Genomic DNA, 65,069 nt, shown 5'->3' on the forward strand with positions numbered 1-65,069 from the left:
AGTCCCCCATGAGAACAAGGGCTAGCTAGTCAGTAAATGAACACGTGACACATTCAATTAAAGTCCTTCAAAATTTCTTTTTCACTGCCTTCTATACCTGTTCATTTTAAAACATTTACTCCTAGATTCACTGTGCTGTTGTTCTTCATTCTCTTGATAATAATAATCCAAGGACCACGGTAACTTCCAATTCCTTTCTTCCTCATTTTTGAGTGTACTCTAGTCCCTTCTGATACTGAATGGATTCATTACTTCATGATCACAAGTAGGAAACTCTTCCCTAAGTTTGTGATGAAAATTCGCTTCTTGTTAAGCCTCTTATAAAATTATCTGAAGCCTGGTTTTGTTTTTACATCACCATTGCTTCCTCCTGCATGTTACTCTTGTACTGGCAACGTTCCTCTCTCTAAAAGACTGTTTAATCCTTCTGTCTGTAAGTCCCACCAGTTCAAGCCATGAGTTTGTCATGTATGACGAGTTACCAGGATCCCAGGCCAGTACTGCAAAAAAGGCTCCAGATGAGACAGGAAGCAGCAATACTGACTCAGGAGGTGGCATTCTTCCCTGCGAGACTGAGCCAGGACCTCTTTTAGTTTCTATCTGAACACATTTCAATGCAGATATGAAAAGCAGAGTTACTCATTTAGGTTGATATTCTTCCAATCAGTGATCTTTGGTTCCTCAACAGTTACACAGAGTTTGGCTGAACTCTGTTACATCAAACCGACCACAAACGTAGGCCAGACTGATTATCCAGCTGAAATCTAATGGCTGTGACCACACACTTTCTCTATGTGGTATGAGGGCAATTTTTTCTTCTGGATACCCATTTCTGTTCATCTGATTTGCAAAGTTGGGACATTTTCTTACCTTTTCATGCCACGCATCCAGACACACAGCTCAATGGAAAGCTGCAGTGCGCTTTCCTGGACATTGCTAGTTGGCTGTTGCTATTACAGCCATGCGTTACCATCCTCAAGTTCAACATCGCCAGTAACGATATCCTACCTAGGAGTTTATCCATCTGTTCAAAATGGAGCTATTCACTTCGTTCCTCAGCCATAGGTTAGAGCATGTCTTAATGTTAAATATACCTCCCACACTGCATGACCCCTTTACAGAACAGGATCATACTGAATCCCACCTCAATATATAGCAACCCTCTGTGTTTGACACCTCCTTCCATCAGTTTTGTCCGCTTTGAATCATGTGGCACAGAATACTATTTACAGGAACTTAAGGAGTTGCCATAGGAATAATTATTTTGCAGAAGATAAAGCATTATTCGTTCACACCAGCATAAGTATACACATTCTTTGAGTATGAAAGTCCTTTTTTAGCATGGGGCTTTTCATTAACTTTAAAGCTTGTTTGCTACAAAAAAAAAAATCACAGCCAAGCATGTCTCTCCCAACTCCAGCAAAGCAGTCAAATCTTAAAACATGGGCTGAATACAAGTAGAGCTATTCATGTAACTACAACAGAATCCACACCTATGTCAGTATCTCATTTTTTCTGGTATCCTAAGTCTACTATTTAACTGTTCTTCATACGCTGTAAGCACTTCAATTTTTTATTACTTTTATGAGTGTTTCTAAGAATAGACCAACCTTTTAGATGTTTTAGTCATCTAGTTTTCAAAATACAGATGAAAATTATGTTTTTGCATGGGACTCCACATCAATACGAGAGAATGTTTGGTTTCCTATACTTTTGCTTTTCTGCAGGAAAAATGTTCTGACTAAAAGCCTGACTTGCTCCAGCTTATCTTTAAAGACTCCCATTACAGTTTTGCTATCCCACATGATTTTCCCTTTAAATATCAAACTCCAAGTGCCTGGACTGCGTGCTGAGATGGAATCTCATATTGCATATGCGTATATCGCATATTGCATATATCACATATATGCGCCTATATAAATTATTTTAATTCACAAGCTCATAGAAGTCACACAGAAAAGCAGATCAGAACATGCCATAATTCAAATGTCATCCTTTCTTCAAATAAAAAGTTGTTTTCCCAAGCCACGTGCTGCATGATTTCGTGGCTTCTCTTCCCCACAAACACCCCCCCCCCTTTGCATTAGTATGAGACACTAGAAACAGACAATGCATATCAGGGTCCTCTTTTTTCTCTTTTGCTCCTAGCTGAAATGCCACTGAGGATTTGCTGAGGGCCAGGTGGCAGGAATAACAGGAACATAACAAAGATAGTGATACGAATGTAGAATTAGGCTAAAGAGTGTCTTATGCCTGGAAAAATACAGAGAAAAGTCTTGAGACTCAGTCTCCTATCAAAAAGTAACACACCTGCAATCTTCATCCAGCACAAAATACATCAACCACAACAAAACTGAGCAGATACTGTGCATTCTCAGAGCTGCCTGATAAGGAGGAGTTCATTAAGTAATGTAGCACATCCAGTATTTGCTGAAATGATCTGTACTGATCCCAACCTGAAGAAATTTGCCATCCTCCCCCAAAGAAAGAAATGCAACATCAGGAACCCCACCCCACTCCAAAACCTGATTTTGTGAAGCCAGGTAACTAACATCAATAATCAGAAACACCCTCCAAACTGCACAACAAAAAGAATACTTTGTATACAAAATCCCTTTTTTCCCTGTCTTCCCTCATGGAAATAAGCTTCCCTGACAAGAGTAAAGGAAACAACTTTTAATCAAACAAAGAGCCTGTGTGCATCAACAGAATAATAGTGACACTTGCTGCCAATCAGGGGTGTGGAGAGGTCAATAGATAAAGCGAGTCATGTAAACACCCTGCAAGTCAGTCACTTTGTGTGACAAATGGTTTCAGCTTGTCAGCAAAGCTTGGGTACTCCTTGCACTAAACACTTACACCAGCTAGACGGAGGGTGGGGGAATAACAAAAAAACTCCCACATATTCCTCTATCTCCCTCAGGAATAGTAGTATTTTCTTTGGGCTGGAGTTGGCTGAAAGTGCCTCTTCCATATTCCCACCACCCCCCACCACCCCCCTCCGCTCAAGTCCTGCACTAGGTTTATCTTTGTGGCATTCTTGAATTTTTTTCCCTGATGCAGACTGAATGTGTCCAACAGTCACTCAGCTGAGAAGCCTGGTTACTTTGCAACATTAGAATTTATACCACCCTTTACTAAGAGGTACATGACCCTGTTTCACAGGAGAACACCAGGCAGTAAATTTTTTCATATTCAAGTGCCCCCAAACCATTTACCTACTCAGTTTATTTTACCTGTAGTTTTACTCCAGCATGTTTCCACACAGCTGCTTCAGAGCTGGAAGACATCTAGATGCATCCATACAGCAATGCCTCAGTTAGTCGGTCCTACATAGACCCAGTGCTTTCTAGCTCAGCATGGCCCCACACTGATGCAGCACTGCAGCTTCCAGAGCCCCCAACACACATTGCAGCAGCACTTCTACAGATGCACCCATATGTTCAGAGTTCAAGTGCAATTGCAGCACTGATTCATTCCTTTTTGACCTCATATGAGTTTGATTATTAGGATTAAGCAGGCTACTGAAAGGTGAGTCTTAAGTAGATTACAGGGGATTTAAAAAACATGTAATTAGCCAGCTAATCATTATCTTCTCTTTGTGGAGAAAGGGGTGAAAGAGTCAGACTCAGAAGAATAGCTTAACTTTCGTTCTTTAAGTTGCCATTTTGAGGAGTACCTCTACCACAATACCAAATTCTGGCTACGAAGGAGTCTAGGCAGACTCCATGTCCAAAGCAGGATGGCAGGAGCTTATACAAAATGTTGTTACAAACACGACCTACCATCTTTACTAGCTCTAAACCTACCCTTTTCTAAGTAGGTCCTTGGTGCCCAAGGAGGGTCCTCCTCAGCATATGGATCACTGTACTCCACCACAGCTGCTTCCTCCTCCTCATAATCCTCTGGAGGTGGGGGTGGAGGTGGAGATTCATCCAACACTGGCTCATCCACAGGTGGTGGTGGGGGAGGAGTATCTGAAACTGAAAATAAGCAATAGTATAACCATGAAAATGTCTCTAGAACCAGGTTGAAGTAATACTCCCTATCCCAATTAGTTGCACTGGGACCAACAGTTAAAACTTGTGGAAATACACTAGAGAGAATAAAATTCAGAGAAGGAAGAATCGGGTTCCTCCAATAAAATTATTTCCTTTTCCCCTCCCTTCACAATTTCAGACAAACTTGCAGAGGCAGTAGAGAAGGCAGAATTCTGGCTATATACAGACAAATCCTTCATCCACTCAAAACAAAAGCCACATCCAGTAATAAATCATAGCACAAGGAAGCAGCAAACTTACTGTTTTCTTGAACTCTGGCCACAAATCCCATTAGCGGTAACTGTGGAGTTACCTGTAGGATGGAGGGGGGAGGAGGAGCAAGGGATGCTGCCACAGAAATTAAAAAGAGAGAGGCATTCAGTTAGAAACACAACAAAGCAGCAAACAGGAAAGTCGACATCACCATCACTCAGACAGTGTAGCAGTCTGCCAAGAAGCTGAGATAAAAAGGCTGACATTCAAAGAAAAATTGCTCAGGTGGTTTAAGTATATTCCTAATCCTTACTTCAAGGAGATTTCTCTATTTTTAAAATTTCCAACTCAGGTCTTTTTCGTAAGATTAAGAATCCATGCTGAAGTATTCTTCTGATCTGACTACGAGATTCCCTTAAGTTGAAGTTTATTACTACAGCAATATAGCACTTTATGAACAGACCTAACAAACAAACATATCAAGAGGACTCTCTCCCTATAATCCTCCACCTTTCAGATCAAATCGGTATTTATTGACTTCTGTAACAGCATCCACAAATCCTTAGTAATGAAAATGGATATAACTAGTTTCCTCCAAAACGTAAGCCAAAAAAACCATCAACTGAGGCAGTTATTTTAGGCGAAACAGAAAAAGACGCTTTTGAGAACTGAGCATACTGGGAAGTCACGGGACTTCTGACCTTATTGGTAGAACAGAGCGCACTGTGCTGCTGCCAAACAACGGGGCCTATTCCAGATGTGCTGCCTCGTTTCTCCTTCCCACCTGATTTCGCAGACCACTGCACTGAACTCGGAACAGCCCTTTTACTGGTACCAGAAGAGCTCTCTTGGTACAATACATGTGAATTCACATTTAAAGAATATACTCTCAGCCAGTTGCAAATGTTGTAACACTGAACTGTGGTCTAAGCCAGGAATGAAAGTTGCAGTTATTCAGTTAAGTTAAAAAAATAGCTAACTAGTTTTATCTAGTTTTAGTATCACTTTGCAAGAGTAATGCAGTAATATTCTTTAAGCAAGTTACAAGATTATTTTTCAGAAAGCACACCTCAGGAAAAGCACAACTAAATAATTTTCTTGTTAGTAGTGGCATACAAAAACATTTAGTCATGTCCAAAAGAATGAGGGAAAAAGGTCTACACTTCATGTACCAGTACATTTATTAAGCTTGCAGAACAGAACTAATTCCAGAGCCAGTAAGAAAACTGCCAGGTATGATGTAGTATTTTTCAGAATTCACATCATCACAACAAATGAAAAGAAATCCAGGGCATTTAAAATTCATGTCTCAAAATTTCTTCTGTTTGCTTATTTCAGTAACTATTATCTGAAGTGCTTTGAATTTCTTGTCACTCACATTCACATTCCTTTCACCATCACACATACCAAACAAAAAAACTCAATAGAGCAACCATCCTTTTTGTGGCAAAAATACCCTTGTACCTCCATATAAAGCAAGCTCCATTATCTCACCATTTAATTGATATTTCTTGAGAAAAATTGAAATACATTTCTAATTACACCTCCTTTGACTTGAATGACGAGACCTCTGAGAGTACTTATTCCTTCAAGTGTAACCACAGTAGCTGGAAAAAGATTCGGTCTTGCATTTTTTCAAAGCAGGAAAAGGGAACTTGAATTTCAAGTTCCTACTGAAATGCAGTAATATTCATGAATTCAGCATTCTTCTGCAACTATGAAGTCCCTGCCTTTTTAATTATATATGCTATAAAAATGTTCAGTTTCAAAATGTTTCCTCTATTCAATGTCAAATGGTTTCATACAATTCCTATCTATCATATGAGACTAGCTAGTTTCCTAGGTCCCTTCAGTGTACTTTGTTCGCGTGCTATATATATTTCTTTGAAAGAAATCACGAGGCTTTCCACGTAGAAAAATAAATCACTCTAGACAAGCACTCCAAGCAAATACAAAAAAATCCCTTAGTTTAGTTTGGGTTGTGTAGTTTAATCAAAATGGTGATGCGAACACTAGCTGACACCATTCCTTGTTTATCTTAACCATTTGGTTTGTGCTTCAGTCTACGCACAGTGCAGGGACTATCACCTTATATTGTCTCTATATGATATATAATGACTCTAAGCTAGTTTTGACCTTTAGGAGCCAATACATAAATATTTTATTAATAATGACTTTGTTTATAAAGTGCATCAGAAGAACTTTACTGTACCTCTGCTGTCTCAAAAGATGAGATAAACACCAGCTTAAACGTTTCCTCCCAGCTTCCTTCCATATAGACCATTGGTAGATTAAGAGTTCATCTGCACAGTTGCTGTAAATTAATTCAGAAATGCTCAAGAGCACCTTCCACTAGGTTGCTTCAGCTTAGTAAGAATTCGGCTGTACAAACACTGTGTAGTGCAGACCACCATCTCAGTACTTGCCCAGTTTCTCCCACAGGGTTTTTAGCCTGTGCTGAGCTCCATACTGCTTAGATACTGCTATCTAAGGTTGCAAAGTTAAAACACTTGTTAGGTGGCATGGCTGGCAAGAGTGGCTTTGGGACAGACATGTGCTGAGATCACTTAGGGTCTGCATTTCTTAATATTTTCTTTTCAGTTGTTAAAAAGGTCTCACCATGAAGTAGAGAAATTATATTCTCTACTATAGTATCTTTCATCCTCCTGTGAAGTGAATAAACAACAACGACTATGCCGACATATTAAAAAATGGAAGTGAAAAAAACAGTTACTGCTTTACTGCCAAACAGCCTGCAAAGAAGAACAAGCCATAGCTGGCACACTCCTCTGCCTGTTGCAAGGTCTCTTTTTCACCTCTTAGGTTTGCGTTTTCTCCCTCTCTTCAGGAATGCTGTGAAGTAATCGTGGCCCCTGTCCTGTCACTACTAACCCTGCTCCTTACAGACACAAAAGTCCCTCTTTTCTTGAGGTCTTCATCAATTATACATGCTTGAGCATCCTCTCCTTTCAAGGTCAAGGCCAAAAAAACTTGGTTTAGTATAACTGCAAAGCTAATAAATTCTGTATTCTGCTAGGTATATTTAAAAAAGTCTCTTACTACAATTGCTTATTTATGTTGTATCAAGTAAGCCAGTATAATTGAAGTATTTTGTTTGTGATTTACAGCTCAAGGGACTACTCACCATAATCATTATCTTCTTTTTGGGCACACAGACTGAATTGTGGTTATGTAACTTATTTAAAGTCTATTTGGCATCTTCTGTGATTACCTATTAACAATGCAATGGTAGCTTGCAGAGAATTGTCCCTTTGCTAAAGCAGAAATGCACAGCAGTTGTCAGAAACTCTCTGGATGTACCGAAAATCCTCTTTACTGCAAAGGTAATCCTGAAAGGTTTCTTTTATTGCTATTACCCTTTCCTTCTTGCCTACTCCCCTTCAGCCTTCAATATGTATATAATGTGCTTAACAAATACCACATATATCAGGCAACTGGACTGCAATTTAGTCATATAACCTCCTCCACCCACCTGTCTCCACCAGGACCATCCATTTCCTTCTCAAGTTAAGCACACACATCTCTTTGCAGGGTAGCTCACAAACAGTAATATTTGAACCTGATCAAATCCCTTAAATGCAGATTGCAGCATTTGACCTAATTCCAAGTTCAGTGTTCAATTTAAATTAAAAAAAACAACAAAACACCAAAAACCATCACAACAACAAAAACACAAATGCACTGTACTGCTTGCAAGTAAACATTCAATCTTGCTGGTAACAAACATTCAATCTTGCTGGAGCATGTCCAGAGAAGAGCAATGAAGCTGGTGAAGGGTCTGGAGCACAAGTCTTATGAGGAGAGGCTGAGGGAACTGGGGCTGTTTAGTCTGGAGAAGAGGAGGCTGAGGGGAGACCTCATCGCGCCCTACAACTATCTGGAAGGAGGTTGTAGCGAGGTGGGGGTCGGTCTCTTCTCCCAGGTAACAAGCGATAGGACAAGAGGAAATGGCCTCAAGTTGCGCCAAGGGAGGTTTAGATTGGACATCAGGAAAAATTTCTTTACTGAAAGAGTGGTCAACCCTTGGAACAGGCTGCCCAGGGAAGTGGTTGAGTCACCATTCCTGGAAGTATTTAAAAGACATGTGGATGAGGCACTTAGTGGGCATGGTGGTGTTGGGTTGACGGTTGGACTCGATGATCTTAAAGGTCTTTTCCAACCTTAATGATTCTATGATTCTAATAGGGCATTTCCTAACAAGGAACCTTCAGTATGTCTCCTGCATCTTTCTGTAGCTTTGTCAAAAAAGAAGGTCTCCCCTACTCTGGTATCAAAACCTTCACATCACATCAGAAGCACAGGGAAAAGGACTCCTTAGAGGAAAGGCTACTGCATTCTGCTTGACACACAGGACACGCCACTCCTCGTTAATATCTCATCCTGCTTTTTAAGACAGGTCGCCCATTAAAATAACATCACCTGTGGACTTAGATGACAAAGCTCCCTTGCATCCCATACCAAACACCACTGATGTCTCTAAGGTGTCTAATGCTTACCCTTGCATAACAAGTGCAATTTCTTGAACTGTCCGTTAATCAGAAGGAAAAAGCATACAAGATAAAGACTGATTAATGAAGAATCAGTGTTCTGGTGCAAAATCAAATACCCATCCCACACCAAAGCAGATAGATGACACATGCTGTAGTAAAGGACTAAAGCTTGTCTAATAGGGACTGTGAGATCGAAAGTAATTTTTTTGGCAACAAAGCCAGTATTGTCTTAAACTGCTTGCCATAATGGAAGCTGAATGCTCTGTACTTAGACTGCAGCTTTGGCATGGCTACCAGCAACATACTGGAAGTTACCTTAGACTAACTGCAAGATCCGCAATGGAGACAGAACACAAGATTTCACAGATCTGAAGGCCACTCTGTTCACCACTGTGTTGAATTCAAGAGAGCAGAAAAACTTTCTTACCTGGGTTCTGGTTATAAAACGGTCCTCCATTCATCTGGTTCTGAAGGCTTGTCTGTGATGTGATCGAAGGAGGACGCCGATATGGCAAAGATCCCCCTATTGTTGGGGGTGTGTGTCGAGATGCAGGCCTGTTCATGCTGTAGAACTGAACTGGGTGACCTAGGTTAGAAAGAGAAATGTATTAGGAAAGAGAAGAATGATGCCTGCCTTTTTTATATCTGCATTCAAGATTCAAAGGAAAGGTTTTCAGTTTTTTTAAGACAGCCTGTATCCTGGGAGCAGTCAGCCAGTTCAGCTGCCAGACTGGCAGGACACTGCATGTCTCAATAGCAACACAAAAAACAAGTCTCCCAACTCCCTGTACTCAGCACTGCTCACAAAAGCCAGTATGAAAACACAAAGGTATCTAAGCTACAAAGTTTCAAAATAGAAAGAAAATAACTCCCAGTTATTTTATATAATGTATTATAATAACTTCTTGCAAATTTAGTTATTTATAAACCTGCAAAAAACCCCACACTTAACAGTCCAGCAATTAAGCAACATACACATACAAACTAACTGTAAGCCATTTCCAAGATTCAAAGCCGTTACCTGCTACAACTGAAAAACACAATACTAATTATCTTAGTGCTGTTCAGGAAATATGCAGAGAATCATCTGGGGAGAAGAGAATGTTAGAAACTGCTTGAAGGATGGAATAAATGAAATCATACTCAAAAGACCCTCTTTCAGGGAGCTGTCAATTGAAACAACTCCTTAAAAACTTGCTCTCCATTTTAATCACTTCCCGTATCAAATTGTCCTGGTTTCGTCCGGGAGAGTTAATTTTCTTCCTAGTAGCTGGTATAGTGCTGTGGTTTGGATTCAGTATGAGAAGAATGTTGGTAACACACTGATGTTTTAGGTGTTGCTAAGTAGTGCTTACACTAAGTCAAGGACTTTTCAGCTTCCCATGCTCTGCCAGGTGCACAAGAAGCTGGGAGGGGGCACAGCCAGGGCAGCTGGCCCAGACTGGCCAAAGGGGTATTCCATACCATATGACATCATGCTCAATATATAAACTGGGGGGAGTTGGCCGGGGGGCAGTGACCGCTGCTTGGGAACTGGCTGGGCATCGATCGGCGGGTGGTGAGCAATTGCATTGTGCATCACTTATTTTGTATATTCTTTTATCATTTTTATAATTACTATTTTCCCTTCCAAACTATCTTTATCTCAACCCACAAATTTTACTTTTTTTCCCAATTCTCTCCCCCATCCCACTGTGGGGGAGGGGGAGGGAGTGAGCAAACGGCTGTGTGGTGTTTAGCTGCCTGCCGGGTTAAACCACAACAGTAATTGATCCTGAATCTAAGCAAGCAATAAATAAAGCAAGACCATTAAGCTATCTTCTGTGCTCACATAAAGTTCTCTGGCTTATATACTGTATATAACAGTAAACAGTAAACAGTAAACTAAGATTTGTTACACCCATATGGCTTATTACCCTCTAACTATTCTGCCTCCATCATTTGTGCTAGAGGTAAATTTTAGAGTTTGCAAGAAAACAAGGGAAGAAGGGATGGTCACTGTGGTTGAGGAGACATGCATGCAGGGAAGTAAACAGGGAAACAGAACAAATGAATGTGCAATTTTTTAAAAGCCTGCATTGTCCTCCACTATGTTTTGATTGCTTTGCAAAACTTCACACTAGGTCAGTAAATAAAATGCAAGTTGCTTGCTGTGTTACTTGCTTCTAACAGCAAATGCATGAACTAGAGATACGAATTCCTCCTGCTTTGTACAGATATGTACATCTCAAAAAATGCACTTTTTACAGATGAAGAAGAAGAACAGTTAAGAAGCAATCCACCAGGCTTTTTCAAATTTTTCCTACTGCCTCTTTCCAATGTCTCTGTCTCCCTGTTAGTTAATGTGCTGGTAGAAATTGGTGATGATTGGAGAGAAGGGAGGAGAGAAGAAACAGGGATAAGAGATCCTTAAAGACCAAAAACTACAACCTCATAAACGGTGAACTATCCAGTCTCTTCAAATACTTTATTTCAGAGAAGCCATGCAAGCAACCTCACTAATAGCACAGGGAAACAAAAGATCTTAAAAATAGCAAGTAACCTGAAATTTCTCTTATGGAATTGTGAATGTGAATTTATAGCCATTAAAATATTAATCTCTGCTTGATTTTGACTTGTCAAGAATACAGAAGCAATATGGCTTAATAACTGGGATACTGACAGTGCATCAAAAATGAAAAACTGATTGAGGCCCCATACGATATAGCTCATCTTCTAAACATGAAAGTAGTTTAGACATCAGGATCATCTTCTGATACCAAAATTCATTACAGTTCGGAAGCTTCTAGTCATAGTCATGGATTCTAGTGTAAGTATTTTCTAATTTTATATGAACCACAGCACCTTAAACTAAATATGATTTCAAGAACACTTCCGGCACCTGATGAAATTCTTACTAAGAGAGACCAACACTAATAAACACACAAACCAATTTACACCATTGTGATCAGCCTCCACTACAATGAAAAGTAACGAAGCACGTAGGAAGCTATATATGAATTTGGCTGTCTAAAAGAGATCTTTACAATGCAGGTGTAAGTTCTTATCAAAAGCTGATACAGAATAGTGTTATGGTTAGTAAGTACTGGATGCTGCAACTTCAGCATTGAGAAAACGAAAAATGTAGGGTGATTTCATAAGGATTAAAGAAAGCAAGTTGCAATATACACTATAAGTACCACCTATTAAAACAAAATGCTTTAGTACTATTCTGCATAATAAAAACTTGTATTTTACCTGACATTGAATGCAAAAAAATTGCCCTTTTTATCAGTTCATTGAAAGGAGACTTGTCATTTGAAAGCATTAAAGAGACAAGTCATATAAATTATACTTAGCTAGATGCACTTTTTTTATTCCATTACTGAAGGAGAATAATCAGATCCAGAACTATCAGTGCTGGTTACCCCCAAACATAATTATTGTATGAGATTCTCAGTATCCAAACCGCAATGAAATGATAATTATATAAATGTAAAAATAATAAAATTATAAAATCAAATTATTGCTGTTCATAAAAATAGCACACCTTGAATTGTCTACTATAACCATTACCTTATAGTTGGGTATTAGCAGGTATTTTCTAGTTATATTTAAAAAGAAATAATTTTTAAAAATCACTGCTTCTGAAGTAACTCTGAAAAGCCTTGGATCGTGATCACATCGGGGTTCATCTGCCCACCAGCTGGAGCAGACACTCACCTGTAGAGGGTGTGGAAGAAACAGCAGGGGGAGTTGGAGAGGTGAAGCCATCAGCAAGGGGCTGAGCTCCTGCAGCAACAGCAGCAGCATCTGGGGCAGCGGAGGAGGGGGCAGGAGCAGGAGGAGCGGGGACAGGAGCAGAGGTAGCAGGAAGGGGAGAAGTGCCAGCCGAGCCAGCAGGGGCTAAGTGAAGAGAGGAGGAAGAGGTGGAGTTAATAAGGAGATATGTTAGCAAGGATTAGAGAAAGCCTTAGACTATTCAGTGTTAGCTATTTATTAGATGCACAGTATTTTAGAATGCACGAGGAGATGAGAGAAAAATGGAGCTGTTAAAGAAAGGCTCATTCCTGTGTAGACGGTAAATGAGAGTCAAGCAAATCCACTACTTCTTTCCAGGTCTGAAGGGAACAACCCAGAACTTTTCACTGAAAGCCATTACTTTTGAAAGATGTCTTTACACCATGTTATTTACGCTTTGATCTGTAGCACAGCTGCCTTTAGCTTTTGTATGAATTAGAAAATATACAGAAGAGGAAAGCCAAATATTTCCTCTTCTTTGGTTCAGAAGCATTATGTATTTCACATCACACTGCAAGCCAACTATACACTCTTCTTCACTGAAAGGGCTGAGCAAAGGAAAAAGGAGTACTTATATCACTTCCTATTTCTGGAAAGACTGGGGTGATTACATTGAACAAGTGTCTTTTTGTGACAACTCAGTTAGGCTTGCATTAATGTACGAAAAATTTACTCTGTGCCTGCCTCTCATTTAATCTGATTTTCTAAAAGCATGCTTCTATATATCTGTATGAACAGCCCATGAAAAAAACATTTATTTGCTTAAAAGGGCAAGGGAGAAGTTTCCCTCAGCCCACTGAAAAAGGTGTTGTGTCCTATCTAGTCACATGCAGGCAGCCAGGCAAAAAATTCTGATAAACAAATTAATAGATAAAAGAAGCATTAGAGCACATCAGACACTGCCAGAAAAGATACTACTTGATTCAAACTCATACTACCAATAGCAAGCAATTTTCAAGGCTTGCATGCTTCTGGATAATGAACTTTGAGACTTCTTTTGGGGTTAACTCAGCACTGTGTTTAGGAGACTTGCAAATGCTAAAGGTTAATACTAAGCCAGAAAGAGGAACAGCAAGTTTCCATTTACCCGGATAGACACTGGGAGGAGATGGTGTGGGAACAGCAATAGGAACACCCACACTTCCACTTCCACTGTTCTCTCGACTGCTGCTCCGACTACTTGGGTGGCTTCCTCCACTGCTCCCACTGCTGCTGTAAGAAACCAAAATAACCCAGGGTATGAATATGCTGCTCTGCCTGCTGAAACGTAAGATCGCACACTTAGCACCTTACTAATTCAGAGAAGTTAACAGGGAACAAGAGAAAAGAAACACGGATTGTATAAACCTATATAAAGCTTAGTTTTCCTAAAACTCTTCACTTTGACTATGACACAACAGGTTTTTCAGTTAGTCTTAGTGAACCTGCCCAAAAATGAAACACTTCTGGAACCTTGTTCCAAAGCACATCATTCCAATATTGTTAAACCCCTCCTGAGCAAATACAGACCTTTTTCCTGTAACTTATAAAATGCGTAGACTGTTTAGACTCTGATTTATATGCTTTCATATGAGACTACTGAAATCTGGAAATTTTAAGATAGTAAAGTAAGTCCATATTTTAAGTCCATCTGTTTAGCCATCCTCAAGTACTTATGATGTTTAAAAAGTAAATATTTCAAGGGAAGTATTTAGACCTGTCACATCATGAAACTCTTACTATCCTAGAGAAAAAGGCTAGCCTTCCGCAGAACCTTTGGTAATACAGTTCAGCTTTATTCTGTGTTTGAGGTTATCAGTATCCTCAAAACACAATGCTCTTTTCCAGCCACTCAGTCTATAAACATCAAAGACTGTTCAAACAAAAATGTGAACTATAAGCATACTATGCAGTCCTTCAACATGTAGAAGTTGCGTACAAAGTCTTTTTCCAGTTTTGTAAGCATGTCGTAAAATAATATCGTTATCTACCTACTTGAAAGACTTCACAATTTTAGTAATTCATTAAGTACTGTAACTAAGTGATAGCACTAAAATTAAGGTGACTAGAGGATTAAGTGAACAATCTTAATGTGATTGACTATTCTGGTTTTATTAGAGTCTATTCTCGTCATGCCAAATGATGTTCCCAGTCCATATCATGAATTAGCAAGCTTCACTGTAGAGGTGCAGATGGATTTGATATTTATCGTAGCATTTTTTGTCCACACGCTTATACAATACTAACCACACTTTGTACAGGACTACACTGAATACCTGTATGTGCGATTCCTCTGATTCACAGAAGCTGTTCTAACAGGGCTCTGTTGTGAGGGAGCCATATTGCGCGTTGGGCTAGGCACGTAGTCATTTGGTACCACCGGAGGACGTACTGGCTCCAACGTACGATAGGGAGAGTGACGCCTACACAAAGACAAGCATATTTCAGAAGCAAATTAAGATAATACAGACAAAACCAAAGATTCTTCATTCTTTAAAAGATAGCTACATACTGATCAGTAATGGGAGCTAAAAAAAATGTTTTTCTCTAAGTTTGCAGTATCTACTTCGTAGGATGAGAAAAAACAATTACGGATGGTCTTCATGTACTTCACTCTCCAGAAGCTTTTCCTATTCATAAACTCTGTGTTGTACATCCCATTCTTGTTTTAAAAGTAATCCATACCTTGTTTTAAAATAAAACACCACGGTCTGTATGTATGTACATAATCACATACCAACAAACAGCATTCATCCCAGTTATAACACATTTTCCTAAGGTCAAAGTCAAGTTCATAGACTTAATAGGAAAGTACTTTTATCATACACAGCACAAATAATTAATGAACAGTCCCACATACTAATTTGCCAGTTGTTTAGCACCACCTGTCAAAGCCACACCGTTAATGACTTTTTACTCTAAAGCATGTAGTTGTAAGTGTTCTGCAATGATAAAAAGGTTCCTGTTGGGAAAGGCTGATGATACCCACTGTCTTCTGGCAGAAACATGCTAACTGATACATAAGACATGATCAGTTAAGAGGATGCAGATATAACACCTCTTGATCTTTGTGAATGGTTAAAACAAAAACAAAACAAAACAAAAAAACCCACAAAAACCCACACTACAGAAAAAGAAAGAATCTTTCCTTTTTTCCCTTCTGTCCACCAAAGCCGTTTACACATTTGGTAATTGCACTTACCCAATCGTTCCTTTTCCTGACATCGGTGGACTTGGTGGCTTCTGGGTGGGTGGTGTTGTACGAGGCAGCCCACCCATCTTCATATTCTGTGTGCTGACCTGCATGAAAGAACGGGGAGAAAAACGGCCTTCACTAAGCTCAGCTTCTAGGGGAGAGACACCGAGATGCCTTTAGCAATTAACTCTAAGTAGGGCAAGGTTTAAACAAACAAAAAAATTGAGAGGCCATGCATTTTATATGCAATTTCCACTCTGCTAGAAGTCAAGAGTTGCGCTCAAAGGACTCTTTATTACATAGGGTTTTTAAAAATTGTATATACAAAAAAATGAATTTGCCTTTAGGCTATCACATAAACATTAAATCACTGACAATACAGACACTATCTAACTTGGTTAAACCTCCCAGTCATCTTTTGAGATAAAGGCAGTTATTTCGGGTTGCACTACCGAATGGTAAATTTGCAAAAATATTTTTTAATAGTCTTTAAAAATACTAAGGTTTATCTAATAGGCCACAATTTAATGTAATTCATACAAATATGGAGAAGTCAAAGTAATCTCCAAATATGATCCATTAATGTTTTAGTGTTTTCACAGTGCGATATCAAAATTTTTAAAGATAGTATTTATTGTAAATATTATTTATGTATATGTAAACATAGACAGAAAACTATATGGAGAAAAATACAAACATGTACTTTTTCCCCCACCAAATGTGTAGCAATGAAATCTCTAAGAATTGATAAATAAATGGACAGGGAGAAAAATATTTAGCAGTGATGTGATGTGATTGCAGTTGTCCCCTCCCCCTCTTTCAGGTTAAAATACTAATGAAGTAACTTTTATATAAAAGAATTTACTCTAACTTCTTTAAAAAACTCATCTACATTCCTGACTGATTGATCAATCTAGGAACAAGAAACAATTGTCACCAATGCAGGCATTTTGCTTATCTGTATACTGCCAGTCAAGCATAATTCTCTCAATGCATGCACCCTTACAGGAATCAGTACATGGTCTTCTTACCAGTCTCTGTTAAACAGCTTGGATTTATGAATGCTCAAACTATTGCTTAGACACAGAGATATTCAACAAACCTAAATAAGTATGCTTACATCCCTTTTTCTGTTGTTCCTGTCATGCTCCATTTCACAGTGTTTCTTATTTCCAAAACGTAAGTCTTGCCTACTGCCCCCACCTCCCATATAAAAAAGGCACGGTGATCAAGGCATTAAGGGTATTTGCAAACATCATTAAAGGCAAATTACTCCTTTAAAATTTGACTGTAACAACTCGCTTAAAACCCTGGCAACGTTTAGATTTGTGAATTGAAAAAAATTGAGAACAGTGTAGAGAGTAATGTATTTTAATCCACTGAAACTTGATTCCCTGGCTCTTAAATAATCCCAGTGCTACCACATTTTCAATCTGCTGGGAGGAAATGAAAACCAAGCATTGGAAGGTTTTTTTTGTCAGATTCAAAACCAGATATTTGGATTTAGTCATGCAAGAGTACTTTGTAATGTATGTCAATTTAAGACAAAATTCTTTTGCACGGCATTATAAAGTCCTTTAAGCCAACTCTAAGCAACAAGAAATCTAAAGTTAATTCAAGTGAGGGACGAGGTAAGCACTGAACTACAACTACTTGAAGGGAAGAGGGAAAATGTAAAATGAAGTATATTTTATTCTATACACGGAACATTAAGAAATAGCACAATATCTGATTTTTTTTTTTAAAGTTGCAGCACCTCCTGTATTTCCTCTTTCATTAAAGCACCTGTTTCACCCACCTATTTGAGTTGTCCAAAAAACCACAAAAAACCCCAGAAAAAACCCACCTTAATTAAACACTCACTGCATTGTCACTTGCTATATTTCAAACAGCCCATTAAGCCTAGTGGGGCAGGGGTTTTGGATGTCTTTAGATGACAGCAAACTTGGTCCAATCTGTGTGCCCCTGAATAGTCCATTTAGGTGTTTTAACTGGCTACACTATTGTTTCTGACCAGATGATGTAACCACTAGTTATCACTTTACAGTTAACATAAAATTCCATATGTTTAACCATAAAGAATCTTCTTATTTGTATACAATCACTGCAGGAACAAAAATGAAGTTTTAGCCTTCCACTGAGCTAGAGCTACATGAAAAGAAAGGACAGTAGAGGTGGAGGATGCAGTGACATCACACAGTATACAGTAAGAAGTGGAAGTAATACTTGCCTGACTAACGCAGAACTCCAGTGACTGCTAGTTACTTTCATTAATACTGCGAATAAACATATCCTTGACGTAGGATGGGAAAAAAGCTTTAGAAAATGCGGCCAAAGAAAAAGTGATCCTTTTTTAGCCAAAAAACTTTAGTCACAAAGAAGCCGTTCTTAAGAAAGACTGAACTGAAAGATGGGGAAATGCACTGACAGTAAGCTTAGTTTCAGGCTCTTGGAAATGACTTTTCAGCACTGAAATCAAAATGTTGAAAGAGCAAGCAATTAAAGTTTACAAGGCTGTCTTCAAATCTGACAGGATTGATGGCTTTAAGATTAGCTACTGTAAGTTAAACAACCCTATCTGAGTTAACTTCCCTTTGACTTATGGCCAAACAATCACAGAAGAGAAATGAAGAATATAAAATTATTCCAACAGTTCTGATCAAAATGGACAGATCTGTGGAAACAATATCATGCAAGACACTAAAAAAGGTTACAGACTGCCTTGAGGAAAGAAAAAAAAAAGAAAATTTAAAACTATACAAGTTGCAACTTCCGTTGAGATACAAACATTGTAACATTTCCAACTGTCCCCTTCTATGATGACTTCTACTAGGAGGGGGGAAAAAAAAAAGGAAAAAAAAAAAAGAGGAAAGCTATTAATGCCCCCCTCTTGCAAAACTTCACTCTATTGCATTTTCCATTTTGCACATACGGTTGTAAAGATAGTCTCCATACACAAATCCTCATCCATACACATCCCTCTTACAAACTTCTAAAATACGAAGCAACCACTAGAACTCAAGGTCACATTTGCATTTACTGTCAAGTTTCAAAAATCCGTTTTCTGGAGTAAGTTGGAATTTGCCAGAAGTTGCACTGTTTCTGATGACATTTCCCCTAGCTCCGCACAGCTGGAACCACCCAGATGCAACTGGTTTAATTAGAGGGTGAAAGCAGAGGAATGCATCTGCCTGTTGGTGGTTGGTTTGACTGAGGCTGTGGGACCCCACAGATCTGTGGTTGGTTTGTAGTTAAGAGCTTGCAAATTCTTTTAGGAAACTGTGTAGCAAAACAGAGCCTGCAACCAAAAATACAAAGGAGTATCTCTGCCTTTGCTCACAACTGCCAAAACAGCTAACCACTGTGCTAAAAAAAGAAAAAATTAAGAGAGGCAGTAATGATTTGGGCACAAAGCTCAGAACAAAAAAAAACCCAGCTGACTGTTCTAAAAGCAGGAAGACAACCCTGTAAACAGACAAGTAGTGCACAGGCTCTATGCAGAATGCAGGCAGGGGTTTCTCCAATTCTTTTTTTGCCTCTTCCCACAGGAGCAAAAAAGTAGAAAATATTACCAACTGAAGTTACATGGAAGAACACCAAATAATTCTAGGGAGATCTTGGATAAGCATTTTTTTTACTGGATACCTTGCAGAAGCTTATACGTGAATTAGCAAGCACCTGCACTACAGAAGAAAAAGTCTTTTACCAAAGCTGCAACTCTGTCAGCACTGGAGCTGGAATTGAAAGTTTTACTGAGGAAGAAACCACATAAACAACTTAAAATAAGCAGATCTTTGGTAAGTAAACATCCTGGAGGATGCTCTGAGATCCAGCTCCACAGTAACAGCCATAAAACGAATTGTAAAGAAATGGACCACTATGGACCATTCTGTTTAAAAAGGGTACGATAGTATTTCATCCAATATTTTCTATATTGAGCTACAGTGTCAGTTTTAGAAAGGTAACATCTGATGACTTCAAGACATGATACGGGACTGACTAGAGCCCTTAGAAAATGATCATTTTAAGTTTAATTTTTTGAATAATTAAGACTCATTTGCACAATTTCTATTTTTGGCAACTAGTTTTTCCACAGATCCCAGTGATTAAATCACCTTCTTATGGTCCTACATATGACTGAGTTTCCTTCATAGTTACATTTTTATAAACATTTAACAGATTGAGCTTCTTTAGCACTCCACTGTGTAAGAAATTTGTAGTGAAATAAACTGGTTAAAACTGAGAAATCCTGCAGTTCATTCAGTTCAGTTCTTGGGAATGTTTTCATGAACAAAAAAATTCACCGAGTAAGAAGTGCAGAAATACATAGTTGGTCAGATATAAGAGCTGGTCATCAGATATGCAAAAACTACTTGCACCAATGCACCGTGTATTTACACAGCTGTAAGGCACTTACCTGCAACAAAGATTTCAATCCACATTTTTACTCTTTTGAAGAACATCTCATTATCAGTTCAATTACCAAAACAAAGTGGGGTTTTTTTTTTCCAAAAATCCTGAATACCAGACATTCCACACAATCAAACCTCAGGAGGAGCTGCTTTCTAAAGCCAAAGTTGGACTCAGCCCAGAAATTTTTAAGTGATACTTTATGGTCACATCGGATTTTCTAGAACTTTCAGGATGTCAAAGGAATCATCTTTTGCCCAAAATCTAACAAGAAAAAGTGTCCCATCGGTGATGTTCCATGGATTATATTCAGAAACTTCAAGCAGCTACCCAACCTTCTTGAGCAATTTTATACCTGACTCCAGCAAAAACAACCTAAGGCTGAATGAAAACTACCTTCTCACGCCTTGCTTCATCTTGTTAACGCTACAGAGAGGATGAACAGATTTTTGGCCCATCATCTGCTACCTCAAACTAAATTCCTTTCCAGGCTGTGCTTAGCCACTCGAATACTTACTCTGCATGTCTAATTAAGCCATATATTTGTCAGTTGATTAACCAGTTGATATGGAAGTGAAATGTCCAAATTTCAACCCTGTCTTGGCAAATGACCACAAGGAGAAGCTTCAGCAAGTGAGTTTACTTGTTTTTACCACATCCACCTATGTAAAGTAATTGAAGAACCAAGTTTGGTAAATACAAAAAGGCCTAAACAATGTCATTTTCAATTGATTTGCTGACAGGAAATGCTACAGATACTCCTCTGACTTGTAATTGGAATTTTCTTCAAAATCTGTTTAAAATTTAAAATTAAGCTACCCAGACACAAGCACAGTTAGCCCTGCTACAGTCAGTCAGTTTAATATTGTAACTGTTAGCTAAGACTAAGGTTTCTTTGCAGCCATGAAAAATAAATGCAGGCTAAACACTTCATATCCAATCTCTCGTAAGTGAAGTAAAATTATTATTTCACACGGAACCAGGGTTAGCAGCAGCCTTTTAGTTTTCTTCTTTCAGGTTGATGCACAGTGACTATAGTGAGACTTAAAGAATAACTTATGTCCACTGAGAGCTGCTGTGCTGCTTTTTGCCGTTTTCCTTATTTTTTTTAAACCCTCATATTTTGGCAATGAGAAGTTGATTGACATATTGTGATTTCACAAATCAAATTTCTGATCAGGTTCACTCTAGTAAAAATAAAGAAATATTTTAACTGGTGTTATAACAAAAAATGTTATTTTCACTCCAAACCTATAAATAGAAAAAAATATTTTTCTCTGAAAAGCTGAAGAGACTCTTATCACCACTGCAGATGATGCACAGATATGGCAGTTCACACATAATCCATAATTATACAATTTAAAAAAAAATTTTTGGATCGTCATTACTTGTTTGTAACTGCAACTGCAGAGAGCAACAAAGAAAACTGAGTTTGCAAATTGTTTTTTTAATATCACTGAGAAAACCATCATCCAATATGAACTGTACCCAGAATAAGGCATATTCAGCATTAGAAGTATCCATTTTGTGTGGATAGGTAGAAAGAACCAGGGAGGAGATACAGTTTTCAATTCTCAAATAAAAAGCATTTAAACACTACATGACTTGAAATACTGTACCTCACACACTTATGTAAAAATAAATTTCAAATGACATGCGAGAAATCTCTCATTTATTAAACAGTTTCCATTGCGATCAGATGTGCTACATACACTTAAATGCCTTACTAGAAGTACCATCTGGCCAATTCCATAGGGACATCATTGGGATATCTACAGTAATACTCAGTTTTTACAGGCAATTTTTTCAGGAATGTGCAGGATTTTCTTTTAGCTTTTTCCAGTCATGGAAAATACTTAGTCATGAAAAATATCTCACTTCAACTTGGAACTTCATTTAACTAATATACTCATACTACATATTAGTATTTTATGTTCCAAAATACAGTTCCCTCTTTAAAACTGTGGTGGCTGCTACTAAAAACCTTTCATTCCCTCTTTCCCCAAATCAGTTGCACTTCAGGAGGATGATGATATCACAATACTCAATAAAGGCTATAACCTATCTATTAATTAATGTGCTATGAACTCCAACACAGTATCATGCACTTCACTTAACTGCTTGTCTAATTGATTTGATGCTTTTTATTGCTACTTCTGCAGCCACTAAGGCTACTAACGTTTAAATCTCTTCAAGATCCTTGAGAATTTGACATGCTTCAGTTTGAGTTCTTTGATACACTATTCATTTAATATTCTACTAAATAAATTACTTAGCTTGTTGTTTAAGGGTTATTAAATATTTCACACAACTATCAAATTTGTGAAAATTTCCATATATGAGTGCCTCTCAGTATTTAAATAGTGCTAGCAGTTTCTGAAAAAATTAAGGATACTGCAACTTTAAAAAATAATATACAGATTTGAATTTGTTACACACCTTTGGAGCCCATTATCTGAGCAATCTCACACTGAAACATTAATCCCAATCAAATCATAACTTACACCGTATATAGGATAAAAAGAATATTACACAGGGGGAGGCTTATATTCAGTTGCTATCTATTCACTGTATCTTTTTGTCTACACAAGGTTAGCACAACATTCCTCTCTTGTAAATGATCTGGTAGATATGCTGAAGGCAGTCAATATTTTGCCACAAAGCTTTTAAAATGAACTGTGTTAGCTTCCTTATATAAACAGATCAATTTATATCACAAAATGTTTATCTGCAATGAAATCATTCAACAGAAGGTCTGAAACACAGGAGGGAGAGCGAGTGTTGTTTTAAACAATCAGTAACATTCACGTTGATCATCTCCCCGTGTGTAATAGTCTCAGAAGAATAAGAATGGAAATCCAGCCCTGGGGTTTCTTACCTTAAATCTAAGCAACCACTTAATGCATAAATGGAGCAAATAAAAGAGGTAAGGAAAAAAAGCATTGAAAGGTTAGTTGGAACTTCAGGATATGAAGAGAAAGGAAAAAGAAAGAAAAAAGTTAAGCATTCGGCATTAACAAAATAATGTATCAGTAGATCATAGAAAGAGTGGTTAAAGCAGAATGTGTCATGAACAAAAGATTTTCAAGCTGAAACTTTTAATATACATTGACCACAAAGCCTTTAGACTAACACCTTAAAATTAATGCTTAAATGCTTGTACACTGTTTATTCAAGTTCTTACAGTGCTAACAAAAAGTCAGCTTCTTTCAAAATGGATCATGAGATCTAGATGGATTAACTTCAGAGATTAATTTATTTGAGCTGCCAAAGAATAGCCTTACCAATATCCTGAGCTCATTTAAATTGTTACATGCATTAGCATATTTACAACTAGCTGAAACAAAAGCCTCTAAAATATTAAGCTAACGTATGTTCTTTCCTAGACAATGCTGTTATTTAACTCTTAACCTGATGCCCTGAGATATCTCTTGATCAAAGATCAAGAGCAAATCATTACGTCTTGTAAGAAGTACAGCACTCTATATGGATACTGCACCACATACCAGTATTTTCTAAACTATATATTACGACATTAACCAACAGTGAAATCTTATTTTAAAGCCTAAGTACTAGCTTTTTGACATTAAGTCCTACATCTTACTGGCACAATACCATGTATCTTCTTTTCTCATAATATTTTTTTCAAAAATACTAGTCCTTCCATTTGAATATCATTTGATCTGTTTTCAGTTCAGCTAATCTAAACGTATCATTACATTTCTTACACTTTTTGTAACACCGAACATTAAATATGCAGAATCTCAACAGTGGAGCATCCAGAGTGACTACTCCATTTCATCCACTTAGATCATAAATAGACCCTAATGTATTAAAAAAGAAACATGAACTGATTTACTAGAAAATCTCCTGTCTTTGAGTTTAAAGTTCCATGGATTTATTAACCAAAACGGTCTCTGCTTCACAGAGCTAAACTGGAAAACCAGGTCCCCCTGTACTGGCCAGACAGAGTGGCCAGTTACATTAGACGGTCCATGAGCTGAGACCTTTTCCTCAGCAGCACTGCCTGATAATTACAGTGCCTTAATACAGACCACTTTGAATGGATCAAACTTTTTTTTTCCATCCCCTTGACTAGAGAAGTCTTTGGAGGGAAGAACAGATTGGAAGACTTTGTAACTCAAAAGAAAAAACTGAAAGCAAGTCTCTTTCAGACAAAAGGTTCTTTAGATTTTTGCAGCGTTGTAGCCTCAGGGAGGGACGACGAGGAGGGACTGCTGGAATGATATAGTGGCACTTAAATTCTCTCTCACCTATTAAGAAACCATATTGTAGAGCATTTTTTCCTGAAGATGGTATCCACTGATGCTTTGAATTTCTGAATGGAAGGAAATGGGTGCTCAAGTGCCTATGCTACTTCTCTCAACATGGCATACTGGATTTCTTGGCCAAGGATGCTCCCTTTTTCACCTGTATTATTCTCTGTCCGGTTTGCCATCTTTCTCAGGGGTTGCAATGAATGCTTGCTGCATTAGCTCTCTGATTGTCCTGACAATGCTTTATTCTGGTCCAAGTACTAGAGGGGAAGCCCTAAGCAGAAAAAGCAGAAAGAGGACAAAGAATGCAGACTGAGGCACCCTGATGCTAACTGGAACTTTAATGCTATTTATCCAAAACTAAAGGGAAGAATGCCACAGCTCAAGCAATATAGAGCTATAAACAGGCAAATTTAAAGCTCCTATGCTTTTTCTTTTTTTCTCTTCGTTCTCCAGCCACAGATCTAGTAAACTAATCTGTAGTTACTCACGCAGAACAAAACCAACAGATTCATAAGCACAACTGGCCACTTTCTCCCCATCAGCAAGGGAGTGGTTCTTTCTTCTGTGCTGAACACAGGATTAACCTGATTGGAACAGATCTATGGATCTTTATGTTAAGGATAGCATGATGTCAAGTTCTCTGCTTATTGTTTCACAAGTACACAATACTTTTTCATTGTTTAGATAAATATAGTACATATTAAATATAATTTGTAAGATGTTTCAAGCATATCACAAGCATAACAAATGGATGCAAATACACATTTGAGTCATCATCCATTTGATGAACTACGTTCTTTCAGAAGAACGTAATTCATTGCATCACAGGGAGTATGATTCTGCTACATTGAGGTAAGTGGGATACCAATTATAATGGTTTAGAGTCAGTGCTAAGTAAGATTGTGCTGCAGAGCAATTAAAAACTATTCTTTAATGAGTTTTAAAATAATCTCATTAAAACAAAAATGATCATTAAAATATTAGCAACAGTAATCCTACAGGTTAATATGCTCCATCCATATCCAGAAGGAGTTCTGCTGACCTGCATAAATTCAAAATTTGTACCAATTGGCAGTAGATTTTAACACAAGACTGATAATAATTTCCTGGTCAAAACTGTAGCTATTGATGCTGGGGTTTTTTTGTTTGGTTTGGTTTTCCAAATCTAGCTTAAAGAGTCACTTGTCTTTTTTATATCTGTTCAGGGTTACAAACTGAGGTTGACTTTTTTGGTAAGAAATGGGGAAAAAAGGCTTTCTGTTAACGAACAGGATGTTGAGAAGACCTTGAGTAGAATTGCTTGGGAAAGATATTTAAATAGCACTGTTCAGAATTTGAATTTTAAGAGTTTGGTTAAACAACCTATTGCCATTTAAACGAGTATCCAAACAGACAGTTCAAACTGAACAACATAGATAACCTAATGCAGTTAGGTGTCAAGCAAAAGAAATTCTGGTGTACTTTGACTGGAAGAAGCACCTCACCTTACTGCTACGAGGAGGTTTACAGATTTGTTAATTTGTCATGTAAAAATGACACCGCTTTGTGTTATTTACCTTTCTTCTCCTGGAACTTTAACACTGTCAGTGTTCTCATTTCCGTATTTGTTTTCCTGGCAGCACAAGTTAACAATGAGCTCACACCTGCTGAGACTGTGTTTACATTCAGGACATGCTTTTAAAAAATGCGTATCTAATCTCACACATGATACTGTTGCGTACAGTGATCTAACACCTGCATACAAGAGCCACCAGTTGTGTCTCGGTCTGATCTTTGCCCTGAAATGCCTCCTTTTTTCCTTATCTTAAAAGGGAGAACCAGCTGGCTTCAAACTTGGCAGCAATATTCCCATTCTGAAACCCCACAGGCACAGAAGTTGTAGAGAGCTCACTTTAACAAAACACATCACAGGATAGGGGTATAACTGACTCTGACAGAAAGAAGAAAAGGGAGCACATAATACTTCTTATGCAAACCCTTTCTTTGGGTGAGCTTCAAAGTAAATCAGCGGCAACTACAGCTGGATCATACTTTGCGATGCTAATTCAGGCAGAAAAGTGACGGTCATTAGCCTTTCAGTCCCCAGGTATATCCCTGGCAACTGATTCAAACAGTAATAGCAGCATCACACAACTTGGTATTCGGAAGCATTTTAAAAGGTGAGACCCATAGTCCCAAATATCTTCAGAAATAAGATTCAGTGGGTTTGCAAGATTTAGAAACACTGGGGCAAGGGAACAGGAAGGGGCAACTGCAAATTGGACAGGACTTCTCTTGTGTTTATAGACACATTGGCCAGGCAAGGAGAAACTGGTATATTACTATGAAAAGCATCAGGTTATTTTGAAAATATACAAAGACAACGTATTTGCAGTTTGGCTGTTTTAACAATATCACCTACCTTCACTCCATGTCCAATATCATCTAGAATTGTATAATCAATAGGTTTCCTGATGTAGCGAACTGGTCGCTCCAAGTTAGCTGGTGCAATGATTTTGTGAGTTCTTGAGGTGTTTTTGTTTGTAGTCAAGATACCAATTTCTCTTCTAGCAACTTTCTCTTTGTGAATGTCCACCGTCTACAAAAGACGCAGTGTATTTACTAACAGTGGTATGCATTTGAATACAGAGTCAGTATTAAAAAAAGAAAAAGAATCAGTTCCAACGTTTCGAAGTTCTCTGTGTACTGTGCTAAACATATCACTACATACACTTGATTACATCATCTTTGTTCAATTTACTGTTGAACTTGCCACCTCTAAATCCACACTAATAGCCATGGGTTCTTTGGGCTTTCTGTTACTCTCATTCTTTACAGTTCAGCAAAATTTCTTCTCCTTTCCCTTCTTAGTAGTTCCCATTAATTTATTGACACTGTTTTATATGATTCTTTCAATTATCCTTTTTAATTTTACAATTGCTCTCTGAGCTTGTCTTTGAAGTAGTCTCCAACTAGATGAAGTGTAAGGATACCTTCCCAAACCTTAACTTGACCTGAAAAACAAACCATAAGCAGGTTTTCTTACACTGTAAAACAGTTTGCTAAACTAGGACTGGTAGTCATATGACAGAATAAAATTTCACTCAGACAAATTGACAAGGTATTTCAGTCATTACAAATCACTCATCACAAAGCAATGAATAGATTTTAGAACGTGCTCAGTACCAATTTATCCACAATGAAGCCAGTGGTTAAGCCCAGTGCCTTTACTTAGAATGCCTAAGGCCAACACTGAAAATCCTTCCCTCCACATATTACAATGAGTACTACAGGAGAATCTCTAGCGTAAGACAAAGCCCTGCTGAAAATTCACTGCCTAAAAACATGTACTTGAATCTTGTTTGGTAAAAAGACTAGGAAAAAGTTACCAAAAAGTCTATCTAGAACTTCCAGGAAAACAAAATCTCTTAAATCATGGTGCACGGAGTTGCTTGCATCATTCCTTGCTCACAAAACAGCTTTCCTTATAAGAAATTTGCCAGAGTTGTGAACAAACATTTTAACTACAGGATAAAAAAAAAAGGTAAGAAAACAGCCAGAATCACCACCATTAGGATTTCTAAACATTCATAGGATTTCTTGTTACCACTTTAGTGATTATGAATGATACCAGAAAGACTTCTTAAAGTTAGGAGACAGGCTCTGTAGCAACTAAGGAACAGGTACAAATGAGAACTCATTTTCATAACACACATTTTTTAAATTTTATTTTTCTGTGGGCAGAGATTGGAGCAGTGGGGTTGCTTACACGGTTTTACCCTTTTGTTTGTGCTACTGATAGCAAAACAAGCAAAATGGACCCTGCATTACCTTGTGCAATCATCATAACCTTTAAAACTATAAAATTTAAAAAAAAAAACAAAAACCCAACACTTCCAAGAAGTTGTTTATTCACATTCTTTCCAGAGAAGAATTTACCAGGGGCATTATACGGAAGCTTAAATTACTATCTATCAAGATTACATAGTATTTTCCAGCAACGTATTTTCAAGATCCTGCAACTTTGCTACAATTAAGCACTGAATACAACTTTGTCACGTACCTTTCTGCCACCTCTAGTACCACCTGCCTAGAACTGGAGGGTTTTTACTAAAGCTGCACAGCTATTTCTTAAAACAAAGCTACAGAAAAATAGATTATTCAAGGTCAAAATATGTTGGCAACTCTCTCTTTGAAAAGCTTGAGTTCATTGAGCAATGACTTGAAATTTAATAGGGGTGGTTAAACTATCTGGGACACATCCTCCATCACGTTCACAAAAACCCACTCAGATTTGGCCAATATATAAACTCTGCAGAAATTCACGGTTCATACGAGCTTAATAGAAACACAGATATTTCTATGACTACTTAAAAACTAAACCACTCTCCAACCAATTTTGCCAAAGTCCTTCCTGAAGCTCCCTGTGATGACCAGGTCTATATACCATCACCCAATACAATAGTGCAGATCAGATCTTAACAGCTGTTATGATATTATTGACTGTACAAGCACCAGTGCAAACAGAGCACAGAAACATGTTCCAGGCCAGAGTACCAAAAGTGCACCTTTCTGCATCAGGGTAAGATTCAATATTTTATCTTCCTTCACAGGTTTTTATCCCTTCTCTGTGCCAGACCTTTGCTTTTGCAGCATAGTGGAAGGAGAAGTTCTGGAACAAGTAGCAGTCATATCAAAGAGGTTGTCTACAGAATCCTCACCTCATGTGTTGAGGAGTTAGAAAGCACATACTTTCTTGGTAAGCCAATAGTATGTGATTGCAACAACTTGGAGGACAGTCTCATGTTTAATACTACTGAAGAATTCAATCTCTATGATTATCTCAGACTTCATCTATGATCTAGACATGTCACTAGAGAACTGCAGAAACATTACACTGACTCTTGTATGTTCTTTGTCTCACAGGCCTCTGATACCATTTGCGAGAATGTTAAACAACCTCAGCTGCAACAGCAGCTGCACCTCAAATGCTCCATGATGTTTCAAATGTACTGAAACATCAAAATCTTATGGGTCTGAATCTGGTCATTCAAAACTAGTTTATGCCTTGGACGCTACACTCTCAGAGCCTTAATTTCGATCTACAAATCAGAAAGAAAGTAAAGTAATTAGCACAGTGTTGGCAAGATGATTTCTTCCTTTCTCTGCATTTCAAGTGCTTGACCTCTGCAACTCTGAAGATGTTGTTCTAGTATTTTCTTATGCAATTATCTATAAATACAATGTGAGTACAGATATTTAATGCACATGTTATTGTAGTGATGGTATCTTGGCACTGTGGAAACTTGTTTCCATGAATGAAAAGCATGGCTTTTTAATTATTCATAGGAGTTGTGAGTTTCCTTAAGGACTATGGTGATCAGTGAGGCATGACTACAGTTACGAACAATAAAATGCATAAAACCTAATTAAAACCTGATGTTCATCTGTTGGGAATTCTCTTTTGCATGATGATTCAGAACATCTCTTTTACCTTGAATAACTAGGGAATGACTAAGAGTATAAAAACGGCACCTAATTCTGGTACACACTCCTAAAATTGTATTGAAAAGCGTTTTGCTGGCAGGTTTTTCAAAATTTTCATTTTCTTGCTTAGTAGACTACTGGAGTCGTAAGATCTTAAGACACCTATGAAACGGCAGAAAGGAATATTGAGGTATTTGATTAGTAGAGAAAGTAACAAAGATTAACCTTCTACTAAAGAAAATTAAAACATTTATCCTCAACACACAGGTAATTATTGCCTCCAGTACCAGCATAAATCCCTTAAGTGAGACAGGAGAATGCTTGCAGAATGTTTATTCAGCAGTTTAGAAACTTCTATTGAGAAGTTTTTTGGGTTAGAGCTGGACTAACAAAACACCTGGCTTGGAAAGTCTGTCAGGAAAAGCAGATGGGATACACTGTGCCCTTCTATAACTTAAAACACTGTTTTCTAACAAGAAATTTCACACTCCTGACAGCATTATTACGCATTTTTCCCCCACAGCTCTATTACCTTTGGCAAAGGCTTTTAAATGACAGTTTATTAGAGGTTAGGCTTATTACTATCATCTTTTCTTATGCTTTCCAAGATGCCTGCAATAAGGCAAGGGATAGCTTAAGGGGAAAAACAGTATAAACCACTGCATTTTTTTCTATTAGGAATTTTCTGGCCATTTTAAAACATTAAGTTTCCATACTGAATTCAATAAAAACAGCCTCAAGATCTGTAAAGACTAAAATAGAAAAAACACTAAATCACTTCTGGGATTCCAAAGTTAACACTATTTACCACCTCACTTTAAAGTCACTGAACTCAGAATTTTGAGAAATACTCTCTTCTACTTGTAAGTGAAATTTCTTGAAGCATTATGTTAGCACTTGTGCTGGTTTTGGCTGGGATAGAGTTAATTTTCTTCATAGCAGCTAGGATGGGGCTATGTTTTGGATTTGTGCTGGAAGCAGTGTTGATAACACAGGGATGTTTTCGTTCCCGCTGAGCAGGGCTTACACAGAGTCAAAGCCTTTTCTGCTCCTCACCCCACCCCACCAGCGAGGAGGCTGGGGGGGCACAAGAAGTTGGGAGGGGAGACAGCCAGGACAGCTGACCCCAAATGACCAAAGGGGTCATACCATATGACGTCATGCTCAGCATGTAAAGCTGGGGGAGGAAGGAGGGATGTTTGGAGTGATGGCGTTTGCCTTCCCAAGTAACCGTTACGCGTGATGGAGCCCTGCTTTCCTGGAGGTGGCTGAACACCTGCCTGCCGATGGGAAGTAGTGAATGAATTCACTTCTCTTTCTTGGGTTTTATTTCTCCCTCTCTGTTATCTTCCTTTTCATTACAATTTATCTTTATTATGATGATGATTATTATTATATTTCAATTATTAAACTGTTTTTATCTCAACCCACAACTTTTCTCACTTTTACCCTTCTGATTCTCTCCCCTATCCTGCTGGGGGACGGGGGGGTGCGGGGAGGGGGAGTGAGCAAGCAGCTGTGTGATGTTTAGTTGCTGGCTGGAGTTAAACCACGACAGCACTTTGAAAGTCTAAACTGTAGTGAAATTTCAGAAATACAAGTCTCCAGAAGCCTTGATTTCTTCCTCTTCTCAAAACATTCTAATTTAAATTTAACAATTTATTGTCAGTCTGTTAGTCTTGGCTTTTAAAATTTAGTTTAAAAAAATCTTAGAAGAAAATGTTGCTTAAATATAGTGTTGCTGGGCTTTTTTTTTTTTTAAATCTAATCTGATAGAATTTAAACAAACTAATTACAAGTTACCTTGAAAATTGGATTATTACTTTAAAATAAGTAACTTCTCAATTTTGACATGTTAGAAGTGTGGCATTAATTGTCTCAACTCAAGTTGTATGTAATTTATACACAAAGTAAGAGGTCATAATGATACAAAAATGCTGAAAAGCTACTTGCTCCATAAACGGCTAATATATACTGTGGAAAATTAGACTTGCATTTTTGAAAGAGTTTGGCTATTCTTGTAACTTGCAAGAATAAGACAACTGAAAATGGTTGCAAGCCTTTACTGACTTATCAATGGAAGGTCCAAGTGAACTTCCCTGCAGAGACCAACCAGCTCACACATGTTGCTACAGTTCAGCTAAGCAACACATGCTGACTACAGAGAACTTCAAGTCTGCAGTCTATTCAACACCTATTCTCACGGCCAATATCATGGGAGTCAGATTCTAAGAAAAGGATGAAGCAGATTTCTCCATCATGCATTGCCACTGGAGATAACTCATCACTATCACTCATCTTTGTGATAATATGCTTGTTCATATAAGTAGCAGCAGACTCGAGTTTTAAAGATGACCCTGCTAACTAAGAGTATTCTATAACTAAACCTGAAAAAATACTTCTCATCATACAAATATTAAAACCTGAAAATCTGTCAGATTAATTTAAAGAATTTGGACATTAGCAACATTTCACAGAGTCCGCTAACTTGAAAACTTTAGCACGGTTTTTTTAACAAGTATAAATATTTATACAGATGATCTGTATTTAGGATTCAAATTTTCAGCCAAATATGAAACACTGTATATCATCTAGTTCTGGACAAGGTTCAGGAAGGCAAATAAGAATAGATTCATCAGTTTTCAGACCAAATCAAAGTAATCCTAAATTTTAAACCAATAGGATTTAATCAGTTGCATAAAAATAGTTTCAACAGTAACAATTTCCTTATTCAGGACCTATATATAACCTGAAAAACCACAAATGATTATCAGCTTCCTTTTCAGCTCTGTGATTAAGTTGGCATTTAGAAGGAAACACAGAAAGTTATATAAATTGGCGTTCTATCAATGAACAGAGAACTAGAATATTTTATCTTCTAAAGTTAATCACATCTCTTCCAGTTGCAGCTACACTTGAACAAAACAAGCACTTTTGAAAAAGTTTTCTTACTAAGAGCCAAATGATTTTGCTCCCTTCTTTGGAGAATATGTGGACTTCCAAATCAGAATTAAAAGCAGGATTATCCATCCAGATATCATAATTTGCATTAGTGTTTTCTAAACTTTAATATCAATACCTACTGACCAAAGCATTAATGCAATAATGCACTGCGAGCAGATGGTAATTACCAGCCTGTTTTCTGTTCTACGTTACTGACATCATTTCAAGTCAGACTGACTGAAATCATAATTTGGCAATGAGGCATTTTAAGTGGTACTAGAAACAGTCCACTAAACTTTACACCCAACATAAAAAAGACCGAGGAAGTCTTCTGCAGATTAGGCTTGTTCCAGGAGAAGTATAATCAAATTTCCTGAAAAGAAACTATTTATTACACAGAAACTGTGACAAAATAAATTCTTTTTTTAAAGAAAAATAACCACTGAAATTAAGACAGATAATACAACCATCTACAACATCGGTATCATGGGATGAAGCCACTTCCGAACATATTGAATTCAACTTAATAAAGTTCCTTGGATCAACACACTTCGTATATGTAATATCCAAATTTCAAATACTGTCTGCTCCTCTGATATCATTTCTTCCATGAAGATTTGGGGAGCATCCTACATATGGATGATACAGACTCAAAAAAAAACCCAAACAAAAACAAAACTCAATTTTCAATTTCACAGCTATATTTAAAAAAAACAACAAAACTTTTTTTTGGTTGTTCAAGTGAAGTGCAGCCTATGAGTTTTGGCAGATACATCTTCATTAGGTGTTGGGCACTGGTAATTTAGTGCTCCATTTTAAATAACTAGCCATTTTGTATAAACGCCAAAGACAATCTAACCTCACATCTCAATCTGCATAAATCTCAGCTTCTCAAAAGCAAAAATTTAAAATGCTATGGCCCTTTCCCCAAAAGCTACTTTACAGAAACTGTGTGACAAAATGAACTTTCCACATCTATAAAATGCAAAATCCAGTGAACTCTGAATATTTTTATTCATATACTGTCTTTTGCGTCAGGCTCTCAAATAGTTGAAATACTTGTCAGCTGGCACTAGCCTGTCAGGAAGCACATACATACACACACAAGCACACACACACACGTATACGCACACAGAGGCATATACACACATATATAGCACATATACATGCACACACACACACACAGAGCAATTTGTGACATTTTCTGGGAAAAAAAAAGAATTGACTTGTCCATGGATTAACAAGAAGCATGTAGCAGAAGAAATCAAACTTCTCAGGTTATTTTTGAGGATGCAGTTGTATGAGATAACTGAGGCAATCTAATAGCGTACTACCACCAGAAGGGAAAATCCTCCCCACCCCTTCCTTTGCACCTGCTTTGGAATTCATCTGACCCCTCAGTGAGCCAATTCAGCCCATTAAGCTAGCATAAAATTATTCACTTCTTTTGCTGATTCAAATCTCTGCTAGCTTAGCAACCCTTTCAGCACCAGCAAGTTAACAGATCAGCTCAATCTGCTCATTTCCTACCTTACACAGCTCCTACTTTCAAATGTCTTTCTAAATACCACAATAGTCTTTATTTTAATTTATGTCATTATCACACAGAGATCAAGAAACCCTAGCAGCCAAAATGTATTGGTCAAATAAGACACAAAATATTCAGTAAGGATGCCAATCAACTCTCCAGTAACAGAAAAACAGAAAGTGCTGTATCATTGCTCTTAATTTCTCTTTTAATCCATCATTGGCATGTAAACCTCCAATAGATTTATCATCCACCCTTAGCCCATTCTGGCAGCCAAAATTCTCACATCAGTGTGGTGATGGGACATGGGTTCCTGATAATAGTAGCTTAGTTTATTGCTGCTCAAAAAAACTGCAAACAATTGCAGGAGTTCTGCAGCCATACACAAAACATTAATTTTGCCTTCTATTCATGTCAGTTGCATGCAATAAAACGTACTGTTGCAAAGTACATTTTATTAAGAAAAGCCAGGAGCAAACTATTTTTGTCATCTATGCTTTTGTCATTAGATGCCAGTATTACAGCAACAGGAAAAGTAAAAACATGACAAATATTGTTTTTCACCACCCATTTCATATTTCTTTCTTTTAATTTTAAGTGCCTGCAGCCAATAAATACCAAGTACAGTAAGTCACCAAATAGGAGTTGGAAAGCTTAATCTATCCCTTAACATAACATTCTGATTTTTCCATTAGCAATTTTTCTGCGCTTTTCACTTATGCAGAATGGACCCCCCTCCAAACAATAAACTGGCCAAGAATATATTTAATCTCTTATCCTATGTAAAATGCTCACATTAACACAGATATACAATCACATAATGAGACCCATTCCCAGAATTAATACGGGAAGAGATGCATCCTTCTGTTTTAAATGCGACTATTTTTCTCATTCACAAAATGTCAGGTGAGAGTTTTACTTGCTGTGTAATTTCAAGAACAAAGAGCAAAAAAAAAAAAAGTCAGGAAAAAAGTCTCACTTGCGAAATATGGTTGATTGAAGATTCCATGCGTCGAAGTTGGGATGCCTGGATATCCAGCATTTGGAGAACATTGTTGGCCAAAGTGTTGATCAGATAGGCTACGCTTGCTAATGACTGGGTTGTGTAGGCTTTGGTTTCTTCCAGGGCTCGCTGCTTGTCTGCTGACTAAAAGCAGAAATAAAAGGTTTATTTAGTAAAGTGTCTCACACAAAGATTCTTGGAATGAACTCTTTTTGCCTGTCTTTAAAGGACAAAGAATTATACAAGTCAAACTAATTTTACATCAAAGTTACCATTTTTCCTCCTTTCCATTCATTCCACAAAAGATACTAACTTTGTATTTTAAGAGTTTCTATACTTTATAAAAGGAATTAAGCTAGTATACAACATGCTCATCTTTTCCTGAAATACTTAAAAGTGCAACTTTTTATACTGCATTTTAGAAATAAACTTCAAAAGCACTCTGAGATACTTATTCTTTAGTTCTTCTAAACTTCATACTATTTAGAACTATTTAGTTCTTCTAAACTTTGTACTTCAACTAGATCTCATAACAGCCTGCAAGGATCTGCCAAATACCATATTCCTCACCTATCCCAATTATTTAGACCTCATTAATGCCAAAAAATGGTCGTTCATAGGGAATGAACTATAATTATTCCCTTAAAATGGTAGCTGAATAAAACGTGAGAGGAATCATTTTTTAAAATAACAAGTCTATGTTTTCTTTTTAAACATGTTTTGTGCTTTTTCACATTGTCAGTATTTTCTTCTATGAAGAATTAGTATGATCCATTTTTCTAGTAGTAGAGCAAATAAAATATTTAGGCTATCAAGCCAGGAAACATCCATGAGAAGTTTAAAAACATAAAAAACATACACACATTTCAAACAACATTAAAAATAATAAGCTAAGAGTCTAGTCGTCAGGGTTCTGTGTTTCTCCTTGAATAATAGTTAACAACACTAAGATCTAATTCAGCACAAAGAATACAGATTAAAGCACTGGTAAAACATACAATTAAGATACTAAGAAACTTTCCAGTTTCCAAGGCTTTGGAATACACTGAATTTCACTTTAGCCACCTCACAGGCTGATGGTGCTGTTTTTAAAGCAGCAGTTGACAAATGTTCTCTACTCCCACCTGTCATGATAACACTGTGTTTCATAATTTCTTTTCCTTTACATATTATTCACAGAGGTTGGGTATCAAGATTCAAGAAATGTGCTTTTATTAGAGGGGGAATATAAAGTCATTCTATATCTTCCAGTACAAACTGAATCTACCATCCATTTTATTACATGTACTTTGGCAAACACTGCTAGTAAGCATATCTCTGTTTCAGGAAAATATTTCTTACAGCCCAAGATATTTCCTGAGACCTTGTAGTAGGACTCTTAAAAGAAGATTGCTAACTTTCAAGAAAAAAAAAAAAACACACACACATGTAAACACAGATACAGGACTTCAATTAAACGCTCACATGAAAGATATTCAATACTTTTTCTTTCCTGGCAACCTCTCCTGTGCCCACAAACAGCAATGGTAACTTGGTTGGCCTGTTAGCGTGCCTTCTTCTTGCAGGCCACACCGGTACCACCTCCTAGTCTGCTTCTAGAAAGGAGGATAGCAGCAATTGCTGTTCAGCCATACAGGAGCTCCCACAATGGTGCAGGAAGGGAGGAATGCTGTACAAGGTAAGCATTCTTGCCTGGCTATTTCTTTCCCATGCAGCAGAAGGAACCGAAAATTTTAGGAGACAGCTTCCCAGGGTACAGTATGATGATGTTCCCCAACAGAGCACGCTTGTAAAGGCTGCCTTATATCCATCTATAAAGAAGTTAGATAAATGCTATCCCCAGACCTCATTTAAGAACTCATGACTTTTAGCCAGCTGGATAGCACGTCTTTTATACAAAAGAGCTCCAAACTCAGCTTAAGGACTCCCAAATGAAGGAATACAGAGCTCTCTGCCTCTACTCTCACACTGCTCGCTTATAAATGCACTCTTTCTTTCCCTCTCCCTACTCATAACCTCAGCTCAGTCTGCAAATACCACTACAGCAGGCATACATACCACGGGACACCTTCACAGCTATTCAAATAATTTCTGAATGGCAATAACAAAAATGACCAGAAGCTTGCCAGTTTCGCTCTGCAGCTGCTGACAAAGTCTATTTATAGAAGCAGAAACTGCTGATTTACATTAGCACAATGTACATCCAGAATAGCTGAGCAAAAGCCAGCAAACACAGTATTTTTTCATTAATAGCCAAAGAACAAAAGGAAAACAATCTACCATTTTAGAAGTTAAGAGCCTCTGCTATGGTTTTACCACTTAAAGAAGCACAAATACGAATATGTGTTCAGAGCTAGCCCTTCCACTGATGTAACCTAATAGCTAAATTCAAGTCACCCCCATTCACAACAGTTCAAACCAACAAGGAACTGGCTTCTCAATGTTCAAACACATTAAAAATTTCATAAAACAACAATCCTATAAACACATTTGGAATGTTATTAGCACAAAACCCCTTTTGATTGAGAGGTCTAGTTTGTGTATTTGGCCAATAACCTGAACTACTATGATTTGCTCTGCATGCCTTTATACAGAGCCCAAAGTTCTCTGAAGCAAACTGCACTCATGCTTGCACAGCAAAACTGAAGTTTGAACTTTCTCCCTGTATACTGAAAGATGCAGAATGTGTTGAATTTTCAAATTAAAATGATTATTTGAACCTACTATTGTCAAGCCATTTCACAACAACAACAAAAAATTAATTAATGACAGCATTTTAAAACAATCAAATTTACCCTAAAAACTTTCAAGAGATGAAAACCTGGGTCTCACACAATGACTAGGAAAAACAGTCTGGAATACTTAGAGCAAATCTAAAGTTCCCCTGTGGAGATGTAAAAATACATGTCAGTTAAAATTTAACTTGAAATGGTAAGTTATGTTTAGCTGGAAATCCAACTTTTAATTTGGAAAGTAGATTTCCAGAGATGGTATCTTATCATATGCTCCTATGTAACAAGCTCCCCATGTGTACTCTCAATGGACATCAAATTATATTGCTTACAACTGCTGCCGTGCTCAAACCTAGCAACGGATTTAGAAAACTAAATGGTACACTGATAACTATCCAAGTATGTAACTGTGTAACTAAATGGATTTCTGCAAATAATATCATGATTTCAAGTTATCAGTAAACCAAATTAAAACATAACCCTCATCAGACTAAGATCTAATACTCTGATCTTCAGGACACCAAAATACCAGCTTCATACCCGACTGTTAGGCAGGCAAAAAGTTATTTCAATATCTACACCTACCAAAATTCTCTAAAGAAAGATAAAAATACTAATTTGGCCCTAATCAAACTGATAGACTCTCTACAGTAGTTTCAGTAACCTATGGAACACAGAATATTGAAAACAAGAGAAACATATTCTGCTATGTTCATTATAACAAAATAAAGACACGTTACCATGAATACTTCAGGATACTAACCAGAGCGCTTGAAGCCCTTCAGTTCTCAGAAACTTTGCAGTCAGCACGATCAAGAACTGGTAGCCAAGTATGTTTTCAGTGCCCTGACTTAAATTAAATGCCATGAAACAGACCATTGAATATCTCTCCATTTTAAAGTTTTTAAATATCTTTAATCTAGCACTCACACACATAAAATTCTGCATGCCTATGAAAAAAATTGACATCATAACATCTATACACACACACCACTCTTAGGAACACACATTGCTTCCAACTGTTAGATCAGCTTGATCTGTACTTCTTTTAAATGGATATTGTATTTTAAGAAATCAAAGCCATTGCTTGACAAATAAGTCTTCTACAACACTGCCAACATAGGCAGCCTCTCATTCCTAGTCCTAACACATCCACTCAGTTGTGACAGTACTGTTATTTGTAGGGCCACATGAGTACCTAATCTAGTTTACAAATAACCTAAGAAACAAAAGGTTATTTTAAACTCCAATCAATTCCATTTTCTTCCCTGCCATGCAAACTTGCAAACACTTGCACTAACAAAACTAAGTAGATACCACAAAGGAAGAGCAAATCGTGTTTGCTGAATTATGATTTGAGCAACTAATCATTATGGAGACTCGGGTTCTAGTTTCACCAGCAGTACCTGTGGAAGTAGAGGTCCCCAACACAAATTGCACACTCCCTTTGCTGTAGTGAATTAGACCAGGAGGCGAGTCCCAAATGAAAATTATCTGATCCATAAACCAAATTATGAGTTTTCCCTCATCCAAACCACTGCATAGCCACAGAAACACAAGGAAGCACACAATCAAAAATAAGGAGGAAAGAACTATCCAGAGTTGCTCTGCTTGCTAGAGAAAAGGAACGAGTACTGGAAAGTAGACATCACTGCAGTTTTGCCAGCCCGCCACTACCTATAATTTTTTTTTCCACAAGACCTGTGCACAGTGCCTCATTTGTTTCCCTTAATATTTTTCCATTAACTGTGTTAACAATGCTGCTGCATCTCCACCTCTTAAACTTCCAGCTTCAATTTTTCCAACAATGTTAAGAAGATACTTGAGCGTCACAGCTGGATCATCTTCACAGCCTTAAAAAGATAAAATGTTTGGATCATTGATGTCTTCTGTGCCCACGTTATCCAATTTACATGCAGCAGCTTAGGATCTGTTCTGTTTATCATTTTTCTCCACACAATGCACACATCAGGTGGTCCATGCTGAGTCACAAAGCAGCATGCTTTTCTCCTTCTCTCAGTAGTAAGTGAGAGCACCATTTTAACTCACCACAGAGAGCTCATCTGATGCTCCTGCCAGCCACACATGGGGCGAGGATGGTGTCAGCTACTACTGGGAGAGGCTACCTCTGCTGCAGCAGGAAATGGTATCCTATGCACCTAGACACAGCAGCAGCCATTGCTCTGCCCAGCTCTCCCCTGGAGAATGTCTTCCATTTGTAGGAAGCACCCACTACTAAAACAGTTGTTTTGCCTCCTCCAGGAAACAAAACAAAACAATAGACTAGATGGAAGTATTTCACAGGATGGATCCAGTCTGAGAGCCAGGACATAGACTACAGCGACTACTCTATAAGAGCTGGGCTTTTAGATAATAGGAGAAGATCAAAGTCATTCAAGTCAGCTACAGATGCACAGATTTCAAATCCAGTCAGAAAAGGCATGTATTACATACACAGAGCAATAGTATGTGCTTTCTGTCAGACAATGGAGAAATACTAAGTTTCCACTTCCGCGTGCCAAACAAAGATGGACACTAAGTCTAACACAGATCAGGAATGATGATACAAATGTTTACCTGAAAATATTTCTCATTTTTATATTAGATTGTATAACCCAAACTGCTAGCATTAGAAAGGGTGTGGAATTCAGCTGCACTAAGTGCAAAGATGACTACTTTTCATGTCAGGATGCAGAGCCTGAGCATCACTTTTTCTAGCCACTCTGAAAGTTCCATTTACACAGCACAATTACACTACCAGATTTGAATAAGAAACGGCCTGGACTCTGACTATATAAGATACACTTTTACTTTAGGAATTAAACCTCTCAATGTTTTTTCTCCTGCCTAGGGAAATACAAACTTTTGTATTTATACAAGCAATATAAAAACAAATTACAAAGAAGAAAAAAAAAGACATTGAATGGAGAGTGTGGGGTAGATGAAAGAATAAAACATGCAGTAAGGTATGCAAAATGCCGAAATAATTTGGCTATATGAATGGTAAAAGGAAATCTTACATGCATATGGAGCACAAAAAGCAGAGCTAGAAAGAAACTGAGAATTTAATGCATTCTCCCACCGCAAAGTGAGATCAGCCAGAACATAGTGATAAAGTCTGTTATGCCACTGTTACGAACTCCAACAATTTTGTACAAAAAGACAGCTATTAATACAGAAGGAAATACATGGAAACAAATGATGGAGGCAATGTGAGCATTATAGTAAGATTTACAGAATATCAACCCAACTAGATGAAAGGAGAAATGCTACCAAGAGGAAAAGGGAAGACTTCAAAGACAGCAACATGTTAAAAAAGAAGAATACAGCTCTTACGAATTGGAAAGAGCTAATTAAGAGAAGTCTGAACGTGGTGCATCAGAGGAAGCCCTAAAAGCTGCTGGCAATTTAGCTGGTTATTGTAGTTAGGTTTTTTCCCTGCTGTAGTTCTAAAAAAAAATTATTATTTAACCACTAGTCATCATTAACTTGGAAGTTCAAAGTTTTCAGCTGGCTAACAAAACTTACACAACAAATTCTATTAGATGAGTCAAAAAGTCTGGACCTACGAGTTGATAAAGAAATTGTGTTTTTTATTACAGAAGATTAACACAAGTTGTTGCCTTTACTATCAATATGACAGAAAAAAAAAAAATTTCCAAGATTAATACTTAGCATTGAATTGAGAGGGGAAAAAAAAAAGAGAGCTTTTCATTCGTGAGCCTACTATCACTCACAACTAGCCTAAACCTAAAAATCTCTTAGAAAAAGAGAGTTCTGAATGGAAAAATCTCAATTCATACTCAAATCAACTCTTCAGTGTACAATGCATTTACACAGTAATATTTAGGTGTCAAAGTGGAAGCTGAGGTTAAACAGTTTGACATCGGACTAACTACACTGAAAGGTGTGTCCAGAATCTAATAATCACTTCCCCAACATATACATATCTTGCTATTGTTCAAACAGTACTGTTTAGTGAAACAAAACTCGTATTTAATATGTTACAAAAAAGTAACAGTGACATTTTAAGAATGAGACAGAAGGTTAGTTTCATTTAATATATATAACAGTTGTTTCTTTTGATTACTGTTGATACAAACCCAAGCAGGCGTTTGTCTAAGACCAGCAAGTAAAACCCCTCAGGTTTCTTTTGAGGCTGCATCAGCTTCAAGAAGCCTCAAGAACAAAAGCTGCATGCCTCAGAGTTCAACAAGCTTGCGTTATTCAGTACGAAATGTGCCCAACTGCGATACTGACAAAGCACACTTCAGTTTTCCTGTGGAAAACAGAATATTGAGCTCTTATATCATCCTTTCCATTTTATCTGTTGCTGGATTCCTTGAAGTTACTGAAAGTCTCAATACATAATTAAATATTTTACACACATTTATTCAACTGCACAGATGGTATTTGCTTAGCCCATCCAAGTGCTTTCTGAGGTCCTTCCATAAGCTAGAAAAAATGATTGCGAAGAAAACTGAGCATCATTATCCAATAATTATGCCAAAATCATGCCAAAAAGTTACATAACTGCCAGTGAAAAATACAATAGCTTTCTGTTTTTACAAACTACCTCATTAAATACTTACTTGCTAAAGAATATCCCTTACTCCTTCTTCACTACCAGAACCACTCATTCCAGCATGAAAAACATGTACCATACAATTTGCTAAGTAGTTGGTCTGTAACATGGAGGTGAAACAAGCATGAGAAAGCAGAAGCAATCACTGACATGTTAAAACAGAAGGAAATGAGATCTCCTAGAGCTCCTGAAAAAATAAATGCCATAGAACTATCAGAAAACCTCAAAATTTCCTTTTCGGATATGCAGGAGGATCTATGTATTCTATTAGTCCATTGAACACAGGGGGAAAACCAGTCTATCTGTTCTTTAGCATAACCAGAGCTCCAAAGTACTTGGAGTTGGGGGTAGATTTTTTTGTCCTCTGTCAATTGTAATACTATGATCTCTAAACTGTCATCTCTACGTGTAAACATTTTTTTCTATATAATTGCTTATTCATGTCATTATTGCTATTATCATTATTTTAGGTGGAAGGAGGGCTGGCTTTATCGCCTCATGACCCTACTCAAATATATACACGTTTATTTTTAAATTAAGGAGAGTTGGTAGTCATCTTGCCCATTTACATGTATCTACACCCTAAACATAATGAATTAATCAAACGTTAAGAAACATAGGCAAGCAACATTTCAGATACGAATGGGAAACACTTCACACGTACCTTTCCACAAACCCATTGATAAGTTCTCTGACAACTTTCTATTATTTTGTATTCAAAAGAATACACAAGCAGCAAGACACACTGAGACCACACAACAGGGAAAGCAACAAGATCAATGGGACTGGTAATTTGACATACAACTTAGTAGAAATGGTAGCTCCAGGCTTTGGAGATAGACTATTTTTACTTCACAATAGTTTTAACGTGACCTTATCTGGACAGCTAACTATAATTAAAGTAACCTACTTGACAACTCTTTGTCCCATCTGTGAAGAATGGAGCATGTTAGTCTGCTAGTGACATGACTCCTTTTTTTATTAGTGAACTACTCTGAGAAGTGGCAATACACAATGCAAGAATCAGCACTACAATGAAACATCCAGGCACAGACAGAGGTTACAGTCAGGCACCTAAACCTTATAAACACCTGTCAAACTGAAAAGTACATTTCTTCACAATTGCATCCAAAATCTCTACTCAACACCCAAATGAAAGCATTTAACTTGCTGTTCACACAAAGTGCTTTTAAAATTTAAACACCTTTAAATGTGAAGTTACTGGAGTAAACTCTTCTGAATACAACTCAAAAGCAATGGGATTAGGACTACTCTCATAGTACTGTTAATTCTGTATATTCTAAATCTATTCAAACACATCACCTTCTGAGCGGAGATCACACAATAACCTAAGCACAGCAATCAACGAAGCTGTATAAGGAATTCTGGCATTTAGGCGAAACATAATCATGACACAAGATACTAGTTTTAGAATTAAGAATGCATAAAAACTATCATTAGATTTTATAATTCAAACAACATTCAAAGAGCAAGCAATAAATGCGATACTTAAAAAAGAAAAGCGATTTCTAAATGCAAGGTTAATTGCATTCATCATATTCTACTGATATGAATATAAATACAACTAAGGTTATTTCCATTTCTGTAACTAAATTATTACGATAATTTAGGTTAATTTATCCACATATTAATAACAAGCATGCTAGTTGAGAAATATACTCTTAGTATTCATACTTTTGTCAAGTCTTTGACATCAGGTCGTTCTGTTTTTCAGATTACTAAAAAACTGTAATGATGCACTAAATGTCACTAGAATTTCTTGATCGTAAGTGTGACTTCCTAATTTTTAAACCAGCTGAAACTCACCATCAATAATCCGCTGCAGTCAATATCAGGTAATTCGCATTAAGTTGAAGTCTTTTGTTTTCGTTGCAGTTGACTCATTTGGTATTTTAATTTCTGTGCTGAGCCTCAAAATGTAGGTTTTGTTAACAGCTAGGAAAGCTACCTTTCAAAGAAATATACATGAAGCCTAACCCCCTAAATGGAAAAGCAACTTTTTAAAATACATATCGCATTCAAGGCTGCCAGTGAGGGCAAAACTAACTCACTGGTTTGAAATCTATGACAAGAGTATCAGGCTACTGCACTAAAAAAAAAAGGTAACAAATGATAGCTGTGGACAGGCACAGCTTCCCTGACCACTTGCACCACTGTTTTCATGCTGCCAGCATCATTGCAACAAATCTGTCATCTGTTTCCCTTAACCATCACCAGGATCAAACTTAGTATTTATTTCCATACATTCACAAGCACAGATGACCAGTTTTCACATGCAAATGTCCTGCTCTCCAAAACTGGCAAGTTTCTATTCTTTGAAAGTAGAGCCAAAGTCCTGTTTATGCAAAAAAACCAGGGCATGCTGCATTCATATAAACCTAGTAGACAAGGTTATAATAAAGTTTGTTCAACATATAAATAATATAGTTTAAAATGATAGATAACAAGAAACTGAACAGCATGATAGCATCCAAATGAATTGGCATCTGAAATGTAGTTAACATATCATTATATTAATACTTACTCATCACTGCTTTACAGCATCAGATGAAGCTCTTGCTTGAGAAGCAAGCAGCAGTGAGAGAAACCTATTCCCCATGTGTGTTTAAGACACTGCTCATTCTGTTAATCAATGCAGGCTTCACCTTACTCTGTTAGCTCTTCTGCAATAACACAGCTGAGAGAAGTGGATCATTTTCATACAACATAATTATCATTAGAGTTCCAAATACAAGGCCAATTTTGGCTTTAATACCAGAACAAAATCAACTATTTGTGGCCATAAGAGACTACACCAATGCAATTCTGCTGAACGAAGAACCTCAGAAACAGCAAAGATCCACAGGCTTAACTCTACTATCTCATGTATCTGCTGTTCTTCATTCACCGAGGACACTTCAGTGTGCAGAGTTTCCACTGAGTGTACAAGTAAAAATCATTGATTCATTCAATTCAATTCAAATTGATTGTACAGCTACTTTGTAAAAATAAAACAAGTCACTATAGCATTTGCAAAAGTTACTTTTCTGACGCAAAGTGGCCTTCAAAAGTTAGAACAAACTACAATCATATAGTAATTACTTTCTGCTGTACAAAAGAATGTTATTCGCACCAATTGTTTTCTCCTTAGCAGTATCAGATAAACAGATTTTATCTCTCTCTCTCAAGAAATCTGACAAAATCTACCATTTCTAAGAAAGAATGTCCATTTCAGCTTCCCAAAACATTATCCAGTCACAGGAGTTTATGTAACACCCGAGTTATTTCCCAACTTTGCCAGTTTCTTCGTTCCACTATAAATTCTGAATTCATTACATAGCAATGACTGAGGCCAACTAACACTTTAATTTAGAATCACAGGCAGGGTTATCTGTGGCAGTAGAAGCAGGTTCTGCTTTCAAGTGTCCTCTGCCAGCCATGTCATCCACCATCACAGTTTATAGCCTAATGTACTAATGTAATTAGTCAGATGGCAGGACAGCTTGTAATTGCCAGAGTGTAACTGCAGCATATAAGGGGAAGATACACACCCTATTCAGCCATTAGCGCCCAAAAGAGAGGCAGGCAAACGTGGAGATGACACCCACATCAGTTACCACAGCTACATCAAGCTGCCATTGAGCTGTGTTGCAGAGTCCCATTTCACTAGGCACTGTAAAAAGGATTAAGGTAGTCCAAGGAACACAAGCTGCTGGAAAGCCGTTGCTGTCTGTCCACAGCAAATACAACCCTGTTATCCTTAGAACTCTTCCCACATTGTCAAGCCAACTAACACAAGTCTTTCAACTGCCATTCACTGTCCCTCCTTCCTCACATGAGCACGCCCCAAAATTCTATCATTCTAGAAGTTATTATATTTTAAATTAGCTACTTTTGATAATGATGGCTAAAAAAAAGCTTTAAGAGAAATAAAGTGGCACAGCTACCAGCTAACAGGAGTATGCCATTTCAAAGATAGTAGATAGAGCAGAGGGCTTAAACTAACTGGGGGCAGGAATTTGCATAATCACTCTTCCATTTCCAGGAAGTAACCACACTTGGATTACACAAATCCCTTCACAGTGATCAGTTAACTCTGAATTTGAAATTATTCTTACTTGGCACTTTTTAAAGCTGCTGCCAATTCGGACATACTGAAAGGAACAAACTGTCTTCAGATACATGCCCACAATCTGACAGAACAAAAAAAAATTATTTTATTTCATATAAAAAAGTGAAGATCAAAATAAGGAACCTTCACACAACAGTTGCAACATACAATACTCTAGGAGGCAACAGAACCATTGGCAGCGTACTAGAACTCCAAAACCTAGAAATTTATGCTCAAATTAGCAGAGCCTGAGAGAGCTGCAGCGGCAGTTGATCAGCTCTAAAGCACAGAACTAAAAAATCAGAAGAGGCTTCCCTGCATTTCCCCATGAAAGGTTCCCCAATCTCTCCCGCTTTGTTTTTTTGCTTTTAAAAAAACAAACAAACAAACAGGACAGCCTTGTTTGCCTATTGTAAAACCACCTAAAGGCCAGTCTCTGGCTCCTCCAATGCTACATCATCACACATTCCAGAGTCCTATCACCCAAAATGCAGATTTGCACCCCATTACATGACCAGACACAAATATACTCTTGTCTGACTCTGAAAAATCACAACGGTCCACACAACTAACAGGCCTTTTGCCTTGCCCTCATTGAAGATCTTGCCAGAAAGAGAGCAGAAGCAAGTAATCAACAGGTCGATTTGTTCTTGATAGCCATGTTCAGCCTGCTGAAAGCTGACCTCTGTTCTACTACCCATCCGCTGAAGGTGATGGTAACACTCCATACCAGCCATAACTGAACCAAGGATGAAGTCTAACTAAAAAAACTATCATGATCAACAAAAAGAAGTGAAAGAAAGTTAGTAAAACTGCTAAGCAAAACCAGCACCTTCTTATTCAATAGATTTGTTCCCTATATGCCCCAAGAGCTTTATCTGCTCACTTTTCTGGCAAAGAATGTTTTTACAACCTTTTGCTCCTGTTACCATAGCACTGAACAAAACACAGTATTGGCAGAGTGAGAATGGGATTCTAGCCTCTTATGCAGAGACTGTTAGCCAAACTCTCGATCTCTCTTCTGCACTCCTTGAGTAACCAGTGAACATTTCATAAATATAAGTCATGTCCTCAAGAGAGGAGTCCCAGCCTAATTCCCAAGGGTAGACTGCTAGAAAGAAGGGTTTTTCAGAAGTTTATCAATTTTGTTCATGTTTGTAGTAGAGTTGTCACATAAAAAAACAGAAGGTTCCAGGAGGCTTTTCATTTTAACTAGACTCAAACTTTGCTACGCTGCTACAATTTAAGAACCTCAGAAAAAAAAAAAGCAGAAAAAAAACCTTTTCTGCAGGCACTGTAATTAGTAGTTATTCTCTTTTTCCCAGTTTAACCAGCAGTTTTGGCCCATTTACTTCAAAATTAGAAGTAAACCTTCTGTCAATTGCTATGTAGCTCAAGAACAGCAAGCAAAGTCGCTATATCCAACCTGCACCATATAACTTAACACCACAGCATCAAGTTTTCTGTAATTATTTCCAGTAAGGTCTGTATTTTACACACACATTTTCCTAAGCATGACCTACTTTCACACTAATTGCAGTGCTTCTTGCCCAGAAAGAGATGGTTCTATGCCAGCGGTAACTCAGTTTTTTGAAGCAATATAAAGACATTTTACATGCATAAAAGGATGTGCATTTAATCTCCCATATTACCTACACTGCAACTGTAATGCAGTCACCTCCACACAATTTAAATACTATGTCTTTCTGCAAATTAGCCAATTACTTATTTTAAGAATTAACAAGTATCACACTGAGGTATAAAAAACAATGCTTGATAAACAAATCCAACTTGGGCAAAGTTTATCTCCACATACAATAATTCTTACATTTCTCAGACAGGAAAACACTATGATTGTATTGCAGGTCACAGAGCCACTTCAGAATTTCTCTCTAGGAACATGGAGAGTTTTCCATCGGGTAAAGAAAAGCCAGAACTTGAAACACATAATCTACCAGCAGTAAGGGTCTTCTTGCTTAGCTACAAAGGACGATGGTTCAGAACACCAAGTCAGGATAAGCCTGAAGAGATTATGTTTTTTTGAAAATTCCTTCAGAACAGTATCAGGGATTTCATACAGTGAATGTTTAAGACTGCTGTCTTAAAGCAAAGCATTGGCATTATAGCTGATAGTCAAAATAATGGAACTGGACACCTCAACAGAAGTTCTATGAATTCTACATGGTTGTTTTTACTCATTCACCCAAATGTACCAAATACCTTCTTTGAATCAAGAGCACAGGAGGTAAACAAACTTAAATGAACATAACTAACCCCATGAGAATGAGAGCAATACCATTGCATTTCTAAAAAGTTTAAGTTCCTTTGTTCTAACATTTAAATGTCAGCTGAAGATAGCACTTAACTATAACTTGTGTGAATGCCACACAAAATTACATGCTAAGACTTTTTGAAAAACACAACTTCAGCAACATCCCAGTCAACATCCAGAAGCAAATCTCTGTGCAGAACCTTGTAGAGGCAGCAGCCAAGGACATAGTTCTATCAGCATACCTTGCAAAGAATCAGACAATCAAGTTATTTGGGTTCCAACACAAGACAGAGCTCTGTAAACCTGACAGCAATTATAAAATGAAAGATAAGCAGCACATACAATGGCACAAGAGGTTCTACCAAGTCTGTCCCGAAAAAGTTGGTTATCACAAAAGCTGAAAGAGTGCGTCAGAAAAGGACAGATGAATGAATCAGACAAGGCCTCTGAAAGTAGTATAGAGCATTTGCAATGCCCAAAAATTAGCAGCTGCCCATCTTTGTACGTGTATTAATCAGACCTCAGCTTCCACTACGGAACATTTTTTACCACAAAAGCACTTGCAGGGACTATTTTAACACTATTTCCTCAAAACATACACACATTTTTTCTTTTCTCTGTTTGTCTAACGTGACCCAGATTTCCACCAGGCCCTTTTAGATTTGTTCAGATACTCATTGCTGCACGTACTGGTGCTGTTCTGCCCAAGATCTGTATAAATATCTCTTAGTCTCTCCTATGTCAACCAGGGCACACTTTTTTAAAGCTATGGAACACCATTTTTTTTCTCCAATCAATATTTATAGAGTGGGAAGAATTCATATTGGACAGACAAGACACCATCTGTCACAGACATCTTGGCAGAAGCTAAAAATGTACTGCTATTTTTCCCCTACAACAGCCACATCCAGAGTAGCCCAATAAAATGTAAACTCAGAACTTCCATGAAGTAAATCAATCCATTATTATCCTCACTTAACAAAATTCCTACTAATGAACTCTTTCAGATGCAATAGTCTTAAAAGTCAATTTTTACACACAATTTTCAAAGAAAAGTCATATACAGACTACGGCTGTCTCAAATAGGGAAAACAATTCCTTCCTGCTATACCATCTAAATTAGGTCACAAATATTTTGGTAAAAGAGTAAGTTTAATCCCGCAGTTAAGAATTACTATGCTGTTCCCCATATAGGCCAAATTTGATCATATCCAACTACAGCAGCAATACTAGATAGTTTTATGCATTCTGGTAACTCTCACGATGGCAAGAGCTCTCAGCCATAAAATACATGACTAAGGATGCAAGTATTACGTGCAGTCTTGAAGCCAGCCTACTCAAACTGCACCAACAGCATGCGGGCAACTTACAAGCATACCTATAAGCACTGTATTGTAATGTAGTGACTACTCATGTCGTTACGTTTAGATAGCATAACAGTGTTACACTGAAGTTACAGAAATGAAAGATTATAGGATAAAAATAGAAAGTGACACTGCAAACTTGTGAAAGAACACAAGATTCCTCTTACAGCAGTTCTGCGCTGCTTTACAGGATATGAAGAATCCTCACCTTTGTGCTTACATTCATCATAATTATGACACCGAATGAGAATCTCAAACTTCACTTACTCACTCAATTTCAATGTTCTTGGTCTGACAATTCTGAGCTCTTCGTTGTCACAAGAAAAGAAACATTCGAGAGACGTAACAACAAAATAAGAACATTTCAAATGCTGAATGCCTTTTCTATGTCACAAAAGGTTCTCCTGCCTGGCATTCTTTCTTTTTTTTTATGTGAATTCATTTGTTTTCAAGTTGTCCTAACAGATTGTTACAACCGTATATTCAGCAGGTCCTACTACCATCAGAAAAAAGGACTTTTCTCTATACCCTAATGAATTAAAGTGCTCCACTAAAGACTTTTTCATTTGACAAGACACGTTTAAATAATATCACCTCTCTACCTATCTAGCTATGGCAATAAGTAAAACCATCCTGAGAAGGAAAGAAAAGTTTCACAATATGAATGATAGAGAGGCTTTAAGACAGAGAGGCACAGAGAGGCACAGAGAAAGCAGGAATTTTCAAGCTGCTTTTTAGACAAGCAATTCTCTCCTTCATTTTGCAGAATGCCCTGCCAACTGCATAACCTCTAATCCTCCACCTTCCTAGACACAGGCAATTGGCTTTTTTGTAACACTCACCATCTTCCAGTCATCTTACTCAACAGTCTGTCCCTAAAACACAGGAAATACCACCCTCTTTCCCCCCTACATCCAGCAGAAGAAACATATGCAAACAATTCTTGAAGGACTGTGTTCAAACACAGCCTTAAGTGCATATGAAATCCAGATCAAAATGTTCTTGGAAAAAAGCTCCTTCCACCCTGTTTGTAAACAAAAGCAGTACTTACCCTGATTTGTAAAGTATGAGATCTAGAGAGGAAAAGCATCACATAAGAGCTGTGTTACTTAAAACCAAAAGAATTAGGTAGAAGAAGCTGACTGCTCAAGTTGTGATTTGATTTGTGCAGAGGCATGAGTGAGAAGAATGGCATCTATTTGTTTAGCCAAAAAGAGAAAAAAAAAAAGCAGTGTGACAAACTAGCACAATTCATACAAAACAAAAAAACCCTGAATAATCCTCACATTTCAATTTCCACAGCTTAACATATCCATCTCCAACAGAACCTGAACAACAAATATCATTTTCAGAATTCTGGCCTTTCAGAGCTGCCCTGGGAGTTTCACTGAATGTAGCATTTACCATGGGGCAATGCCAAGAGGCCTGAAAACTAAGGTCAAATCAGTTCAAAAAATACCACAGGAAGACTACAATTTCTCTCCCTCAAAAAAAAAAAAGTCATTTTTGGTCCCCTTTATCAGAAGGGGAATTGAAGTTGTACCAGTATAGTAACTCTGCAGTAGACCCCCAAACCGCACATCAGATCTAAAATTGGTGCTTTATCTCAAGAACACCTTTCTTCCTCAAATGGTAAAACACATCACACTGCTTATGGAAAAAGACAGGTCCACAGAAACTACTGTTGCCAGTATCATTATGCAGCCTCAAGGGTGGCACAGAAAATGGAAGAAAATGCTGCTTGGTTTTAGGGTTTGGTTTCATGGGGTTTTTGTATAATTTATTTAAAACTAAAAAGAAAGAATTTCCTTAAGTATGTTTTTCATTTTTAAGATGTCATACAGAAAATCTGATTGAGATTATAAACTAAATATTAAAAAGATGAGCACGCTGCTTATAAACGAAGCTGAATTTAGTAAAATACAATACTTTGAACCTTCATCAGGGACAAAGAAATCTCTCATTCTTCTCTGGATCCTTAACACAAGATACAACTGAAAAAAAAGGTAGGAAAATTTAATGGAAGGTGAAACACAAGGGAAGTATTAACCTTTGTTCATCATAAGAAAATAAGCAAAGGCAAAATCCCCTTCTCTTTATAGTACTTCTAAGCACAGCCTTTCCAGAGGACAAGTTGATTACTGGCACTGTATTCCGCACTTGTTCATTTCATGAAAAATTTCTTTTTTTATATATCTATAAATGGTTAAATAATTTATACCTCAGCATTAATTATCCGCCTGTTGATCAAGTGAGACAATTTATAAGAGCCTGTCTTGCATAATACATACAATTTATAAACCTTACTTATATGAGGGGTCTTAATATGCTACAAATGTTTACAACAGGCTCATTACAGTGAAAATTTTTGGTTTTAAGGATCTCTGCATTTGGTATATATTATTATAGACTTATGTATACAAATGAGAAAAACAAAAATTAGACTTTTATCCCTCCCTCTTGCTCCAGTCATCAAAACTGGATTCGCCCTATTGTATTTATGCTATGTATCAAATTATTGACTAAAATAAATTTAAAGACTGCGTATGTATTTAAAATATCTAAAATGTAAGTTTTAAGCAGATCAAAACATGGTAATAATTTACAATAGTTATATTAACTCATTCCATCAAGTGGTTACAGAAGTGTCCTCAATTTGGAGATGGTTTAAATTAACTGTTATCATCACCAAACAACTATAACAGAGATTCAGAGTCTACAGATAACTTTTTACCTTCTATTATCCAATCTGATTGATTTATACAGATGCACATATAGTCAGAAAGAATTTCTTCTTTCTTTTAGGAAAGGACTGCTCTTATGACAATGCATTGAGAACTTGACAAAAAAGGCTGCAAAACCAACATCCTCAGTAGTTTAGGCTGACTACACACTACTCTCTCATTCAGAGTTTGCTCCTCAGAGCTTCTGCGTACTCAATCATGCTGCCCCTTCTGAGATAGAAACACTCCATGGGCATCATTTCCCTAAGGACATGAAGACAAACAGGCCTAAATCTTTGAAGATAATTTCTGATATCACCAACAGCTGGATAAAGTGAGAAAACTGAGAAGTATATCAGAAAACACAGCACGCTTATTTATCATAACTAACAAATAAATGTAATGTCACAGTTTTATGCTTCTCTACAACTCCATTCGCTCCCAATTCTCTAGTTATTAGCCATGGTGGGAAAACCCAATTAATTTCACCAGCACCATTTCAGCACTCACATATATACTCCACCACATAAAAATCTCTATTCCTCTTTCCCACAAATGAAATTTATCTAGATCTTACTTAACTGACATGAGCAACTTGACACATTAATTCCCTCTCTTTGGAAGGCCAAACCAACACCAATTTGTGCAGTAAGCATTTCAAAGGATACCAGATATGTGGTATTCAAGATACAGAAAATACAATATTAAATAGAAGCAATATCCCCAATAATCCACTGAAATGGATTACAGTGGACAATACAAAACACTTCATATAATGGGCATAAAACTCCATCATGGACAAATTCAGAACAAATGCAAGGCAAAAACATAGGAAAGAAAAAGATAAAACTGCTTATATTCTCGTTATTTATTTAAAATGTTTAGCCTTTTTTAGAATACCATTAAACCCTGAACCTTAACTCAGAGCAATAATTCCACAGATTATGTTAAGTAGCATTACCTATCAAACTAAATTTAGTATCCGTGTACTTTACCCAAGAAAAGTGGAAAACCAGTGTACGTAGTTCATACTCTTCACAACTTTATTTACATTTTCTTACAATTTATTATTTCTCTGTCAAAAATAACAGCCCCTTTTTCGAGGTTCTGTTCATATGGGCATTTTTCAATCTCTTTGACGTCTGTCATCCACCTCAGCCTCCTATTTTGCCGTTAGCAGTGTGGGTGATAAGAGGTTGGCTTTTGTTTTTACTATTTGTCCTTTTACACATATTTATAAATAGTGAAAATTACCGTAAACTTTCCATAATGGCATGGTATCTTTAGTATTCTATTATATAAGAGGTTTTTTTCTCCTTTTGGCTAAATACTGTGTGTCCCCACACATACTCTCCAGACAGATAAATGTATGTTAACTGATTCAAGATAGCTCTTTACTTTGGGATATTTAACACATTTACATTCCCCACAACTTGCTGCAGACCTGTGTTTTTTACCCAATAAAAGAAGTAGATAGGTAGGTAGGCAACAAACTTTTGCACTCTGCAGCAAACATTCTGCCCCACTTACAAAGCTATAGACAAGCTCCACTTCTCATGCCAACTTACAAACTTACCGCCTAGTTAAAAAATTAGAGTGAATTACAAACTTTGCAGTATCCGACACCTCTCAAACTTACAGTGTAAAAGGACACTCTTTGAAATAACTTTGAGAATTTGCACTGTATATTCAGTGCAATAGTCATTATTATTAAAACAAATCAAGGCAAATTACTGTGCTTTGAATTCATACTAGACTACTCAGTAATAAATGGCTTTGTATATTTTGTTTGTTAAACAGACTAAAATTTTCTCTTTGAAAAGAGGTGAGACTCAAAAATACTATTTCAGCTATGTTTATATACCCCTATGTGTTAAGAACAGCAGTACCAAGAACAAACTTTGATCGTTCTATGAGACAGACTATACAGAAAGACAAGCACTAATTCTGCTTTCAAAAGTCACGTATTACCAAAGGTTATCTGTCATGACCCTTTCATGTTTAACAAGTGTCAGCCCCTACCGCTCACAGTTTTCACTGGGCAGGGAGGGGGCAGAAACAACACCTGACATTTTCGCTACTAACCTTCGGGCCCACAGAGCAGCACTGCTGCTGCGCAAAAGCTTGAAATAACCAAGTTTGATACCTGACACATTGAAGAACTTCTCTTTTACCTTAGAACAGTCAACCTAACAGCTCACTGCCCTCAGCAGGGATGGTCCCACTCCTTCCCTACTTCATTCCTCCCTCCTCCCCTGCTTCACACTCCCACCATCACTGAGCAAAGACAACGATGCTTCTCTTGTCCTAGTTAGTTTTCTGTTGGTTTAGCTAACTGAACTGGCTCACAAATGATCAGACAAGGACCAGACGCAGGACAAGGATATGAGTAGAACTAGATCAGCTCAGCAATCTTGCCCCTAAACAGCAGCAAAGCCCAGTATTTGCAGCTTCTGACAGGCACTGCTTTAATTTCTAGCCACCTTACATTCCAAAGGTTTCTAGGAGGGTAACAGGAAGAATTTATGCATTTAGCCATTTTAAATGCAAGTTTTCAAATCTACAAAAAACAGTCTTCTTCAGGATGGTCCAGCAGGTAGCCCATTCAATCTCAACACTTCAACACTGGATTGAGTCTGTTAGGACAGACCTTCATAAATCTCAATCTGAATGCCTTTTAGTATTCCTGCACCCAGCACAAAATTTAGAGCCACTGCCAGAGCCGCCCAGCTAGTAATGCACTGGACAAAGAGAAAATTGCTATCTGCCCTCCATTGCTGGAAAGACTGGGGCAGTCTTCTGAAACCCTTAATCCCATCAGTGAAACACTGACAAGCAAGTAAATATGTTTTTCAAACCTTCCTCTCATAAGCCACTCAAAAGCAAAAATTCCTAAATTTTATTCTACATAGCCATGGTAGAAAGATTACCTTCAACTCTAAAATCCAAATTTAAACCACTTTCTTCTCCTTCCTTAACCCAGTGAACCTATTTATATTAACACTAAAAACCAAAACCTTACAGAAATTCTTGCAAGGTTTATCCTAATCCTTTACCAAAAAGATTCACCAAAAAGAATAACAGAAATTAATATCTGCTTTCTAACAATGTTTATCAACCTCCCAATAATTTGCCCATAAAACGTTTCCCTTAAAACGATGAAAATCAGGATCATCAGCTTGTTTTATCATTTATTTCCAACAGAATTCATATGACAGATAGTCACAAAAACATAAAAGAACAGTAGTTCACAATATAGGAAACAGTTCTTCTGAAGCTCATCTATTTGTTCATGTAAATATCAGTTTGAAAACTGAAAAGAATTAAAATCATTTTGATAATGATGGCATGCAGGCTGAAATAAGCATCTTCAAACAAAAGCATCTCAGGCTTCCCTAAAATCTGTTAATAATATCAGCTGAAATAGCAATTTAATAGCCATGATCTAATCTTCTAAAAGTAGAGTTTTAAAAACCTGATATGATCTATAGTATAACCCAACTTTGACAAAACAGCAGCCAGCTCAAAAATAGACAAAAGTTATTCCCAAGAATTTTGACAGAGTTCATACATATTAAAGCAGTAAATTCACAACAAAGTTACAAAATACCCTAATAAAAACATTCACATTTACCTAGAAGAGTTTTTAACTTCAAAAAAAAGTGCTAAATTTATGAGTTCAGCACAAAACTAGCTTTGCCTATGTGTATGACCAACACATACAGGCTACCAAAACCCCAAACCATGTAATATTTGTTCCTCACCCTGCAATTCACTGAGTATAAAACAACGTCACTACGGTAACACTAAGCCAATAATAATAAAACAAGCACTTATATTTCAAACTGAAAGACCATTAAGAATAGATATTACAATGACATCTACTAGGAAACAAGCTACAGGAAAAGTGAATAGCATATATAGAGTCCATAGTTCAGAGCATATCACTATAAATTTGACAGAGCAACTTGTTCGTTGCACCTAGGAACCAGAAAATCAACATTTCTCACTGAAATAGGCACAACTCATTTGCAAGAACATATTAGTTCATTCACTTCAAGAAAAAATTGTCAACCTAACCTGTGAGAACCCTGAAAACCTAAATTCAGTGTGCTGTGATTACGTGCTTCATCTGCTGACATGCAGTTTTGCTTCATAAAGTATGAGTAGCCCAATGACTAAAGTTCCAGATAAGGGTATCCAACAAAAGTTACAGAACTTGGATTACTAAGCAAGAGGTTAATTTCAGGTGCACAACTAAGTATGAAAACAAAATCCAAGAAAAATGGGCCAGCAGACTCTAGAGATAGACTCTACTGAAAATTTGCTGCAAAACATGGTACTTAAATCAATGTTTTCTTCTCCAATAAAATATTCTGCCGAACATAACAGAGTAAGATCTCACTTGCTTAAAGCACTGACTGGAGAAGCTCTTGTCTTACATGGTGCACCACGGCGGTGCACCACTTCCTGCCTTAAAACCTACAGCACTAAGCCACAAAGATTAACGACTGCAAACACAAGTAAAACATGAGCAACAGACAATGAATTTTAGAGAGCTTATTAACTGTAGGATGCAGAAGCTGGATACTCTGAATTACAATTCTTGATCAATATTACTCAATAACCACAATCTGAAAATAAATTCTAGAAGGGAACAACTAGAATGCCACTTGTAACTAACATTTAGGGTTACAACACTTACTTTATATTAGCAACTTGCATATTTACAAATTTTATTTTCACACCTATACATACAGTATTACCACCAGCAACTCCCATTACCACTAATAAAATGGCTCATGCTATTTCCACATCCGCTCAATACAGAATCCATCCTACTCTTCCTGAACTCCAGGTTGAACTTGTGACACTATTAAATGCATTAAATTAGCTTTCCTGGCAAAACACAGCATAGTTAATGCAAAGGAAAAGTAGATTAGTTGAGTGATAAATACTTCACCAACTTTACCAGCTGCACTGGCTCACTTAAAGGGAAACAGACAAGATGGTCCTATACCTAGATTATCCTCACTAACCTTAGCAAAGTAACAACAAGCTTACTGTAAACCTTGAGTATAGAGAGACGTGCAACAACAATTTGTGTAACCATTTAATATAGTTACAACTCCGATGGGCATATATTGTGACTGAACTACTACTACGGAGTTTTATTTCAGAAAATTAGAATCAAACACACATAAACAACATCCCTTAAGTACTTTTTTCTAATTTTGTCATAAATGTTGAAAACATTTGGTGTCATTTCAGAAGATTTTTCTTTTTATATATCCTGATAATGCAAGGGAGGCTACCTAACTCTCTCCTTCAAGCAACAGTATCTGCCAACATTCCTTTAAATTATCAGGTCCTTAAAGCTTAGGTTCTTGGTGATACAGTAAGTAAAAGGGAAGGAGGAAAAGAAAAAGTAAGGAACCCAAAAAGATCATTAGTATTATTACTGGTTCCTTCATAGTAGCACCAGAGTCCACCATGCAGTTACTTCCACCTTCTGCCTTAAGGGAACATGGAGAAAAGAGGATTGTGAAACCACTTGCAGGCTGAACGTGAGAGAGCACCAGAGGGGAGACACTGAAGAAAGTAGTAAGACTTTTACTTACTTAGCCAGCTACTCCAAATTTGTAGAAAGCACCACTTCTTGAAATCAAAAGAACAGTGGCTGCATACAGTCTTATTAATCGCCAAGCTTACTTTCCCCTTAATTGTTGGGATTTAGTGATAATGACAAACACAAGTAAACGTTAATGCAAACGGAGTGTACTGAAGTAATATCCCCTCAGGCATATGTATTGGGTTTACGTGACAAGGTTTTGGTAGCAGGGTGGCTGCAGGGGTGGCCTCTGTGACAAGAGATCAGGAGCTGCCCCCATGTCAGACAGAGCCAGTTCCAGCCAACTCCAAAACAGACCTACCGCTGGCCAAAACTGAGCCAGTCAGCAATGCTGGTGGCACGTCTGTGATAACATATTTAAGAAAGAGTAAAAAACACTGCAAAGCAGCTGTAAGAGAGAGAAGCGAGAAAAATGTGAGAGAAAAAACCCTGCAGCCACCAAGATCAGAGAAGGAGGAGGTGGAGGAGGTCTTCCAGGCACCAGAGCAGAGATCCCCCTGAAGCTTGCGGAGAAGACCATGATGAGGCAGGTTGTCCCCCTGCAGCTGATGGAGGACCACAGTGGAGCAGATACCCACCTGCAGCCCGTGGAGGACCCCATGCTGCAGCCCATGGAGGGCCCATGCTGGAGCAGGCTCCTGGCAGGAGCTGCAGCCTACAGAGAGGAGTCCAGGCAGGAGCAGGTTGTCCAGAAGGAACTATGGCCCGTGGAAGACCCACACTGGAGCAGTCTGTTCCTGCAGGATTGTACCCCATTGGGAAGGTCCCATGTTGGAGCAGTTCTTGAAGAACTGCAGCCCACGGGAAGGACCCGTGTTGGAGCAGTTTGTGGAGGACTGTATCCCATGGGAGGGACCCCACGCTGGAGCAGGGGTAGAGTGTGAGGCGGAAGGAGCGGCAGAGACAGAGGGTTATGAACAAACCAAAACCTTATGAACAGACTACAACCCCCATTCCCTGTCCCCCTGCACCACCAGGGAGGAGTTGGGAATGAAGGAGAGAAGTTGAGCTGCGAGGAAGGGAGGGGTGGGGGGAAGGTGTTTTTAGTTTCGGTTTTGTTTCTCACTATCCTACTCTATTTCTAATTGGCAATAAATTAAATTAATATTCCCCAAGTCGAGTCTGTTTTGCCCATGATGGTAACTGGTGAGCGATCTCCCTGTCCGTATCTCAACCCATGAGCTTTTTTTCCCTTACTTTCTCCTGTTGTTCTGCTCAGGATAGAGAGTAAGAGAGACGCTTGGTGGGCACCTGGCAGATAGTCAAGGTTAACCCAACACAGCATACTACTTCAATTTTAAAATCACACGGTTTTTATGAAGTCCTACCATAGCCTGGTGGGCCAGATATACCTATGTATTCATTCATTGCACTATAGCATATTGTCCATATATCCATTATCACCGTTTTACTAGTTTCCCAGTATTTTTAAAGAGTTTCAACTTGTCAGCATCTTCCTGAAGTTCTGGACTAATATTGGCTGGAGCTAATCAATATCCACTTTCATGCCTGCAGAACAAGTATTCCATCAACGCTAAGTTTAATCACCTCTTCACTGAAGCTGGATTATAAAAGAAACAAGTTTAAGGAACAGAAAAGTTGAAAACAACTTTCCTCTGACACATTTCTGATGGTTAAATAAATTTTACAAATTTAACTCAGCTGCCTTTGTTAAGGTAATATACATCTCATCTTCAGTAAAGAAAATGGAGATCTTTCTTGAACTTGTTTATAAACCATAATACCTGCAAGTCCCTATATACTTACACAAGTTATATACTGGTACCGGTCATTACAAGCAACTCTGCAGAAATTTCACATTACACTACCAAAGCTGTAATCACTAAGTTACTATTTGTAAAGGACCACCATTTCTGTAATTTAAAACTAGTATGCTAATAGATGCCTTATTCTCTTGTTCAACCTACTGAAAGATGTTTCCAAATCTACAGCTACTTGGTTTTGCTTAGAAGGTCTAAGTAAAATGAACAGATATGTGGAAAACAACTATGAAAGTCATCGATCTATGGACTGTAGTAAAGTTACCGAGAAACAAGTAGCTTTCACCTTTATGTCTATTTAAATAAAGCTATCTGCAGGAGCTGAAAGCAGGTACTTCTAATAACTAGAAGGATGGAATATTAAGATCAGCAATAAAAATCCCCTTCCCATCCTTCCTCTCACAAACAGTAGAAGGCTGTTTCTGTATATAAAACGCAATACAGTCATGGCAACCTGAAGACTATGAAGAGAGGAGCATCAGAAGCTCACTCTTCCTTTTCAGTCTCTAGAGCTGACAAGTAAAGCATAATAATCTTGAAAAACTAAGAAATAGAGAGCCTTTTAGAAGAAGCTGGACAACACAGCACACAGAAACCCTACGCTCCTTCTGAAAGCTGAGCAGGGCACAGAGGCTTGGCTTTTCACTCAATTCTGCATACTAACTTCGGTGGTGGGCCTTCCCCCCACCCCAGATCTGTTCCTGATAGATACTTGCTGGCTGAAATGCCTCCATTTGGTAATTTTTTCTGACTCTTTCAACAAAGAGTTAACAGACACAAGCATTCAGTTACTCTAGAAAGCTCCATGCACTGCACAAAACGAAAAGCTCATTTTTTTAAATGAGCAATGATCATGAGAAACAAACAAAAGATTATTCCAGAATAGACTTATACAGGACAAGTTCAAAGACACTGGGCAGGCCAAGACAGTGTTGGAATTTATGTTAGTATACCAGTAACAAGATGTGCAAATTGCGTAATTGCTTGTTTTTGTTACTTTAGAACTTTTCATTAGGATACTCCAATCAAAAATAACGCAGAAATATGAAAATTTTGTAAACATGGCACACTGTCCAGTATAACTATTTTCTGCTTTTTATGAAAGACCCAGATATATCAACGCAGACTGCAAATATGTTTTTTTTATAATATCAAGTACATCAGATAATCAAATTTTATAGAATTACTCTGTTGCACAGTTTAGACTGAGACTGAACTTGGTAACAGAGGACACAGCACTAGTACATAATGCGTTGAACAGACAGTATAAAATTTAACCTGTAACTGACATTGTGTCAGATGCCACAAAACCATTCTCCTGAATAAAAATGCGTATGTTCCCCTTCTCTTTAAGAAGAAGAGGTATGATGTAGAAATAATTGTATGATTTCTCCAAGTTATTAGAGGAATGACCTTTTTGGTAAGAAAAGTTATTTGATTTCTGTAGTAACACAAGCAGATTAAAGTGAGAAATTTACGCATTTATGCTTAAAACTGAATTATTATTATTATTTAAAGTAGACTCATAATCACAGAAAATTTATTAATCTAATTGCTGTAGTATGCAAGTTGAAATTATACTTTAAGGTTTTTCTTCTATCAATTTATTTTCCTATTTAACAGAGTTGTGTCTCTTGAAAAATACATCACCTTACTAGGTAACTGATTGGCTGGGGGGCTGGGAGACCAACTTAGCTGGTGGGAAAATTTAAAAAGAACTACCGTTGGTGAAGAACAATGAATGAAAAAACTTTTTTCACCCAAACAGTAGCCTTTTGTCTTTCATTGCTGCAGGTCCATTTATTATATATTTGCTGTATTTCCTATCATTTTCCACAGAATTTTAAGGTGATGTGCTCTGATATACTACTGTATCACAGACTCAAGGGAAGGGTAACAATTTATGTAACATTCCCTGGTGCTGAAGTAACGGAGCTTCACCAAGTATAAATCACAATTTGGATAAACACTGCCAAAATTTTAAAGAATGGATTTTTCATTTCATAAGCAGAACACAAATGAGTTGCAATCACCACAACTCTACTACTATGAACTAGCAATTTCCACATGTAAGAGATTACATGTTTGATTGTTTTGAAGCTGCTATGATGTTGCTAACAGGGGGAAAGAAAAAACACATTCACCTTAGCACTGGATTTAAAATTCTCTATTAAACTGACCTATGCCTCCACTGACTTTTGCAACAATTTTTGTACTGTACAATAAAAACTCAAAGCACCAACGGGCACAAGAAGAAAAGGGAGCGGCTTGTCTACTAACAAATACAGGCCAATGTAATGCCTTCAATGTACCCATCACCACACTGCCTATCATCCTGCAGATCAAGTTCAGATCTCAGTCACGTTCTGAGCCTCCTCTAGGAGATCTCAAGCATATCCACGACAAAACCTCTGTCAACAATGAAACACTGAAGGATGACAGTAGAATTAGCCATCTTCACTATATGACATTCTGGATGATTACTCTTCCACACGCTTCTGAGCAATCACAACCCCATCTTCGCCACAAAATCCAAGGCTACTGTTTTTGAATATAATTTGGACTTAATTGGACATAACGGCTTTGGAATAATAATTACTATTAGAAGCAAAATCATCAATATCCAACTAACCAATAGTTATATCCATTTACCACTCTTGCAGAGAAGAAAAAATCAGCTTTGTATACAGATCCTGTGCAGGAGTTTATGTAGCTCTGCCACCGTGAAGGTGGGGTGGGTTCGCTGATGGATTTGTTACCAGGATGCTCGCATCACTAAATCCAGAATCCCCTCACGCTGGACCTCTTCTCTACAATAATCCCACTCTATGGTCTCTCAGCCAATTCCAAAGGCCGGAGCCTATCGCCTGGCTGATGTCCTCCATTCCCCACTTGTTTAAAATTTAAACATGTTCATGCTGTGACCCATACTGCACCTCAGTCAGCACTCACAACACAATTCGATTTTTTCATTCTCACCTCCCCCTTAGAGCTCCCTGTTGTCACGATGCTTGGATAAATTGCCAGCAGTCAGGGTATTGCTGCGTGGTGGCCAGAATCCATCAGGCTGACCAAGAGTGCCTCATTCTTTTCCTTCACTCACCATCTGTCTGTATCCATCTCCTATTATCTTAGGCTGTCCTTACGGACTGTATGCTGTCTGGGGCAATAACCATCTTTTTTCGTTCTCTATTTGTACAAAACAGCATGGAGTCCTCCTCTGTAGTTTTTATTAAAACAATAAAAGTGGAGCTGTTCAATACAGATTTTATAAACTTTGGTTTATACAAAGAACACAATAAAAGGTCAGAGAAAGAACAAAAAAAACCAAACCATATCCAGTTCTTCCTATCCGGTTCTGCCTTCCAAGACTCCTCTCCCCTATTCCAGAAAAATCAGTTTCCCAGTTTTCAAAAATGCATAAATTTAAATACATGTATGTCAGGTTGAAAAATACTTCAACATATTTCTCTTAAAGAATATAAGTCACACTAATGCAACACAGGAAAAGTTATTACATAATAAAATATATCTATATAATTTCACGGTAATTGATATGTTTTGTAAATGACCCAAAATACACATTCTCTCTAAAGGACAGTTGGTCATTCAACAATTCAAAAGAAACAGTCAGAGCTTTTTTTACAGGAACATTTTAAGTATTCTCTGTCACTGGTTAAATATTCTCTCCCATTTTCACTAATAGAATAATCTCGCCACAGATCTCATCCCTACTTGCCCTCTGGAAACACACAAGCACTCTCCACTTAGGGGACTGAAAGCAAAAATAAAACTGGGACCCTTTGTACTTCTCTCAACATTGACACCACAAACCCATGTTCCCCTCCTTTCCTTCCTACACACTCAGACCCTTTCTTAGGAATGACCCACAACTAACGGTAGGGTTTTTTTCTTTTTCTCTGTTTGTTTTGGGGGGAACTCTTTCATTTGGCCCTACAATCACTATCAAAGTAAAACGACTACATTTTGCTTCTCTTCCTAGAAAAAGAGAAAGAAAGAAAAAAAACAAAGTCCTAACACCAGCCTGGCTCCAGAGTGGTCACCACAAAAATCACACGCTGCAGTAGCAACTTGTGCTTGCTTTCTTTCTCCCTAATTCTGTACGATCTCTACTACATCATGCTTTCATCCTGCACCTACCACTTGGTAGCTGCCCATCCTACCGAACACGGCAGCCCTGCTTGGAAGCGAAATATAAAACGACAGGCATATCCCAATTAAAACATATGTCATTGTGCTCTAAATTAGCAAGCACAAATACTGTATTTACAGAAGTCAGATATCTCCTTGGTTTATCACATCATCTCAGTGCTGTCAGCAAAGGAGAGTGGAAGGTGGGAAGGGAACGAAAAGGAGCGAGAGAGACATAAGCCGAAATAAATATTCAACGCACTCGCAAAGTGGAAGGAATTTAATTTAGAAATCAATTAAATATTTAAACGCCTCGTCACGCCGGGGTAGTTCATTCTGGAGGTGAACCAGCTTTCCTCCTCCTCCCC

At 37.6% G+C, this 65,069-nt stretch overlaps 1 protein-coding gene across 1 annotated transcript; it reads right to left on the reverse strand.

The window, feature by feature from the left end:
• Positions 1–3,809: 3,809 nt before the first annotated feature.
• Positions 3,810–35,481, reverse strand: ABI2 (abl-interactor 2; the record flags this gene model as incomplete). The annotated part of the gene is made up of 10 exons (XM_009572464.1): positions 35,326–35,481; positions 26,811–26,987; positions 23,008–23,025; positions 15,726–15,823; positions 14,800–14,946; positions 13,632–13,756; positions 12,467–12,649; positions 9,192–9,350; positions 4,302–4,388; positions 3,810–3,983 (listed from the first exon to the last, which is right to left on the reverse strand). Coding segments are annotated over exons 1-10 (1,231 nt in total), but the record flags the coding sequence as incomplete, so codon positions are not given.
• Positions 35,482–65,069: the final 29,588 nt, after the last annotated feature.

This window comes from Fulmarus glacialis, unplaced genomic scaffold (assembly GCF_000690835.1).
Source record: "Fulmarus glacialis isolate BGI_N327 unplaced genomic scaffold, ASM69083v1 scaffold11042, whole genome shotgun sequence".
In the NCBI taxonomy this organism is placed as follows: Eukaryota; Metazoa; Chordata; class Aves; order Procellariiformes; family Procellariidae; genus Fulmarus; species Fulmarus glacialis.